The 72,089-nt window shown below is 43.0% G+C and overlaps 2 protein-coding genes and 1 long non-coding RNA gene across 10 annotated transcripts; 2 read left to right on the forward strand and 1 right to left on the reverse strand.

Annotated features, from left to right (window-relative positions):
• The first annotated feature begins 26,037 nt into the window (after window positions 1-26,037).
• On the forward strand, window positions 26,038-46,596 carry LOC130405521 (uncharacterized). Of its 5 annotated transcripts, none has more exons than XM_056610644.1 (9): window positions 26,038-27,237; window positions 28,202-28,473; window positions 28,561-28,754; window positions 28,938-29,031; window positions 29,454-29,626; window positions 38,970-39,050; window positions 39,289-39,552; window positions 39,650-39,829; window positions 40,286-46,596. In XM_056610644.1, the coding sequence occupies exons 1-9, from the start codon at window positions 27,109-27,111 to the stop codon at window positions 40,696-40,698; spliced, it is 1,800 nt and encodes a 599-aa protein (XP_056466619.1). In that variant the 5' UTR covers window positions 26,038-27,108; the 3' UTR covers window positions 40,699-46,596. The 5 variants fall into 5 exon arrangements, with proteins under 5 accessions (XP_056466619.1, XP_056466620.1, XP_056466621.1 ...); XM_056610645.1 differs by having other exon boundaries at window positions 26,038-26,822; XM_056610646.1 differs by having other exon boundaries at window positions 26,038-26,601.
• On the reverse strand, window positions 31,423-33,464 carry LOC130405524 (uncharacterized). 2 transcript variants are annotated; one of them, XM_056610652.1, is made up of 5 exons: window positions 33,171-33,464; window positions 32,788-32,825; window positions 32,283-32,430; window positions 31,911-32,115; window positions 31,423-31,782 (listed from the first exon to the last, which is right to left on the reverse strand). In XM_056610652.1, the coding sequence occupies exons 2-5, from the start codon at window positions 32,793-32,795 to the stop codon at window positions 31,478-31,480; spliced, it is 666 nt and encodes a 221-aa protein (XP_056466627.1). In that variant the 5' UTR covers window positions 32,796-32,825; window positions 33,171-33,464; the 3' UTR covers window positions 31,423-31,477. The 2 variants fall into 2 exon arrangements, with proteins under 2 accessions (XP_056466627.1, XP_056466626.1); XM_056610651.1 differs by having other exon boundaries at window positions 32,632-32,825.
• Window positions 46,597-46,786: 190 nt separating the features above from the next.
• On the forward strand, window positions 46,787-53,496 carry LOC130405525 (uncharacterized). 3 transcript variants are annotated; one of them, XR_008904348.1, is made up of 4 exons: window positions 46,787-48,080; window positions 48,183-48,248; window positions 48,465-48,743; window positions 49,568-53,496. It is a non-coding gene; the product is annotated as an uncharacterized LOC130405525 (long non-coding RNA). The 3 variants fall into 3 exon arrangements; XR_008904349.1 differs by having other exon boundaries at window positions 46,787-47,145; window positions 47,672-48,080; window positions 48,465-53,496; XR_008904347.1 differs by having other exon boundaries at window positions 48,465-53,496.
• Window positions 53,497-72,089: the final 18,593 nt, after the last annotated feature.

Here is a 72,089-nt window from a genome sequence, read left to right on the forward strand (position 1 = left end):
GGATGCCCTGTCCTTTAAGACGGCGCTCTTGTTTGCCTTGGTTTCTGCCAAGCGGGCCGGGTCTGTCAGCCCGAGTTGCTTGTTGCTAAACGAGGAAAGCTCCTTTGCGTTGCTCAGACCTAATCCTGCGTTCCTCCCGAAGAACATTAATAGTTATTTTCGGTCGAGGGATATTGTGCTTAAGGCTTTTCACCCCCCGCCTCATTCTAGTGAGGCGGAGGCATAGTTGCATCTCCTGTGCCCGGTTCGGGCATTGGCTATGTACGTTAATCGCTCGGCCACGTTCTGCTCCACACAACAGTTGTTTGTGTGTTATAGCGACGCTAGCAGGGGCTGCGCTCTCTCTAAGCAGCGATTTTCTCGCTGGATATGTGAGGGTGTTTGCTTAGCCTACTCTCGGCAGGACGACTTGGTGCCACCGTTGGGCGTTAAAGCTCACTCCACACGGGGTGGCCGCTTCAACGGCTCTACTCAAGGGCGTTTCGGTGGAAGACATCTGCACGGCTGCGTCTTGGTCTTCCCCGGCCCCTTTGTCCGTTTTTACATGTTGGACATGTCCAGGGATTCACTCGGCAACTCTGTGCTGGAGTCCGGGACCCCTTTTACGGCTTAAGAATATAGACATGTTCTTTAAAGCGGCGTGGTTGGATTTCCTCTCGCTGGCTGGCGAGTTGGACTTGACTACCAGTCTTACTCTCCCACCGTTTTTCAAATGAAAAACAGGCTAGGGGTTTTTTCTATTGGCCCGCCAATTGTCAGGTGGTTTTGTTTGCCAGTATGGCACTCCCGCCGTTTCTTTCAAATAAGAAACGGCCGAGAGAGACCCCTTATTGGAGAGCCGGATTCCGTAGCTCCGCCCCCGGTGGTAGCGGACATAATGGAAACCGTGTTGCTCTGGTTTTTCTTTTCCTTTTCATGGGTTCCATGAAGCACGGATCAGAGCCGAGGTCTTTATAGACTCACTTTTTTCTCTCTTGATCATTGCCTTGCTTGATCTAGGGGGAATTCGTTTTTTATTAAGCTGTTGTGTTTTACACTACCTTGGCTTTTTGAGTCTTAATGTGCTCTGGTGACTTAAGTCGTTTTGACTGGGGTCCAGCAGGAGTACATTTATCGGGCTCTGCTCGCAGCTTCACCTTAGCCCACAAGGCGAAGCCTAGACGGCGTAGCCTACATGAAATAGAACGATAGTTATGTTATTATAAGTCTAATTCTATGATTGTAGGCGTAGCCGTCTAGTTTCCCACCTGCTGTACCCACCAAATGCTGAGAGAAAAGCGTGGAGGATGAGCGACGGTATACAGCGCGTTATATAGGCACGATACCATGGGAAATGTGGGCGGTGCCCACGCTGATTGGTGCATAGTTTGAAATTTTCAGCGCGCCTGCCAAGCCCATAAGGCAAAGCCTAGATGGCTACGCCTACAATCATAGAACTAAAGTTATAATAACATAACTATCATAACTAACATAACTACTATTATCCCGGATGTTGACAGTCGCATTTCAGCAAAAGAGGCGTAGAAGAACATGGGGGCCGGATGTTGACAGTAATGGTTGTAGAACTGCAGCGCCATATGAAGAATGCATTAAAGGTCCCATGACATGCTATTTTATGTATTCTTTATTGTAAGTATTATTGGGCAACTAACACAGTATTCAAAGACGTTCCCGAAATTCAGCCGTGGTGCAGAGTTATAGCCAATCTGAGCCAGTCGCACATTGAGCTTCCCCCAAATGCGCTGTTTTGGTGTCTGTAGCTATAATGGAAAAGAGGAGGAGCGAGGCGGGTCAAGGAGGAGGGTGGGGGTGTGGCCCTGAGCAGCTTGCAGCCACGGTACCATGCGCTCTGTTTACAGTGGATGTATCACAATGGCGAGGCGCACACAGCCATTAGCCGTGTTCTGTAAATATTCTAGAACACACGGAGTCCTGGAGCTCTATATCTAAATATCATCATATAGCCTACATCAGTGGTTTTCAAACTGTGGGGCGCGCAAAGTTAGTGCATTTCCAATATATTTATAATTGGCTAGGCTAAACTTGATCCTGTTGCACACATCCTTAATGTGTGCTTTGAAGGTTGTATCAGCAGTTCTTGGCCAGGGGTTCCCAAACTTTTCAACCCGCGACCCCCAAAATAACGGTGCCAGAGACTGGCGACACCCACTTCCCCCGGATGTAACTGAAAAAATAAAATGTGCGCACAGGCCATACGCACTAGGCTTATCCAAACACGGGCTTAACGACAACACAAAAGAACAGAGCAGCCTGTTATGATTTTACATATAGAAATTTACTGTTTGATAAAAAGCAGAATACCTCAGTCAAAATAATATCCATGTAACATGAGTGCACAGTATTGCTGTCATGTGCAAACTTAACTCATTAAACATGTCAATCCTGCCCATTTCAACTCGTGCAGTCCAGCGATCCACTTTTCTCTTGAAGGCGCAGATTTTATCACTCATTGACATGATGCTTGTGTTTTCACCTTGCAATGACAGGTTAAGTCCATTCAGTCTGTCAAAAATGCAAGACAGATACGCTAGCCTTGTTAACCAGTCAGGGTCAGTCAGGTGGTCAGCGAGCTGGGACCCATGCTCCATCAGAAATAAGCGCACCTCATCCCGCAGCTCAAACAGGCGGCTGAGAACATTTCCCCGCGAAAGCCATCTGACTCCGCTGGTCTTTCTGTCTTTTCTTTGCTCGGTATTAACCAACGTTTCATTTTGAAAAATCATCAAAAAAGTTCAGAGAAAATCTACTGGTCCGCTTTGTGATGTTTACTGTGGAGCCGTAAAGTGACCTGACACCTCCAAATGATGCTATCGTTAATCTGTCGTAATCACTTCAGGAGGAAAATCTGTAGTTTTATTTTAATTTTAACTCATTGGCTGCCAATGACGTCTATAGACGTCAATTTAAATACAACCGTTGACTGCCAATGACGTCTATAGACGTCAATTATGTTTTTCAACTGGGCGGGCTGGGGAGCGATCTGGAGCACCTTGTCACAAAAAATCAGGCTTGTAAACAGAGAATGTACTACCGAACTGACCCGCTAGGTGGTGTCGCGATCGACTCGTCGTTTGCGATGAAGCCTCTGACGAAAAACCCGGGCCAAGTAGAGAGAGTAGGCCTACACGGCATATTTCAGCAGACACCTCAGAATCATCAGGTGATGAATTCAGCGAACCTGACCCGGATTCGTCAGATGAGTGGTTGCCGTCAACCGGGAACAGCAGAGCCTCATCCCCTGACGCGTCTCCAGGAAGATGTGAGGGAGGTAAGAGCTAACTTTTACCCTTCTCTCCTCCTTCAGAACGCCATTTAGTCCCACTAGTTCATTACTGTAGCTAATATTTGCTGCCAGTAGCCTACTGATGTGAAGGGATTTACAATTTACAGATCGTGCGTCCAGCAGATCTCGCACTCCCCCTCCCACTGTTAGCTTCAGTCCATGTCACATTGGACGCCATTTAGTCCCACTAGTTCATATTGTAACATCTGTTGCCAGCCTACTGAAGTGAAGGAATTTTCAATTTACAGATCATGCATCCAGCAGAGCTCCCACTCCTGTTGGCAAAGCAAAAAAGAAAGGTAAAAAAAAGTATTTTTCACATCACCCCGCAGCAATATATATATATTTTTTTTATAGTAGGCTAATTGTATATTTTTCTATAATTTACAGGTCGTGCATCCAGCAGAGCTCCCACTCCTGTTGGCAAAGTGAAGAAGAAAGGTCAAAAAAAGTATACTTCACATCACACCGCAGCAATAAAAAAATATGTTTTTATGGTAATTGTATATATTTCTATAATTTACAGGTCGTGCATCAAGCAGAGGTCGCGGGGATGACTGGCATCAAGCTGGCTGGCAACCAAACAATTTCCCCTTCACTGCAACCCCAGGACCCCGGAGGGCTGCTGAGGAGCTGGATAGCGACCTGCCAGCTGACTTCCTGATGCTCTTCCTGACTGACGAGCTGCTCCAAAATATTGTGGATCAGACCAACCTGTATGCAAGTCAATATTGTGAAGCACGCCCTGACAATCTGCCATATAGCAGAGGAAATGCATGGAAACCAGTGTCAGTCCCAGAATTGAAAACTTTCTTTGGACTCTGCTTTCTCACTGGTTACATCAAAAAGCCTAGCCTTGAACTGTACTGGAGTGTTGATGAGGTAGATGCCACGCCCCATTTCGGCAAGACTATGCCAAGGAACAGATTTCAGATTATATGGAGGTTCCTTCATTTCAACAATAATGCATCACAGGATGCAACTGACAAAATGTACAAAGTCCGCCCAGTGTTAGAGTACATTGTGGAAAAGTTCAAGGAGATGTATCAACCACATTGTTCATGGATAATTTGTACAATTCTGTAGTACTGTGTGAAAGTTTACTGGGAGTGCAAACCAACGTCTGTGGAACACTGAGGAAACATAGGGGGGAACCTCAGATCATCAGCGAGATAACAAAGACTGACTTGGGGGTGGGGGGAAAAGTTGTGCGGCACAATGAGAGGGTGATGGTAGTAGCATGGCAGGACAAACGGTTGGTGAGGATGGTGACTACCTGCCACCAAGATAGCATGCAGAGTGTTGATGTGTGGAGGAGGGGAAACAAAGACAAGGTTGCACAGCTCAAGCCAGAGTGAGTTGTTGCGTAGAATGCATCGATGAATGGGGTAGACAAGTTGGACCAAAAGATTGCATACTATCCCTTCATCCGAAGATCGCTGAACTGGTCCAAGAAGTTTGTAGCCTATCTCTTCCTACTATGCATGTTTAACGCCTATGTCCTCTACCGAGCCAGAAACCAAGGGGAGTGTAAATCCCTCTTGGAGTTCATTCGCAGGGTAGTATAGTCCTGGACAGTAAAGCGACATGTGGGGGTGTGTGAGGAGGAGGAGGTTGAGGAGGAGGAAGTGGCAGGTGTGGGGGTTGAGGGGTCTGGGGACTTGGAGGAAGGCCGACGTACTCCGAGAGCACCATATAACACTGACCCAGAGAGCAGGCTAGACGGAGGGCTAAGCAGACACAAACTCAAACACCTGATGCCCACCAGCAATAAGGGGAGACCAGCAAGGAGGTGTAGGGTCTGTGCTCGCAGGGGTCTGCACAGCGAGACAAAAATGTGGTTTCAGTCCTGTTGTGTCCCCTTGCACGCAGGAGAGTGTTTTACAGCTTACCACACTAAGTTGAACTATTTTGTGTAGGGGTGGAAACAAGCATGCACCCACACACACACACACACACACACACACACACACACACACACACACACACACACACACACACACACACACACACACACAGGATTTGATATATCTGCGACAACATACAGAAATACATACCTGGAAAGAATTGTACAACTGACATTTAAGAATTTTCTTTTTTTTATATTTATAATATATTTGGTTATATATTTGCAAATAAATTATTATTGTCCTATCAAATTTCCTGTCTCAATGTTGTTTTTGCTGTTTTATGGAGGGAAACCACTTTTCAGGTGTTGAAGGGGTCACTAAAGCAAAAAAAGTTTATTTTCACAAAAAGCTTGTTTTCTAAATTTTTGGTCAAAAACAGGTGTTTTTGGTGAAACCAACATATGTTCCACTGACGATTACTAAAGAACGGAAAAGAAACAAACGGTTCATTCCTGATGAAAGAAGAGAGTCTACTCTGTCTTTTTGTAGTTTCAGTGTTTACATAGTCATAGAACTCACTGTTCAGTGGGTCGTTGGAAATCAGTCAAAATGCTGTAAAACGCTTGGCAGTATGGGGCTCTCTGTACTGAAAATGGCTGGCAGCCGATGAGTTAACTGCCATGTTTCATAATTTTTGGCTGAATTTTTTTTTTTTTTTTTTTTTTTTTTAATTTATTTGATTTATTGAAATCATTCCGCGACCCACCCCTCGGCGTCCCGCGACCCCTAGAACAGGGGTTCCCCTGTTCTAAAAAAAAAAATACAAATAGAACAGGGCTGTTCTAGGCCGAAACATAAATTATCACATTCATCTGATCTTTCCTCACGATCCGCTAGCTGCCCGCCCCATAAGCAGGCCGCCAAAAAAACGTTTCTCTGTAGGCAGTCTATGCTCCGAGATCAAACACAACAACAAATGGTACTACCAACCACTCAAAACCAAAATAAATAAATACCAACAGATGTCACCCAACAACGCTGATGCAACCTTTAAAAGAAAGATTTGTATCAATAATAATGCCCAGATACTTAAATTGTGGCATAATACTAATGTTCTGACCTGAGGTTGATGTATTCGACACAATGTTACATTGTCTTTTGTTGAAAAACATTCCTACAGTTTTATTTACATTAGGTTAGAGGCAGGAACGGTTTAGGCAATTGTTGATCTGATCCATAGCTGTGGTGAGTTTGGCAGCAGCCAGATGTTTTGTCTTGGCATGCACATATACTACAGTGTCGTCTGCTTACATTTGTGTTTTGATATCAGGGCAAACCGACGGCAGATCATTAATATACAGACTAAACAAAAGTTGACCAAGTATCGATCCTTGTGGTACCCCAGTGCATAAGTTTAGAGCTAATGAACGTTGATTGTTCACAAAAACATGTTGACTTCCAGTTAAATATGACTCAATCCATTTGAGTGTTAAAGGTCCCATGGCATGCTACTTTATTGATGCTTTAATATAGGTATTAGTGGGCCCCTAACACAGTATTCGAAGATGATCCCGAAATTCAGCCGTGGTGCAGTTCAACCCAGTCGCCAAGAAAAAACGTTGACAGTGTACGTTTCCATGAACACTGGATACGTTGCATTTCAACGTAAAAAATAGCGTGTTATACCTACAGTATCCACGCGTGCCGCTGTGGAGGCAGGTTTCGGGGTTTGGGTTTCACGGGTTTCGCGCCAAATTGTGGAAACGATTGTTGAGGGGGGGGGGGGAGGTAGACTGATGTTGACCGGGGAGGGGGGGAGGAAGACACGTTTGTTGAGGAGGGGGGAGGGACACGTTTGTAGGGGGGGGGGGAACACGTTAGTTGAGGGGGGGGGGGGGGGGAGACACGTTTGTTGAGGGGGGGGGAAACGTTTGTTGAGGGGGGGGGGGGGACACGTATGTTGAGGGGGGGGACACGCTTGACAACGAGAGTTGGTTTTTATTGAATGCTCGACAACGAGAGTTGGTTTTTATTGAACGAGACTTCAACACATAACAGCAGCCCGAAACAATGGACACGTCACTCTCGTTGACGGTGTCGACAACAATGAACACATGAACAATGAACATGTTAATAGAACAACACACAACCACATAACATCCCGAACCCATTAACCCCACTTAAACCTAACAACAAAACAAGTTAACAAAAGCCCCTTTTGTCAACTGACAACCCCAATTCCCAGAATCCCCCGCGGCTCCGGAACACGGCGTCCACACCCGTGGTCGCCACAATATATATATTTTTTCATTTTACATTCACCTCTGCCTTGGAGCAAAGCGTGACCCTGAAAACGTTTTCTTCTACATTTGAAATGAATGGGGGAATAGCACCAACAGGGGGCCATACGTTCTCCTAGCATTTGGTTAAATTGATACGTAGCCTATATTAATCTTTATTATCTGAATGGGAAATGCAATATTTTAGACAGATACACCATTAAACACGTTTCTAATGAAATTTCTAGCGAGAAATTTACATTTTCCTTGCATAATCTTCAGTCAGTGAATGTGCATGATCTTTAGTTTTATAGTTATTAGGAAGATTTTATCGGCTCGCTCCCATGTTTCAATGACGTCAGGTTGTTAGGGACGCTGCTTTCGCTAAACTAGCAGCTCACGTGTTTCCTGCGTTTTTGTTATTAAACCGTTACTTTATGTAACTTTTAATGATATCATCTTGTTAGAAACACGTATATCTGATAGCCAACCCAGTCGCCAAAAGCATACGTTGACAGTGTACGTTTTCGTGAACCCTGGATTACGTCGCATTTCAACATAAAATAGCGTGTTATACACCAACCCGGTATCACGCCAAGGCGTAAAATAGATACGTCTGTCCACATCGCAAGGCGTGTTCAGGCTCACGCTTTGCCTGACCAAAGCGTTACCCTGAACACGCGTCCTTCTCCATTAGAAATGAATGGGGGAATAGCACCAGCAGGGGGCGATACGTTCTCCTAGCATTTGGTGAAATTGTTACGTAGCCATATTGATCGTTATTATCTGAATGGAAAATGCAATATTTTAGGACAAATACACCATTAAACGTGTTTCTAATGACATTTCTAGCGAGAAATTTACATTTTCCTTGCATAATCTTCAGTCAGTGAATGTGTATGATCTTTATTAATCTTTATGATCTGAATGGGAAATGCAATATTTTAGGATCGATTCACCGTTAAACGTGCTTCTAATAACATTTCTAGCGAGAAATATACTTTTTACTTGCATAATCTTCAGTCAGTGATTGTGTCTGATCTTTAGTTTTATAGTTATTAGGAAGATTTAATCGGCTCGCTCGCATGTTTCAACGACGTCAGGTTGCTAGGGACGCTGCTTTCGCTAAACTAGCAGCTCACGTGTTTCCTGCGTTTGTGGTATAAAACCGTTACTTTATGTAACTTTTAATGATATTGTAATAACCACAGGCGAGGTATTGAGCGAAGTAAGCTTGATAGCAGGTTTATTGGATTCCACAATCGGATAGGCAGGCACAGCTCCACCGGAAAACTACAACAACCAAAACTCCCGTCCGGAAGGAAACCCCCGGAACCCCCTCTCAGAAGGCCCGCCCCTTCCTCCCAAACCCTGTGACGCTACAATATCATCTTGTTAGAAACATAGATATATATAGAACACTGTTCTATATATATCTATGGTTAGAAACACGTTTATCTGAGAGCCAACCCAGTCGCCAAAAGCATACGTTGACAGTGTACGTTTTCGTGAACACTGGATTACGTCGCATTTCAACATAAAATAGCGTGCTAAGCACACATACACACACACACACGCACGCACGCACGCACCCCAACACACACACACACACACACACACACACACACACACACACACACACACACACACACACACACACACACACACACACACAATGCATTTCGCTGCTAAAACAACAACTTGGGCTGCTTCTAGGACATTTTGGGTGGATTTTGAACGGTATGTGGGCAGGACGTTTTTTGCAGGCAGGACCTGGCAACCCTGCGCTGTTGCCCGAGGTGCAGAAATGCTCCGGAACAGATCTGGATCCACCATGGCCAAAATAATTGTCATGAATAGCATGAATAGATTCATGCATTATCATTCAACTTGAACATGTGTTTTTACAGTATAGAGTGGTGGAGGGATGACGTATGTTGGCCAACCCGGAAGTGAGCGTCGACCTGGGTTTCCATGGTTTCCCTTGACAAAAAGCCAACGGGTTTTTCCATTGGCTCTAAAAACCACGCGGCAAAGGAGCTGCCGTAAATTGTGTTGTTTTTGTCGTAAACTGGGGACCGACGGTTAAAAAATAGACAGATATTCCGAGGTATCCTTAAAAGGCAGCTTGGATGTTTTTATTTTCTGCAGTTTAGACTTCTTCTATAACCTATTTTTGAAAGCAAAACACCAAGCTCAATGATTTAACGAGGCAGGGTTATTTGAAACAATTTATTAAATATATATTTGTGAGAGGTCATTCCTTCTCCTGAGTTTGCTTCCTATTTATGTCTAGTGTACAACACTGTCCACAAGCATCACCCCCCCCTCCCCATATGGATTTGGAGAATTGTTGCCACGTCCCAGTGGTGGAGGTATCATATATATGAAAGAGGGCATTCAATTATACTACAATGATCAATTAGGAGGCCGAAGCCCTAAAGGAAGTAATAATAACTAGAACTGCAAGCAGTTATGCAGGGGTCCAAGAAGTGTGCATTTCGCCGGCACAACGCGACAAGAAATGTGCATTTCGCCGGCACAACGCGGAGCATGTGTTCAAAACGCTACCCTGAACCTGTGGATACAAAGGATTTGACTGTGGTAGGAGTAGCGAGAAGTCAGTGTAGCGTTTTCGCGGCGAAATTTTGTAGAAGATATACAATTTCCTCGTTTATTGCGCCCCCTAATGGCGAAATTTTCCAACATTTTTATCGAACGTCATTATGGTTAGCACCAACATGTGTCTAAAATTTGGACTCGATCCGATGTCTAATTTTGGATTTTTTTAATTTTCCACGTCTAATTTAGCTAATAAAATAATATTCAAAACTCTACCGTTTCGTCGTCGAAGGTCGGATCAAAAAACTGTATATGATTTCTTTGCGTGTGCGTCTGAAGATGCCGTGTGCAAAGTTTGGTGTCAATTGGTCAAGAAATGTGGGAGGAGTAGGGAAAAAACAGTTTTGCGGTTTTCGCGATTTAGCGAAAAATTTTCATAGACGCAAATGGGCGTGGCCTAGACCAAAAGATGCAGCAGACTCCAGTGCATCTGTGTGTACACGTTTTTGGACTGTGGGAGGTTCGGCGTGGGAGTTATAGCCCCAAACGCGTATTCCTTGGTATAGCGCCACCTAGTGGCCGGCATGTCTGGATTTTGTCGTCTGCGTACACATCACAGACCTGGATCTAGTCATGCAATTGGCGTGTCGGCACCATTTACGGTTTGGGCTGTGGTACCACTTCTAGCTGGGAATAATAATAATAGGAACTAGAACTGCAAGCAGTTATGCAGGGGTCCAAGAAGTGTGCATTTCGCCGGCACAACGCGACAAGAAATGTGCGTTTCCGGCACAAAGCGAAGCATGTGTTCAAAACGCTACCCTGAACCTGTGGATACAAAGGATTTGACTGTGGTAGGAGTAGCGAGAAGTCAGTGAAGCGTTTTCGCGGCGAAATTTTGTAGAAGATATACAATTTCCTCGTTTATTGCGCCCCCTAATGGCGAAATTTTCCGAATTTTTTATCGAACGACATTAAGGTTAGCACCAACATGTGTGTCAAATTTGGACTCGATCCGATGTCTAATTTTGGATTTCTTTGGATTTTTGATATTCCACGTCTAATTTAGCTAATAAACCAATATTCAAAACGCTACCGTTTCGTCGTCGAAGGTCTGATCAAAAAAGTGTTCCATGCATTCTTTGCGTGTGCGTCGGAAGATGTCGTATGCAAAGTTTGGTGTCGATTGGTCAAGAAATGTGGGAGGAGTAGGGAAAAAACAGTTTTGCGGTTTTCGCGATTTAGCGAAAAATATTCATAGACGCAAATGGGCGTGGCCTAGGCCAAAAGATGCAGCAGACTCCAGTGCATCTGTGTGTATAAAGTTTTGAATGTGGGAGGTTCGGTGTGGGAGTTATAGCCCCAAACGCGTATTCCTTGGTATAGCGCCACCTAGTGGCCGGCAGGTCTGGATTTTGTCGTCTGCTTAGTCCGAACAGATCTGGATCTAGTCATGCAATTCGCGTGTCGGCACAATTTACGGTTTGGGCTGTGGTATCACTTTTAGGGGGGCAAGTATAGGAACTAGAACTGCAAGCAGTTATGCAGGGGTCCAAGAAGTGTGCATTTCGCCGGCACAACGCGACAAGAAATGTGCATTTCGCCGGCACAACGCGTAGCAAGTATTCAAAACGCTACCGTGAACAACATGTGGATAGAAAGGTTTTGACTGTGGGAGCTTCGGTGTGGGAGTTATAGCCTAAAACGCGTTTTCAGAACATTCCATTGGCCAAATAGGAGATAGACAATGTCGTCGTTTTTTGGAGCCGCCCTGTTGGCAAAATTTTCCAAAGACAATTTTCCTTTGCCAAATAACTCCCGCCCACATTAATAATTATTAGCCAAATTTTCTGTATAGACTCGGGTTTGCCCCTTGATGGTTTCACTTGAGTTTGAAGAACATTCCTTTGGCCAATTAGAAGATATACAATTTCCTGGTTTTTTGCGCCCCCTGGGGGCGTAATTTTCCGATTTTTTTATCGAACGCCGTTAAGGTTAGCACCAACATGTCTGTAAAATTTGGACTCGTTCCGATGTCTACTTTTGGATTTTTCTGGATTTTTGATTTTCCACGTCTAATTTAGCTAATATACCAATATTCAAAACGCTACCGTTTCGTCGTCGACGGTCGGATCAAAAAACTGTATATGATTTCTTTGCGTGTGCGTCTGAAGATGCCGTGTGCAAAGTTTGGTGTCGATTGGTCAAGAAATGTGGGAGGAGTAGCGAAAAAACAGTTTTGCGGTTTTCGCGATTTTGCGAAAAAAAATTATGGACGCAAATGGGCGTGGCCTATGCCAAAAGATGCAGCAGACTCCAGTGAATCTGTGTGTACGAGGTTTTGAATGTGGGAGGTTCGGTGTGGGAGTTATAGCCCCAAACGCATTTTCCCTTGGTATAGCGCCACCTAGTGGCCGGCGTGTCTGGATTTTGTTATCTGAGTAGCGGTGCCGGACCTGGATCTAGTCATGCTATTGGCGTGTGCGCACCATTTACGGTTTGGGCTGTGGTCCCACAAGTACGGGGGGAAGAATAATAATAGGAAAAATCCTTACAAAAACAATAGGGATCCAACCTGTTGGCTTGGACCCCTAATAATAATCCTTACAAAAACAATAGGGATCCAACCTGTTGGCTTGGACCCCTAATAATCCCTACAAAAACAATAAGGATCCAACCTGTTGGCTTGGACCCCTAACAAGAAATGTGCGTTTCGCCGGCACAACGCGAAGCAAGTGTTCAAAACGCTACCCTGAACCTGTGGATACAAAGGATTTGACTGTGGTAGGAGTAGCGAGAAGTCAGTTTGCGGCGAAATTTTTTAGAACATATACAATTTCCTCGTTTATGGCGCTCCCTAATGGCGAAATTTTCCGAATTTTTTATCGAACGGAATTAAGGTTAGCGCCAACATGTCTGTAAAATTTGGACTCGTTGCGATGTCTACTTTTGGATTTTTCTGGATTTTTGATTTTCCACGTCTAATTTAGCTAATATACCTATATTCAAAACGCTACCGTTTCGTCGTCGAAGGTCGGATCAAAAAAGTGTTCGAATTTTATTTTTTGAGTGCGTCTGACGATGTCGTGTGCAAAGTTTGGTGTCGATTTGTCAAGAAATGTGGGAGGAGTAGGGAAAAGGCAGTTTTGCGGTTTTCGCGATTTTGCGGAAAAAAAAATTTAGACGCAAATGGGCGTGGCCTATGCCAAAAGATGCAGCAGACTCCAGTGAATATGTGGGTACAAGTTTTTGACTTTGGAAGGTTCGGTGTGGGAGTTATAGCCCCAAACGCGTTTTCCCTTGGTATAGCGCCACCTAGTGGCCGGTGTGTCTGGATTTTGTCGTCTGCGTAGTGTTCCCGGACCTGGATCTAGTCATGCAATTGGCATGTCGGCACCATTTACGGTTTGGGCTGTGGGCCCACTTCTAGCTGGGAATAATAATAAAAAGAAAAATCCTTACAAAAACAATAGGGATCCAACCTGTTGGCTTGGACCCCTAATAATAATAATAATAATTCATTGAATTTATTTAGCGCTTTTCTAGACACTCAAAGACGCCTACAGTGAAGGGGGGGGGGGGGGGGGGGGGACCTCACTAACCACCACCAGTGTGTAGCACCCACTTGGGTGATGCACGGCAAGTGATGCAATAGGTGACTGAGGGTCAACATTTGAGAACCCCTTTTATCAAAGGGGGTCTCAAAGGACTCATACGCTTCAACCTGAGTGACCCATCACACCCCGGCCATGGCTTCTTCCAACTCCTCCCTTCGGGTAGGAGATACAGGTCCCTTGGGAGCCGGACAAACAGGCTGAGGAATACCTTCTACCCCTGGGCAATTCGTCTACTTAACGCCTGACCCCCCCCCCCAATGGACATGTGAAATCCTCTACCATATTTATTTATTTTACTTATATGTTATGTCTGCATATTTATATTTATTGTGCCTATTGCTGTTGTTTGTGTTTGTATTTTTGCTTTTTCCACTGCTTTATTTATTTTGCACTATGGGTAGTGAGCACCACCCCAATTTCATTGTACAAGTTTGCACAATGACAATAAAGTCTGAATCTGTGGCTCCAGCCCTACAGGAAATGACTCGGCAAGTGCTCCATCACGTTGCACCTGCACCCAGCGGCTCGCTTGCAAGATTTTGGCCTGAAGTTCTTCCCAGACCTACACCCTAGCCATCGAACACGCATATCTGAGAATCAGGCTTCTCTTTAATAATGACAAAAAGTTACGAGAGAAATACACATTAACTTTTTGTTATCTCATAAGCGGCGTTGTGCCGGCTCCTTTTGACCTTTTGACCCCAGACTTCAAAAACGTGGCCACAGGCCAGCTGTGTCTACACACCTTAAGCCACAAATGTACACCTCCATCCCACAAAAAATGGGGACTAGAAACTAACCTCTGTCTTATGTACATTTACTGTACTGTTGGAGGTCACACCCCTTTTACGGCCTTTTCGAGATAGCTAGGGAGGCTCAAATGTTTACACACATTTCCCGGGGCCCCGAGAACGACATATCCGAGATTTGGAGTTCTAGCCCTTAGAGAAAAAAAGTTTAAGTTTAAGACCTAATGGTTCAGAATGTGGTGGAAAAAACAGTTTTTGAGATAGGAACGTCCTACCGCCCTGAAATTTGAATACCTTATTCTAAGGCCTAACTGGGACCCCCGCACCGAAACTTGGCCCGGTCGGACCCCGAGGGCAGGAAGGGGTGGCCCTTCCTGCCCGAAACTTGGCCCGGACCCCGAGTGCAGGAAGGGGGGGCCTGGACTTTCATAGGTGCCATGCCGTAATTCCGACGCCTCATTGTTCCGACGTCTCAATGTTCCGAAATATTTCCCATTAGATCGACATGCCACTATTCCGACGGTTCAATGTTCCGAAAACGAAACCCATTGGTCCGAAGGTCCGTTAGTCCGACTTTTCAAAAAGGAGGCGCATTAGGCCGACGGTTCAATATGCCGAATAGAAAAAATAGTTTTATACCTCGCTCGCTCCCTCTCTCTCTCACTCTCACTCTCTCTCTGTCTCCAAAATACAACCTAGGCCTACATATCACGTTCACGATGAATTTTGGAGAGCAAAAAGACAACGCTTCACTTCATTTCGACACGGTGTTGCAGCCCCATGGACAGAGAGCGGAGGTCTAATTCTCAACACGGGCACGAACACACACACACACACACACACACACACACACACACACACACACACACACACACACACACACACACACACACACATACACACACACACACAGAGTGAGAGTGAGAGTGAGAGTGGGAGAGAGAGAGAGGGAGCGAGCGAGGTATACAACTCTTTTTCCTATTCAGCATATTGAACCGTCGGCCTAATGCTCCTCCTTTTTGAAAAGTCGGACAAACGGACCTTCGGACCAAGGGGTTTCGTTTTTCGGAACATTAAACCGTCGGAATAGTGGCATGTTGATCTAATGGGAAATATTTCGGAACATTGAGACGTCGGAACAATGAGGCGTCGGAATTACGGGCAGGCCCCCTTTCATAATCCTCGCTCGGTGACTGTAAAGGATGTTTGGTCGGATGTTATGACGAAGAATCATAATGTGAATGGGAATATTCTATAAATGTCTTGATATCATCTTTCGTCTCAGCACTTCTGCTGCAGCCGCTTAAAGTCTCACTCCGAGAACCTTAAAATATGAATCAATCCATTAGAAGTATGAAAATATCTTCCCGGTGGCGTAACGGGGCAAACAAGGTGTCCTTTGACATCTACGTTTCGAGGCGATTGCAACAGTGCCACACATGATCATATTTGAATATGTTTCGGGGTAGTAATTAGCTGTCGATTTTGGAGGCCTTTATCAATAATGACCAGCTATAGATTTGCTTCCCGATGGAGATTTTTGACAAATGACATGTTATTTAGCATCTACACGTTAACCTGAGTCCAATGAGATCAAGCTCGCCCTCTTGCTACACCGAGATCATGTCCTAGACCTAGGTGTACCATGTAAAATACATGTTACCATTTGCTAGAGTGTCATGCTGGGTGTCATTGGACTCAGCTCAACGTGTAGATGCTAAATAACATGTCATTTGTCACAAATTTCTATCGGGAAGCAAATCAATAGCTGCTCATTATTGATTAAGGCCTCCAATTTCGACAGCTAATTACTACCCCGAAACATATTCAAATATGATCATGTGTGGCACTGTTGCAATCGCCTCGAAACGTAGATGTCAAAGGACACCTTGTTTGCCCCGTTACGCCACCGGGAAGATATTTTCATGCTTCTGATTGACTAATGAATTGATTCAGCTATTCCCCCAGAAGTCTGGGGTCAAAAGGTCAAAAGGAGCCGGCACCACCAGTGAATGTGTATTTCTCTCATAACTTTTTGTCATTATTAAAGAGAGGCCTGATTCTCAGATATGCAGGTTAGATGGCTACGGTGTAGGTCTGGGCAGAACTTCAGGCCCAAATCTTGCAAGCGAGCCGCTGGGTGCAGGTGCAACGAGATGGAGCACTTGCCGAGTCATTTCCTGTAGGGCTGGAGCCACAGGTAGAAGCGTATGCGTCCTTTGAGACCCCCTTTGATATATAAGAGACCTCAAAGTACAGCTTACTTGAATGTTGTCGACCCAGTCACCTAACAGTGACATGAGACCTGGTGGCCTGGGCTGTGGCAGAGTGTCAGAGAGGGAACGTGTGCTTGCATCTGCATGTGCACGTATGTGTGTGTGTGTGTGTGTGTGTGTGTGTGTGTGTGTGTGTGTGTGTGTGTGTGTGTGTGTGTGTGTGTGTGTGTGTGTGTGTGTGTGTGTGCAACCCGGTATCACGCCAAGGCGTAAAATAGATATGTCTGTCCACATCGCAAGGCGTGTTCAGGGTCACCTATTGCATCCTTTAGGGCTTCGGCCTCCTAATTGATCATTGTAGTATTGAATGCCCTCTTTCATATATATGATACCTCCACCACTGGGATGTGGCAACAATTCTCCAAATCCATATGGGGAGGGGGGGGGGTGATGCTTGTGGACAGTGTTGTACACTAGACATAAATAGGAAGCAAACTCAGGAGAAGGAATGACCTCTCACAAATATATATTTAATAAAGTGTTTCAAATAACCCTGCCTCGTTAAATCATTGAGCTTGGTGTTTTGCTTTCAAAAATAGGTTATAGAAGAAGTCTAAACTGCAGAAAATAAAAACATCCAAGCTGCCTTTTAAGGATACCTCGGAATATCTGTCTATTTTTTAACCGTCGGACCCCAGTTTACGACAAAAACAACACAATTTACGGCTGCTCCTTTGCCGCGTGGTTTTTAGAGCCAATGGAAAAAACCCGTTGGCTTTTTGTCAAGGGAAACCATGGAAACCCAGGTCGACGCTCACTTCCGGGTTGGCCAACATACGTCATCCCTCCACCACTCTATACTGTAAAAACACATGTTCAAGTTGAATGATAATGCATGAATCTATTCATGCTATTCATGACAATTATTTTGGCCATGGTGGATCCAGATCTGTTCCGGAGCATTTCTGCACCTCGGGCAACAGCGCAGGGTTGCCAGGGCCTGCCTGCAAAAAACGTCCTGCCCACATACCGTTCAAAATCCACCCAAAATGTCCTAGAAGCAGCCCAAGTTGTTGTTTTAGCAGCGAAATGCATTGTGTGTGTGTGTGTGGGTGTGTGTGTGTGTGTGTGTGTGTGTGTGTGTGTGTGCTTAGCACGCTATTTTATGTTGAAATGCGACGTAATCCAGTGTTCACGAAAACGTACACTGTCAACGTATGCTTTTGGCGACTGGGTTGGCTCTCAGATAAACGTGTTTCTAACCATAGATATATATAGAACAGTGTTCTATATATATCTATATATATCTATATATATTTCTAACAAGATGATATTGTAGCGTCACAGGGTTTGGGAGGAAGGGGCGGGCCTTCTGAGAGGGGGTTCCGGGGGTTTCCTTCCGGACGGGAGTTTTGGTTGTTGTAGTTTTCCGGTGGAGCTGTGCCTGCCCATCCGATTGTGGAATCCAATAAACCTGCTATCAAGCTTACTTCGCTCAATACCTCGCCTGTGGTTATTACAATATCATTAAAAGTTACATAAAGTAACGGTTAAATAACACAAACGCAGGAAACACGTGAGCTGCTAGTTTAGCGAAAGCAGCGTCCCTAGCCACCTGACGTCGTTGAAACATGCGAGCGAGCCGATTAAATCTTCCTAATAACTATAAAACTAAAGATCAGACACAATCACTGACTGAAGATTATACAAGTAAAAAGTATATTTCTCGCTAGAAATGTTATTAGAAACACGTTTAACGGTGAATCGATCCTAAAATATTGTATTTCCCATTCAAATCATAAAGATTAATAAAGATCATACACATTCACTGATTGAAGATTATGCAAGGAAAATGTACATTTCTCGCTAGAAATGTCATTAGAAACACGTTTAATGGTGTATCTGTCCTAAAATATTGCATTTCCCATTCAGATAATAACGATTAATATGGCTACGTAACAATTTCACCAAATGCTAGGAGAACGTATCGCCCCCTGTTGGTGCTATTCCCCCATTCATTTCGAATGGAGAAGGACGCGTGTTCAGGGTGACGCTTTGGTCAGGCAAAGCGTGAGCCTGAACACGCCTTGCGATGTGGACAGACGTATCTATTTTACGCCTTGGCGTGATACCGGGTTGTATACACACACATAGACACGCACACACACGCACACACACACACACACACACACACACACACACACACACACGCACACGGTGCATTTCGCTGCTAAAACCACAACAAATAAATATTCCCTCAAATATTATTACTTTCAAAACATTGGCCAAAAAGGCCAATAATATCTTTTTTATTTGGGATGCTTCTAGGACATTTTGGGTGGATTTTGAACGGTATGTGGGCAGGACGTTTTTTGCAGGACCTGGCAACCCTGCGCTGTTGCCCGAGGTGCTGAAATGCTCCGCAACAGATCTGGATCCACCACCCTCCCCCCCCTAAATAAATACTATGGCAGAATAAAGAACAAATGCATGCATTATCATTAAACTTGAACATTTGTTTTTACAGTAGAGTGGTGGAGGGATGACGTATGTTGGCCAACCCGGAAGTGAGCGTCGCCCTGGGTTTCCCTTGACAAAAAGCCAACGGGTTTTTCCATTGGATTTTGGATTATTGCAGAAAAATTAGCATCTTTGAAGCACCTCCTCAAAAACTGAAAATAAATAAATAAATAAAAATGGCCGTGCTCCAAAGAACGAAATGTAAACCAATGCATTCTGAATGGGAGTGTTTCTCAGATTTTTCCATGCTACACAGAAAGAAATGTAAACTCATGCAAATAAAGACTTCATGGTCATAATAATTTAAATATCATTAATCTCCTGAGTGTGTATGGTGGTATTCTATTTTTTTCAACGGGGCTGCATCCCCGTCAACGGGGCTGCATGCGTCACTTTACCGTCATGGTTGCTATGGTGGTTGCTATCGACCGCCCCCTCTAATCCTTACATGGCTCTAAAAACCACGCGGCAAAGGAGCTGCCGTCAATTGTGTTGTTTTTGTCGTAAACTGGGGTCCGACGGTAAAAAATTAGACAGATATTCTGAGTTATCCTTAAAAGGCAGCTTGGATCTTTTTTATTTTCTGCAGTTTAGACTTCTTCTATAACCTATTTTTGATTTAACGAGGCAGGGTTACTTGAAACAATTTATTAAATAAATATTTGTGAGAGGTCATTCCTTCTCCTGAGTTTGCTTCCTATGTATGTCTAGTGTACACCCCTACTGTCCAAGCATCCCCCCCCCCCCCTCCCCATATGGATTTGGAGAATTGTTGCCACGTTCCGGTGGTGGAAGTATCATATATATGAAAGAGGGCATTCAATTATACTACAATGATCATTTAGGAGGCCGAAGTCCTAAAGGAAGTGATGCAATAGGTGACCGAGTCGAGGGCATGGTGCAGGTTTTAATTATTTTCTTTTCTGGCAATTTTGTAGTTGGTAATAAACATTTAAACAATTATCCATTGTATTTGATGTTGTAGAGTATCACAAAAAATAAATATAAGGAAAAGTAGGTGATATATTAGTGGTTATTAGCCACAGGTTAGCGTTGATTCTTATTTCTCCCACAATGCATTGCATGACGTCACATAAGGTACTCCGCTTTTGGACGACAGCCGAAGCCGCTAGTGAGAGAGTGACAGTGTCAGATTATATAAGTAAATACATAGATAGAGATAGCCTATATATAGATAGATAGATAGATAGATAGATAGATAGATAGATAGATCGATAGATAGATAGATAGATAGATAGATAGATAGATAGATAGATAGATAGATAGATAGATAGATAGATAGATAGATAGATAGATAGATAAAATAGCATAACATAGCATAACATAGCATCGATAGATAGTGAGGGATAGCATAACATAACATAGATAGCTGATAGATAGATAGAGAGAGAGTAGATATATAAGTAGATAAAATGGTTTACTACTGTATTTGTGGCGGGTGCAACAACTCCAGCAAAAGTGGACATAGGGTCCATTGCTTCCCCAAGGACAAAGGGATCCTCCGAAGCTGGGTGCAATTTGTCAAGGTTAGGCGGGCAGATTTTTCAGCTAGCTCTGTTACCGCGTCGTGGCAATTTCTCTATCAGTAATTGCGTCTAAACAGATGAGATATTTAGATGCAAAAAGCACACAATACTTGCAGGCAATGGCTGGTTATATATATTTGTAATAAAAGTACGAACAAAGATACATCACAACATGCATCAACAAACAACATAACAGGCAAACATTACAATAATCTGAGGCCTCAGATGTGCAGCATTCTTCAAGGAAAGGGTTCAAATCCGGGATAGCTCTTAACAGTTACTTTATTTTGTAAAGTATGCATGTTTCGGTATGTTGACTATGGAGCAAAAGGAGAGGAAGCGTGTTGAACACGTGTGAGAGATATAACTTTAGCTACTTCGAGCCACGGGCCAAGGCCCATGACTCTCCGCGGGTGTGGGTAGAAATCTCTGGGGTAGTGTTGGCTCGTTCGTTCGAGAACCGGTTCGAATGACCGAGTCTTTAGGACGAACGAACTGAACCCGTTCGTCTCTCTCGTTCTTTCGGTCGTCTCGTTCACCATTCGATTCACCGGAGACTCCACTGAACGAACAAACGAGTTTCCGGTAGCACTAACTCCACTGAGTCTGACTGACTCAACTGAGAACCGTGCAATGGCGTGCATTCCATGATGCGATTCACCGTTACCGGAAACTAGGCTGAATCGCGAACGACTCCTCCACGTTCAGTCGAGTTTTCGGTGAACCGATTCACCGGAAACTCGACTGAACTAGGAGGAGTCGTTCACGAATCGTATGTTCGTTCAGCCTGGTTTCCGGTAGCGGTAAATCGCATCATGGAATGGACCCCATTGCACGGTTCTCAGCTGAGTCAGTCAGACTCAGTAGAGTTAGTGCTACCGGAAACTCGACTGAACGAACAAACGAACTAAAGATTCGCAAACGACTCCTCGTGGCGAACTGAATCACGCGAACTGGGTCACGGAAACGAATCATTGAATCCACCACTACTCTGGGGCTGTTTCCTTCGAATCTCCCGCTAGAGCACGTCAAGTGGGCGTGTCCTATGTAGTGGGCGTGGCCGGGGTGACGTAATGGCTTCGGCTTCTTCACCTAACTAAAGGTGATGCCTTATGTGGTGGAGCAGCCTTCAATAAGGTCTTGCTCCCCTTGTGGCTATGTATAGTATTTACGGCTTATATGTTTGGTCCTGCTTCATAGGGTCTATGTGTGGGTAGCTTAGGTTCTTAAAATACGTAACAATCCCTCCTTGGTCATCTCAGATGACCATACAATAATATTTTAAATCATAAACAACATTTACCACACCGAAACATAGTCAAAGTAGGATCAATCATCAACACCACCAACCGAGTGGGAAAACTCGGTTTTTACCGAGTAAAAACCACCACGGATTACCATAACACTGTAACGGCATTCGCCCTGATGGGTCTCATAGGTAGTACAAGTCATATTAACAATACAACAATGAACATATATCCTGGTTATCATACAATCATATGGTCAAACAGCACACAAACAAAAGTATCCATAGAAATCCTAAGCTAATACTTTTTGTTTATGTGCAACAAGGTCATAACATTTTCAACATGTGCAAAAGTAAAGTACAAAATTAGTAGTCATAATAAAATTTAAAAAATTCAAGATTATTGATAGGCTAGCATGGATTTGGGTGGTTGAGGTGATCTTTGTGTATTGGTGCGCTGTTGCATGTGGGTGGTTTTGGACGTTGTTATTATCGCAGCCATTGTTTCTTCTGTCGCCGTCGGGGCCTGTATTTCATGAACCCAAGACTCGTCCCTCCTTGTCAAGGGCTCAGCTCACAGAGAGGTTACTTTCACATCATGGGAGCCTCCTTCAGGCGTTCAATCGTCGTCGTGTCAGCAACAGGAAGCCTGTAAACAACCGTCTCAAAGAAGATCAACAGTACCATTATCAATGCAGCGATACAGAAATAACGGGTTGCACTCGCAACCAAACAATACTATATAATAACAAACACAACCCGTCTTGGTGGTTCAATAATTAGTTATTCAAGTAAATCCAGGATATTGATTATTTTAGACACAGGTGCTTCTACTAGAATAGTATAGGTGTTGACTATTCTACATATTACAGCTGGATAGGGTCGGGCCCCTCAGGTGATGTATCGTTCACTTTCATCGGATCATATCTGATCTGAATGGCACTTGCCGCTTCTGTAGCGCTCACTGCTGTGGTGATCAGCAGATGCAGTAGCCCTCGTGCGCAGGGAATACAACGGCAGCCGGTGACAATTAACACGGTCTCTGCCATTATTCCCGCGATGGGCACTTACTGGATCATGCCTTTCCACCTCCCAAACATATTCTCCATCCATCCTGTGAAAGGGTCATTAATGCCGGAGTTCTCTGCCAATTCTAACCTGAGGGATTGTAATTATGCCAGCGCCCTGGTCACCAACCCATCCGGAGCTGTGTTGCCTATCATCGCATTTTACCCCTCCTTGCTCTGTCAATAACATATCCAAATCTATATACTGTATATTCCTTTTAACCTTATCTGGTAAACTGAACGAACTGTTGCTGATTATGATACATGTAATTTATCCAAACAATATATATATACTTTTTTTTTTTTTATATGGTGGACAACCAAAACAGAACCGATTCAAATCCTGCCGTTATTTGATTTCCTCATGTGGCTGTTACTCCTTGCTCGGCGGACGTAGTTTGTAGGCTCCGGGTGTGTCTGCATCTGGTTCTGGAACTTTTGTTTCTATTGTAGAAATACAAACTCATGTACAGCAGTTAGTTGTTCAAAAACATATTTCCTTTAATTCTATTTTTAATTGTTCGAATGGAAGTCCATTATGGGACCCTTGAAATGTAAGTGTAAGCATGAATCTAACCGTAAGCATTACGTGCAAAGTTAGCTGTGTCATAGTGATACACGGAACTCATCTTGCTTCTGGAAACATTGGACCTGAAAATTGTATGCGTTTCAAATATGTCTGTATTATAATTGATAATGCCTCATTTGTATTCCTTCATCTAACCAATTCTATTTAGTGCTTGTACAGATTTTAAATTTTTGTTTTGAGTGTCCAATTCCTTATTCTAAGCTGATTTCAACCTTCAACCTTGATTTAATATTCACACTACATCCCTCCTTGCGCATTGCTTCAGCCATGCGCATTCAATTAACCAATCCTAACAACGGTGTAGTACAACCAAGTTGAAGTTCCTTTCCTTAATCATCTGTACATAAACCAATCTATTGTGAAGAGAAATGAAGACCAGTACATACAAAACCAAAGGTCGATAGTGGTGGGTCTATGCAACCGTCTTGAGACCACGCTGTTCTTAAATGCAGTAAACCGTAAATGTTTCATGAGTCATTAACCTGTGTGCCGTAACTTATCAGAGTAAAAAAAATATCAGACTATGAAACGCAGACGTTGTATCAAAGCGTTACAGCAGTAGCAGTGGCATTTGAAAGGTGAACCCACTACTTCTGAATCTAAATTTAGCCTATATTGTCCCTTCCCAGCAGATGTATCGCTAACCTATTTCTTATCTATAAAAAAAAGGGAAATAACAATGTTAAAATTTGCATGTTCAATATCACTTCTGTGTTAACCGTATCTGGTTCTAACAGTTACCTTCATTATACTACCCGATTGTCCTACACTAACTATGTATATTGGATGACCTAATCTTCATTTATTCTACGTATTGTTCGCATTTGATGTTGTCCACACTTTGATTCACTCCTATGTACATTGCATACCACATCAAACGTGTATACGCCTTATTCTCTGCCTTTTGCATACCACATCAAACTTGCATATGCCTTAGCAAAGTGAAGTAAAGTAAAACGCAGTTTTATCTTTACTTATTTATAGCTATACATGTCCCGGACACGTCCATTACTATTTCCAAAACAGTTTTTTTAGCTATGCAGGTCCCAGACCTAACTATACCATCACATGAACAGTATTTATTATTATAATTATCTAGTTTTTTGTTGGTCAACATCAAATCGATACATTAATTCAACCTTTTAATCCTGACCCACTTGAATTCTCCCCGAAGGAGCCCTTGATTGTGAACTCTCCCGGAGCCTCCCCATGAGCTCCACCGTCACCTCACCAGAACCCGCAGGAACGATCAGTCAGTCGTCGTGGGCTTGGAGGCTCCCAAGGAGTGCCACAATCCAACGTCTGACCAAGTCTATGGGGGAATTTTGAGCCAGGGCAATTAAAACAGTCTAAACTAGGTAGAATAAGAGTCATTTGAACTCACAACAATTATGCACATCTGGGTATTAAATATAGGGTGATATTCCAAACAAAACAAAAACTGAACCTAAAAGAAAAATTCAGAAGTTATTGGTTGAACCAAATGTTATTGCAAGTTAATTAGGTAACACTTTCTATGAAGCCCAGCGTTATAAGGCCCTATAAGGACATTATAAGGGCCTTAATAATGACTTATAGCGATTGCTACAATGACTTATAGCTACTTTATAACTACGTATAATGTCTTCATGATTACTCATAATCACCTTTATGATACATTATATCAGTTCATTATGAATGGTTATAATTAAAGACGGAATAATGCATTATAAATATGTGGCGGTCGGGTAACACTTGCTTTGAAGCCTGCCTTTATAAGGTCCTATAGGGACATTTATGATGACGTTTAAAAGTAGCTATAAGTCATTGTAGCACTCTTTATAACTATGTTTAGCATCTCCACAATGACTCATATCCACTGCTCTGAAATGTTATGTCAGTTAATTATAAATGGTTATAATCTAAGGTAAAATGATGCATTATAAATGTGATCATAGGTTTGTGTGGGTAATCATGAATCCTATGAAGCACTATAAGAACATTCATAATACCTTTAAAAACTAGTTAAGTCATTGTGGCACTCATTATAACTATGTATATAGGTCTTCACGGCACATCATAACCACCTTTGTGATATATTATGATTATTCATTAATGGTTATTATTATATTTAATTTAAACTGAAGTAAATCTAAAGTTGGTGTTTCACTATAAATGTAACAATTTAAAGGGGCATAAAACAATGATGCCATGAAAGATAAAGTTTACAAACTAGTTATGACATTTTTCAAATTAGTGCTCTAACAGTAAATACAGAAATAATGTGAAAACTCTGTTTTATTGTCAATCAATGTGCATCAAATGAAAATAATCTTTGTTAGAACTTAATAAATCAACACAGTAAATAAACAATGTCCCATGACTTTGTGCAACTAATAAGGATATCAATAGTTTAAAAGTATTTTTGCCACCCACATAAAAAGTAGAATGTTACAACTTTAGCACTCATGTACATTGTATTTCCTTATATCATGAATGATTCGACCCAGGATATGTGTTCTGAAGGTTTGCATATGTTAATATTGTCGTCCCTTTAATTGCATATTTAGTTCATACTTGCAGGGATTAAATGTGCATTTTATCTGTTGTGTACTAATTTATTTTATGTTAATGGGGTATTGTATTACTCATTTCTTTGTTTGCCCTTCTTATTATGTCAGTTCGGGCATGTTGTGTATTGTTCGTAATGAGACCTATCTGCGCGGAGTGATTTAGTCCACGGGTGATACGGTCACTCGCGCAGTCAATTATCAGTCTCGCGTAGTCGGCCACGAGGGAAGGGTTCGTTGTATTGTAACCAGCAGTTGGAAACCGCACGGTGCGGACGTAAAGCCAAAATATTGCGAATTAGAATATTCGTGGTGTTTCGTGCTGTCGGCAGCACGGTGTATCGGCAGACAGAGGTGCGTTTGCCGTCCGTTCGCCCGCTAGCGTTTCTCGTGGAGAAGAGCTAGCGGAGAGCTAAGCGAAGAGCTAAGCTATCCAGGAGCACGTGCTCGCGGCCCAGTCGCCAGAGGGACCCAGGAAGAGGCTGGTCTCCCTCGATCCAGACGAGGTTCGTGAGGCGGGTTCAAGCCCGGTCCGTGGATCTTCTGGCCAATCGATTTTCGTTTTAAAACCAGGAAATGGAAAACGGATAACGAGCCGTCTCCCGTCTCCCGTCTCGGAGTCGGAAAATGGGAAACGAGGAACAAACCGATTTCCGATTTCAAAACGGGAAAGGGGGAACGGGTCGTTTTCTGTGGTTCGTGTGCGTGGTTATGAATGGAAATTCGGGTAAATAAAAACGGGCAATTTTCCATCACTGATTTTGCATTAATATGACCCGGAACTGGTTCTGTTGTATGTGCTGATGACCAGTGTTGTCAGGTACGCGGCACTTTTGAAGTGTTGCCGCGGGTTGAATTCTTTGTCCGCTGGTTCGTGTTAACCAATTTTGCATGGCAATTACATGAATATCTTTAAATATAAAAAAATATTTATACCCAAATCCTACCAAACTGACTCCAGATTAATTCATTCATCATCAATCCATCATCAATCATCTGTCCAATGATTGGTGATGACATACTGTCCAATCATCAATCATCATCAATCAATCATGGAGTCGTTTACACTATTTAGAGGGCCAAAGAGAGTGAGGATCCGGGAGGATGATCTAACTGTGGAGAAGGTTGGGAGGATTTTTCAGGTGAATACATTAAACCACGAAGATGATTAGCCATCGTGCAATATTGTGTATGTTGGTTATTGATTTTGTCGTAAAATTGCACTATGCAAGTTGGGCCATGCGTAGACTACTCAAGGTGAACTGCGCTAGCTAGCTTAGCCTAAGCAAATGTCAGTGAAAGTTCGCCTTACTGTCAAAAAGAATTAGTGCACAGTTTCACAGTGCGCAACATCATGTTCTGGTTTGGGAAATGAGTCTGCTTCAGTTCGAGCTGAAATTAACATTTTGCCTTTGCTTGGCTGCTTTGCGTTATGTTGTAGATAATGCATCAACACTGACTGTGACACAGGAGAAAGACCGCTATCGAACTCAGGCTATGATGACTTTTCAGCTAGACTAGCTTCTAGCAACAAGGGCAAGGACAACTCCTTGCCCTTGGTGGTGTCCCATATCAATTAAATTAAATAAAATCGTAAATTTACAACAAATGCAAAAGCGGATTAGGGGTGCGTTCGTAAATTCAATCTGACGCTCTGAAAAAATAGAATCGCGCTCTGAGTTTTGAAAAAGACGACGAACGGTTGTTTTGAGTAGAATTAGCACTGTATGAAGGCTACGCCACTACATTATTTATTTTCCAGAACACAATCCCAATGATACAGGAACAATTACAGTGACGATGAGGAGCACTGTGTGAGCAATAGTTTTAACCTAGTGCAAAACAGTATTTGTAAGCAACAGCTTGTGATTTTAACTCAAACGTGCTTTAGCACTAGCAACCTGCCAAGTGCACTCTCCATTCATACACAGCAGACAGATGAAATTCCGGTATGAATGTCACAACATGAGGGGACTTTTCACATCTTTCCCATGCAATGTCAACGTCTTAATGTGCATATGTTCAGCATCAATGTACAAATTACTTCCGGGTGATTCCTGCAACGTCACTTCTAAATACATGTTCTCTGATTCTGTCTCTCCCCAGGTCGCTCCAGATGCCATGTACCTGACAGATGATGGCAATGGGGCCATTTTCCCCCTGCCCTCTGGGGAATTCCCCATTGGGTCCATGATGACCATGGGCCACTTTGAGGTGCAGGGGCAGCCAACCCCAGCTGCACCTCCAACGCCAGGTCCAGCCCCCTTCTCTTTCTCCTCTCCCTCCGCCTCACCTACACCTGTCCCCTTTTCCTTCTCCGGTGGGCCAAGGACCTTCCCCCCGAGGGCTTCAGGGCACTTTGGGAAAACCTTTCAAAGGTAGGGTGACAGAAGGATTTTTAAGTGTATGTTTTGAAATGACATGATTTGACTGCATACATAACATTTCTTTTATGGTCTATGTAGGTCCATCAATGTGGGGGAGGTAGCGGGCAACCGCATTTTGACCAAAAAAACGTTGGTGGTCCGCTTCTCAGAGGCAGAGGCGAATGTGGAGGCCATCCTTCTAAAGGCGAGGGAGGCCCTGGGCCAGGTGGAGGAGACCTTTGTCCTGACCGACAGTCAGGGCAATGAAATACAGGACTTCGATGGCACAAGAAGTAAGTTATGAGACTGATAATTGCGCAGTACACATAACAATAGCACTATAAATATTATTTGTAAAGCACATCATACACAATGGTCAGTCTATGTCCATGAAAAGGACAAAAGAAAGAAGTTCTGTTTCTGCTAAGATTACAAAAGTAGTAGTCAGTCATCTAAAACATTGTCTTGTACTTCAGCATCGCAGTTCTGGAGGCAGAACAGCCGAAAGGTTTTCGTGCTGCTGGAGGGTGAATTTGAGGACCTCCAGCAGCAAAGACGGGCCAAAGTGAGGTATGTAACATCTTGTCACATGTCAGTTCATCCATACAATTGATAGAGTAGAGTACAGTGAAATGTATCAATCCCGAAGGAAATGCAGGTGTCTAGTAGCATACATGCATACAAATTCATTTACATATATTTCATAATATAATAAGCAGGCAAGTCAGATAAAAGGCGCAGATGGTGGGTGGCGGGATTTGGTAGATCAGCAGCCTCAGTAAAAGGAGAAAGGTAGAGATACGGGTGTGAGAGGTAGAGAGTGTAGAATGTTGGTGTATTTTAGAGATAGTTATACTGTCCAGTCACCGATGACAATTTCTTCCTGTGTGTCATTTTTTGTGTACTATGTACTGTGTACTATTAAAAAGCTGATAACAAAGGTATGTACGTACATGTTGTCACTCATTATTCGTCCATCCATGTCTTTGCAGTCGCAGGGAAGACAACACCCTGCTGGACCGGGCAGAGGAGGTGAAGGTGGCTGCCGAGTCCCTGGAGAATGTGGCTAACGCCATTAAGAAGCTGTCAGAGGTGGCTACTGCCCACCTGCAAAGACCAAGCTTGCAGCCCGCCAAGGATGCTATGTCCTGCCTGGTTTGCAAAGGTATGGAAAAACGTTGATGCCACACATGCACATAACTGAGACATGTAGTCTTTTTTCAGAGATGTATAAAGCACTGGAGTGGAGGAGTGGAGTGGAGTAGAGGTTCATTCATTCTTTATGCATTCATAGATTCAATGACAAAGTTTTTGATTAACATTACAATTGATGCGATTGATGTCTGATGAAAAAACTGAGATTTGTACATAGCCATTTGCATGGGTGGACAAAAGGAAACTGCTGAAAGCATTGAGAAACTGACTTTTGGAACTGCATAGGTGACACCAGAATGTTAAACATGAACAACAACTTTTGAGAATTTTAATTCTGTTGTGAGAAATGTGCCAAACCAACTTATAAAAGCTGTAAGTACTGAACGGGTGGAGACGGAGCAGGGTGGGTTGGTTTCACTGGGCAGACGTTTAAAGTTCTTTAGTGTAGCCTACGTCTTGGGTAGGTTATATCAGTGGTTCTCAAACTTTTTACCATGAGTACCACCTTAGAAATGATTTGGCTCTCCAAGTACCACCGGAATTAAAATAAAGTGCGTAGGCCTATAACTACATAGAGTTTACACAGAAGGCATTAATATTGATAATACGATTTATTATTCACATAACTTTACCTGACTGAAGCAACCAACTGTCTATAACTCATGTATTGTATTTAAACACTTGCAACGGGATAATACTAACAATTGAACAACTGCTTCAATAGGGCTACCCAGCAAATGGGGATATCATCTGGCATATAACATACCAGTCAATCTAGTGAGGTTATTAACAAGTATACTGCATTAAAGCATTCACAGCACTGAATATTAATTTTAACAACTGCAGTCAACCAATCATGTGAGGTAAATTTTACTGCATCAAAACATTCGAAGAATTGAACATGAATATTTAAATACTGGAGTCAAACAATCCTGTTATAAGCAATCATGCACAGCAAAGAGAGAAATCATGTGTACTGCGAAAACACTGTAATCAAACTATCATGAGTAAGAACAAGTGTATCATAGAAAAACAACGTATTCAGTATTAAAAAATACTGCAGTAAGTGCCATAAGGTCAGAATATAAACTATGTTTAGGTTTGAAGGAGAATGTACTCAGGCACACATTGAAAATTAGGCCTATCATGCTTAGTGAGAGGGGTACATGTCTGGGTCGATTGAGGTTAGCTTTAGCCTCAGACTTGGTTCAGTATCCAACCTGCTTCCAGCACACGAGATGAGGGTGGATGGCATCCCCCTTTGGAATTAAAATGATCAAAATCATCCCCCTTCTGAAACAGCCATCCCCCCTTCCCATCCCCTGTTATTTTATCAATTAATGTGGAAATATTACCGCTATTTCATTATAGCGGTTTCCTTTTTCAATTCGGCGCAAGCAACGTTACTTTTCCCAGGGACAGATTTGACAGCGATACTTCATTCTCGGGCAGCATGCTATTGCGCAAGCACGCAGGCGTACTTGCGCAATAGTGCCTCCACGAGCTCTCATTCCACACCGTACGAAACAGACACTGGTAGCGTGAAGCAGTCTCTGCATCTCAGACATCGCTTCCGCAGGCAACTCTGTCCCCTTTTCTCCCTTTCATTCCAACCCGTGAGCAACGCTAGTCTCCCTTCTCTTCCAAATGCATTTTTGAAAAAAAAGAATAAGAATCAGTTTCTAAAATCCTTAAATGTGAAGCATGCCTCCGAATCGTGTGATGCAAATGTTTCACCTGAGCTTAATTTGCAGTTTTCAATCAGCTTTATCGAGACGGAAAAAACAATGACCAATGCTTACGGAATGTTTCATTTGTTATATGAGCAATTTTTTATTATGTTGTGGTTACAGATTACAGCTTAGGCATGCCTTCTTGCTGAGTCAATTAGGTACAGCAGGGCATCCTGAAAAGGCTTAAAGTGGTTGTGCACTGCACCTTCGTACATCACAGCCATGTTGGTAAATACTGCCACGAACTCTGCCTCTGCCCTCATCTTGGCTTCATGTGTTGTGAAAGGGTCTTGTCCGAAGCATGAGTCCCTGGCCAGAGAGGAGTTCAGCTCCCGGTCATACCACGCAGCTGCCTCTGGGGGCGATGGCAAGAGCTCCTCTGACAGTTTGACCTTGCAGCCATTTTCGGCCAAGTGATTTGGCACCCCCCTTCCTGTACAAAAAAAAAAAATGAGGTGATGTGTTCAGAGATGGGACATTGTTTGTAGTTCCACGTAAAACTGTCACGTCTTAAATGTCTTAACACCAACTTGTTTATATATGCATAGCACTGAAGTTCACCTGGTATCGCATGAGCATTCCATGCTCCCACTACCCTTTCGATGCCGATGCTGCTCACTTGGCACAGAAGTTTAGATGTACAGAACTTCACAGCATTGTCCTCCATATTGACAAGCTCCTTGTCCTGTAGGTCCACAAGAGCCGCTTTCAAAGGGTAGTTCACCCTGTTGTTAACTTCCACCCATATCCTTTCAATTCTGTGGTTCTAAAGCAGAAAAAGAATTCCAAGTTGTGAAACTTCATTGATTACAACTCATAGCTGTGAAATCATTCTAGTCATCTCTGCTTGGACACACCAAGACATTTAGACAACAGCACTTTAGACATTCTAAGCTGTGCACATCAAGTGCGAAATGTAGTTGGGAAGCATACTTCAGTGGATTTCGTCTGCAGATATGGGCGCCTGTCCTGATTGTTTCGGTATGCCTGGAGGTTTTCCTGCATGAACAGTGTCAGGTAAAATTCTCTGCCATGATCCACACGGACCTGGTCCCAAAGGCCATAATTCAGGACTGCAGACCTTGAAGAAATTATGGTACAAAAAACATTAAAAGTAATTTATGTTTATCCCAATGTTTTATAGATACAGTAGGCCTACATAGATAGATAGATAGATAGATAGATAGATAGATAGATAGATAGATAGATAGATAGATAGATAGATAGATAGATAGATAGATAGATAGATAGATAGATAGATAGATAGATGAATAGAGAGTACCTGTACACGTCTCCATAAATTATAAGATTATTTTTTACTGGCATAGTTGCATAGCCAACTATTTTGCTGCTGTAGCCATCTATCGCCAGTGCATGGGTAGCACCAAACATGACTCATTTCTCATTTTGGTCCAGATGGATTTTATGACCCACGTACTCGGCCATGTATGGTGTTGGATTTAGATTTCTTGCCCCCTAGAAAAGATGAAGATGAGAAAATGTCATTACATCCACAACATTTCTGTTATTGTCTTGTATTGGCAACCTTCCAGTTCAACTTCACTGAAATGCTATTTAATTCATCTGTGTAATGGCTGTGACAGAAGGAAATAACAATACATTGCACTTGCTATGCGATATAACAGACTTTGACCCCTTCTGTAAATGGCAGGACAAATGTGTATGGATGGTATGTACATACAGTATGCCTCTGAGCATATGACGTTTCAATAATTTTTGTCACACACACACAGTATATAGCCTGGCTGCTCCCTTAGGCTGAAAAACAAGCTGTGTCTCAACTCTTACTGAAATACTCACATTGCAACGTTCTTCGTGGTATGGCTGGTGCAAGTCTCGGAGGACACCAGCAACACGCTTCTCCCCTGCCCTCACTCCTTTATTGGCCAGATACCCAGTTAGTATCTTTCTTCCAAAGGTTGGTCCAACCTATAGCAGATATTTGAATTAAAAGCAAAGTATTAATGAATTGTTTGCAAGATTTGTGTGTGTGTGTGTGTGTGTATTTAGTGTCTCATGTTTCATGTTTAGTTACATCAATTATGTACTGTTATGTGAACCATGCAATCCTATGCGACTTCAGTGAAACTGTGTGTGTGTGTGTGTGTGTGTGTGTGTGTGTGTGTGTGTGTGTGTGTGTGTGTGTGTGTGTGTGTGTGTGTGTGTGTGTGTGTGTGTGTGTGTGTGTGTGTGTGTGTGATTAGTTCTACCGTAGCCGTCATGTGCAAACCAAAGGTCAGAGAGACACACTGTCGCTCTCGTTTGTTTGTTTTTGTCTTGGGTGGGGAGTTGCTTGGTAGGCCTATGACTCGCTAAATATGTGATAGAATATCCCTTTATATTTATTGGGTATTGGACAGTTTGACATGAGAGACGTTTTTTGGTGATAGGCCTATACATAGGCCTATTTCTGTAGGCCTAGGCCTATATTTGTGCACTTGTCATCTTTGTTTCTATTGAATGGTGTTCCTTTTTCGTTAGCATAGGCTATGTAATTTATTTCATATTCATTTGGGTTTTTGTGTAGGCACAATTCTTTTTATATTGTGTTTTAAATATGAAGTGTGGAGCTGTCATTCATCGGCGCACTGCGCCCGCCCCTGATTGAGAGTCTTTAAAACTTAAAAATTAAAAGAACTGTCAGAAACACAAACTCACACCTACACCTGACGAAGACCAGACTGGTCGAAACGTTGTGTATAATAAACTGGGAGCAGAACCGTGTGCGGACCTTTTTCTTCTTTTGTTCGATCGCGTTTAGTCCGGCACCTGTTTTAACTGGGTGCGCGCACTCCAAAACGCTAGCAGACATAAGACCCACAGGTCATAGGCCTAAGTGTTCACATACACATGACATGAGATATAACTTATTTCAAAGGATAAATAGGCCTAACCCACTGCCGAATACGCAGTACATTTCTCATGGACGGGAAAAGGCTAGATTGACTGCATTACGTCCATCTTCATTAATAGAGCAGTAGTAGGCTAGGTACACACACATCATCATAATTTATGAAAAACAAGGAGAAGAGGATGTTCAGGAACACTTTATTCTGATCACCAAAAAATACAAGTTGCGTAAAATGTCAAATGTATGCAAGTATAGTGTGCAAAAGTTTGAGCTCAGTCCAATATTTTCGGGGGTAGGATGTCACGTCTTGTCGAATTGGGCGCATTTAATTGCAAACATGAGAGGGCCCTGACACTTCAGCGCCGCACTACGAGCACGAGGACATTCGTTAGGCCCACCGAGGGACCTCAGGTCGGACTGTCTGTGTGTGTGCGTGCTGTGTGATTGTGTTAAAGGGAGGGTACAGCATTGGGGAGGTAGTGTGTGAGTGTGTATTGAAGTGTTTATATGTCAATGTGTTTAATGTGTATATCTAGGGTGGTTTATTGTCTGTATTAAATTGTTAAACGTAGCTTTGGTCTCCTCTCACTCTTAGCTAAATATGTACACAGGTTTAGATATTATTTGGTTATAGATTACATGAGTCAGATTACATCCCTTTGGAAATTATACAGTCCTTTATAGGCTCCGGTACTTTCTTCAGTACAATATGAGAACTGTGATTTCTGGCAAGCCAGTATTCCCATTCTATTACTTTCAGGTATTGTTTCAGAAGTTTTGATGTGCGGTTACCACGATGCCGCCACACATCCACCTTGAAGGTCTGCCATGCACGCTCTAAATGCTGAGAATGGGCTCTGGTTGTCGGATGAACATGAATGAAGTTTATTTTGTGGCATACAGTGAAATGCTTATGGCCCAACTCTGTTAAAGCCCTGCGGTAGGCTCTCCACTCATCTGTGATGACCTTCCACGAACAATCTTGAGGATAGGTCTTCGACTGTTCTTTCCCACTAAGATCCCAAAAACCCATTTTTTGGAGCGGCGCCAAGTTGGACCAACCCTGCCACAGTTATGCTGCGAAAGACATTTCACATATCATGTGTTTATATATTACATTCCATATGTGTGTGTGTGTGCGTGTGTTTTTCTGTACCTTTCTTTTATGTGAGAATTTGCTTTCATCCAGTACAACAAAACGGTGATGGCCACGGCCACCAACCCTCATTTGTCCACGATGGCGAAGTTTGTCAACTGCCCGAATGCAGACCTTAGCCAAATGAGGGCACATCATTATTGTCATGTTTGGATATAACTGAAGCAGTTTCTTCAATCCTGACTTCATTCAGTGGTTTACTTTAAATTAAGTAAGGGAATGAATGCTCTACAACGATGAACTCGTCAGTAGTTGCACATAATATCTGACATGAGGCTATATCTTGTTTGAATGGGGGCATATATTTCACTCCATACCTTTCTCAAGGTGGCAGCCATTCGGCTTAGAGTTCTGCTGCTTGCTGCAACACCATCATCAGAGCTGCAAACTTGTCGCTTTTCGGCGACAATCGCCGTTTTCTTGGTCAATTTGGTCATTCACGTGAATCGTGTAGAACCGGAGAGTTTTGTTTTTGGGGGGGTCCAGAATTGCAAAAAAAAATTGGATTGTTCTTATAATTGACATTTCTCTGGGCCAATCGGAATCTCAGCACTTGCTTCAGAATCTTTCTTATAATTGACATTTCTCTGGGCCAATCGGAATCTTGAAGCACACAGCGCCAACTGAGCTCGCCATTGGATGAGACGGTTGCCTGGCTACCGCGCATGCGCGCCAAACAACGCAAGAGAGCTTGCGAAACCCTGCGAAACCCTTGTCCAGAGGGGTGTTCCACGAACGGAGGTTTAACAAACACTGAGTTAACGCTGAACTCTAGGTTGATTTACCCTGTGCCGACTAACCCAGAGTTTTCGGTTCCACAGCAGCGGTTATGCATTAGTTCAATCAACTCGGGGTTGGTTAACACAGGGTTGTGCGCGTCCACGCCAAACCTAAAAAGACGTGATGTATGGATCATGGAAACCCCGTTCGAAATGGCGAAACGGGCCGCTTATTTCAATGAAATGGAACTTCAGGTTCTCCTGGAGAGCTATGACGAGGAGAAGGACATTATCACAAGAAAAGGGAACGCTAAAGCCTCTGCAACCCGGAGAACCAAAGCCTGGCAGCGGATCGCTGACCGCGTAAATGCGTTAGTTACACGTCAAAAGCATGATCCTTAATATTTGAGCCATGAATATATAAATATCCCAGTTAAGCATTCTTAAAGATCCTACCACATAACCCCTTTCTTCTAAAAAAATATGTACTCCGATGGCTTCCAAGCGGTCAGCGGATCAAGTATAGAAATGAAGTATAAAAAACATAAAAACTGGTAAGCTTTTGCCACCATCGTATTGGTATAAATTTAAATTAGCCATTTTTTTAAGCCAATCGTGAATAGGCCGACAGTCGGCAGACTGGATCTGGCCCTCAAATTGTCTTGACCCCGGTGGAGGAGCTGTTAATAAACATAAATTCAGGGCGCCCTGGCATGGAGGTGGTACCTGGAGGTACCTACCTCCTCAGAGAGTCAGGGGCCATACCCCACTGGTTGAATGTAGGTTTTCGTGTTTTCTTGTATTTTAGATTTTTTTTGCCTTCGAAGTAACACATGCAAACCATGTGCTTGCCACAGCGCATACTATTCCAAATGTTTCTTTTTTTGGTAACTGGGTAGAAAACCTAAAAGTGACAATTCATCAACTTCACAGAATAATAATTATTTTTTGTCTCTCCAATAATAAGAGACAAAAAAAAAATTGTGATAGTTGTAAATAAAATATTTTTTATAAGCCTTAAGGATGTTTTGACATTGATTTTTGATAAAGAGTTTTGTTAAGTCACGCTTAGAGTAGTGTCATTTGTATATTACAATTAAAAAAAAAATCCCCCCGTGACACTGTCACCTTTTTTCCTCTGAGGAGTTTGCAGGTCTGCATCATCCATTAGGTCTACTTGTCTCATCCTCAGTCCTTGTGAGAACCTAGGCAACCAGCAGGCATAGATCAAAGTGTTTAGTTTTATTATACATAACAACTCACACACGTTTTTAAAAGCAGTTGCCTATTGCTCTGTATAGTTTATTGAAATCATTAGCGATTCAGTCTTCCTAGGATAAATCCACAGCAAGGTAGCACACATAGCCTACTATTAGCCTACTACAAACCTGAAGATAAATGGAAGTCAATAAGAAATGTACAAAAGACTACACAGTTGGACATGGTTGTGTTTCCTTAACCTAGTCAATGGTTTAATGGCTGAAGAAATTGGTTTTGGGCTATGGGTAAGCTATCCTTGGTTATACCACAACAAATGAAAGTAGGGCTCTAACAAATGGAAATTCCAAACAATTTCCATTTTTCTTTTTTTTTTTTAAAAATCATCAGATGTTGGATATCAGGTTTGATGTGCATGTCTATACAAACCTGTAGATGAATTCCAGATGATTCGGCAATGATCTGCGTGAATGGTAGAATATGGTCCCCTTACGAACAGACAAAGTCCCTCGACAAGAGCGATTCTTGCAATTCCTGCAAGTCGTGGTTTTAAATCAAATAAATGTAAATCAAGAAATAAATGAAAAAAAACAGCAAAATATAAAAATAATAGGCAATGAGAATAGGCTACTCACCATTGGAATCCATCTTGGCGAGATATTTTCAAAAGTTTCATAGACACTTTGCATTTGTTGCAAATCATAGAGCGCAGCAAAAGCCCCTTCTTTTGCATCCACAATACCAGTTCTCTTTTGTTGAGCAACGTGTTTTGTGCCCGTAAAATGCGACAAACTTCATTTTTAATTGACATTTTTCATTGATACCTACACATCAGTTGCAGAAACGTCGAAATATTAAAGTTGTCTACATGAAAGCATAACTTTGACAACGCGCGCTTTTGGACCAATGAAATCTGTTCGTCAACCAGTCAAGCAAACGTCGATGGTAATACAGCTTTCAGACCTGAGAGCACGCTCAAGGTAGAAGACGTAGGACTGAGTAGGTAAGAGTTTACAGATAGTTGCTTCTGCAGTATTATTATTCGTATTGGCAGTATAGGATTTCGAAATGTTTAACAAGACAATATTAATCAGTTTTTTTTAATTAGTGTAAGCTTGCCCCTTATAAACTATCTTTGTCAAACTAGCTGGCTCTCATCTCATTTTCGTCCGCTTATCCGGGGTCGGGTCGCGGGGGGAGCAGCTCAAGCAGGGGGCCCCAGACTTCCCTTTCCCGGGCCACATTGACCAACTCTGACGGGGGGATCCCGAGGCGTTCCCAGGCCAGTGTTGAGATATAATCTCTCCACCTAGTCCTGGGTCTTCCCCGAGGTCTCCTCCCCACTGGACGTGCCTGAAACACCTCCCAAGGAAGGCGCCCAGTGGGCATCCTTACCAGATGCCCGAACCACCTCAGTTAGCTTAGCTGGCTAGCTAACGTATCTATCTAGCTTTCAATTGATTATCCTCAATACAGTAGTCTATCGAATAGGATGGCATCGTGTGATTGACTTATCAATATCGAAAATGTGGTAAATACGGAAGGTACATAATAAGGTTCTAGTTGATTCTGTTTGTAGAAAACTAACTTTTTAAATAAAAAGTGTTGTGCTTCACCGGGTTCGCCAGCTAATATTAACGATGCCGTCCCTGCAGAAATTAGCAAGAAAAGAACACGTGCAGCCACTGGAGTAGCGGGAGCCAGCAACGGCACCGCGTTGACCTCCTCACCAACTCGTAAGTTTTACTAAAATAAGTAACATGCTGTGGTTTGACATGAAATAACAGGTTAGCCTGAATCGGCTCTGGCAAATAAAACAAAATTAACGGTAGATAAGCTGTTCTTAGGTGTTAGGAAGGTAACCGTCCCCAGCTGTGGACCCTCCCTTTGTGCAGACCATGCACGATTGGAATTTGACAAGACAAGGTGTTTTCAGTTCCTCTAAGAGTATTTCACAGCAATTCTGTTTTGCAGATGCACCTGCTCCAACAGCGCTGCATGAGATTGAGATGTTAAAAGTAAAGCTGGAGGCTGAGAGGGAGAAAGTTAATTTGAAAGAGGAGATGATCGATGTGCTAAAAAAAGACAAGATCTACCTCCAGGGGGAGCTCACCAAGAAAGATGCTTACTACCAGGAGCAGCTGGCCAAGAAAGACGCCAACTTCAATGACGAGCTGGCAAGGAAAGATGCCATCCTACTAGATAAAATGAAAAATAAGAAAATTAGGAAGCAAGCCGGTAAACTCCTACTTACAACATCATTGTGCAGTGGTCAGTTTAATATGATGTAACCTTGGTAATTCCTGCTACTAAATATTTCTTGATTGTTTTTCAGAAGTTAAAAATTCCTCAAGCTCATTTGAAAGTACCCAAGACCTCGTGTCTTCCTTGTCCGATTCGTCTGTGGAGGCACCCAAAAAAAAAAAAGGAAAGCAAAAGCTTAAAACATTTTGTAAATCAACTCCACTGGAGCAGCAGCTACACTCCGAAGGCCCTTCACACAGCCGTGTTCGGAGTAAGTAGTGATAAGACCAAGCAAGGTTACTAAAAAGAGAAATTCTGTGTTGTGTAGACAATGATATTACTACACCAGGTAAGGCAGAGGACACTGGGGTAAGTATCAATATAAAAAAGACAAGAAGGCAACCTGTAACAAATTGTAAGGAAGAGAGAATTCATCATTTTTCAGAGGGAATAAGTGAGGGCAGCTTTGCTCTTCTTATTTTACCATTCAAAACCATATGAGGCATATGTTTTCACATTAGTTTCAGTAAGAACAGAATGGGTTTGATAGAAATTAATGTTTTTGCATAAAATGCAATGCGAGGGTGTGCTGTGGCTTTAAATAAGAACAATTTTGGGAAGTGATGGCTTTGCCGTAATTTACAATCAAGTTCTGAATGGTGTTGTGAGTTACTATTTCAGGTAGATGAACATGTACCTTTTTCTTCTTATGCCTCTTTTTGTTTAGTTCGGAACTCCAAAGGGGTTATTTTAAGATATGTGGCCGCCCTGGAAGCATTCAGAAGAGGGAAGTCCATGAAGGCAGCATTCGATGCTGTCGGGGTGGACCGAAACACGGTGGCGAGGACTGCTACTGTGGCAGAACTGCATCTGGCAGCACCAGAAGTGTTCGAGTCCATCAGCTGGAATGAGCGAGTGGAGTCACTCTCCACCTTTATCGCTAGGTGCCGTTCACTTGTGACACCAGAAATTAAAGATAAAATAAGCAAGATGAAAACGGATGGGGACTTGCTCCCGATGGCCGTCCATAAAAATTTCACATCAAAGTCACATCAAAGTTGTCTACAGCAGGCTTGCTGTTTTTTTTATTTTAAACACCCTTACAATACTATGTTCTGGGCTATGTTCAGCCAGTGCTGATTTAAATAAAAGGGTTTTCATCTGTATCCTGTTGTATTTACTAGGGGTGTGCCAAAATATCGATACTGCGACATATCGCGATATTTCGTCTTGCGGGACGTTATCGATATGCTGACGCCAAATATCGATATTTAATGGTCCCATGACATGAAAATCTCACTTTATGAGGTTTTCTAACATAAATATGAGTTCCCCTAGCCTGCCTATGGTCCCCCAATTGCTAAAACTTGCGTTTGGTGTAAAACGAGCACTAGCTGTTCTGCTCGCCTTTGAAAAAACGGAGGCTCAAGTGCGCTGATTTGGAATGTCTGTATTCTTGACGTCATCAGGAATCTCAGCTCCTCCCCTTACTCTGCCTGGCCCGCCCAGAGACGTTGGCCCGCCAATGAGACTCGACCGTGCGAGCGCCACATGTGTGTGTGTTTGTGTGAATACTAGGGGTGAAACGGATCAGTGTGTCCACGGTTCGGTTCAGATAACCGTTTTGGGCCTCGGTTTCGGATACGGTTCGGATTAGGATCATGTCCGTGGTAGTAAATAGGCGGACTTTTTTTTGACGGAGGGTTTGGGGGAGAAACACAAAAATGAATGAGACCCACAGGCTATTTGCAATGTGTTAATTGACTGCAATCAGACAACTTGCAAGGCTTTTTTGTGCAATAAATGTTCCCCTAAATGCATTTGAAAACATGGTGCACTGAGTGTAACATGTAAGGGATAACGGCCGACGAGGCTTAGAACTCTGGCGACGAGCGCAGCATGAAGCCAGAGTTGCCTCTACCTGTCCATTATTTCCATCGAACCGGTCGACCTCGAAGGCCGTTATCCCACTTATCACCCGTTTGTATTTATCTCCCGTATATTTAGAATATAATTGTATCAATTACTTTCTTTAAATTTAGGAATCGTGCGCTTGAAAAGCCCAGTTTGTTTTGAACGCTGACAGGCTGAAGGGAGGGGCGGGAAAAGTCTCATTGGCTCGGGCAGCACTGGAGAGAATGCATTCCGCTGGGTCCTAAACACCCTTTTGTATCGGACGTAGGCTACAGTAGGCAAAATACGCTACATAAGGCAATGCCTTCATGAAACCGAAATCCGCGGATCTCCAGAATGCTCCGAACTGTGGTAAACGAACCGAACGGATTCGGATACAATTCGAATCCGCTGCAGGCCTAGTGAATACACACACTAACGCAAGTGTTTCTTGTCGGTTCTTTGACGTGTCTTGTATTTCCACAACGAGACTGTTGTGGGGGTTATGTTATCTCAGCCATGGTTGAGAAGGAATTGGGAGAAAGGAACTTTGTTTTTGACTGGCTGAAGTACATGAACTGCGTCATGCCGCCGGTTGCCGCGAGGCACCATCGCCCGGCAGCGGGCAGCCGGCAGCAGGCAGCGCGCGGTTCAGTCGACTTCAGGTTGATGTGAAAGTGGAAGAACCAGAGACGTCGCAGAACCCGACAAAGTCGTTTGTGATTCATTATATCGTCTGGAGGTGCACACCGCTTTTGGCCGTGATAATATGTATTAAATGATATAGATTTCTATGTATTATATGATATTATTTAGATATAGAGCTCCAGGACTGTATCGCAAGTGTTGTACACTTCCTTGTTATTTGGATAACCGTTCTGTCGGACTCTCGTCTCTGGTATTTCTACAACGAGACTCGTATTGGGGGTTATCTCAGCCAAGGTTGAGAATGAATTGGGGGGAAGGAACTTTGGCTTTGACTCCCTCAAGAACATGAACCACGACATGGAGGAGAAAGGGATTGTTGGCGGTGAATGTCTCCAGCTTGAGACCCGCTGAGGGACCACCGCCGGAGGCGGAGGCGCTGCCCGGGAACAATCCCTTTCTCCTCCTTGTCGTGGTTCAGTCTACTTCACATTGATGAGGACGTTGAAGAACCAGGAACGTCGGAGAACCCAACGCGGTCGTTTGAGATTCATAATATCGGCTCACACATCTTTTGGCGGTTATAATATATATTATATGATATAGATATCTATGTAGGCTATATGATAATATTTTGATATAGTGCTCCAGGACTCCCGTGTGTTATAGAATATATACAGAACACGGCTAAAGGCTGTGTGCGCCTCGCCATTGCGATACATCCACTGTAAACAGAGCGAATGAAACTAAGCAATGAAATGTTTTCTGCATTTATTTTGTTTTCTAATTTTCTTACTTTGCATAAAATGTTTTTGTAATAAATTCTGAATTTCTTCAGTGACACAGATATCGTGATGTATCGTGGGTGAAATTTCTTGCAATATATCGATAATCGTAGAATCGCTGTATCGTGATATTATCGTTATCGTGGGTAAAATATCGTGATAGTATCGTATCGTGGGGTACCTAGTGATACCCAGCCCTAGTATTTACTGTCAGAACTATTAACAAGTTCATAATGCCTTATCTTCTATTTTATCTTATAATAATCTTATATCTGTTTAAAACAACATTACCCTTTTGTCACTTTACTTAAAGCTGACAAAGTACACTTATAGAATCGTATATCTGTTCATAACAACACCACCCTTTTGTCACTTTACTTAAAGCTGACAAAGTCCACTTATAGGATCTTCTAAAAGTCTATAATATTATATGTCTGTATAGCAGCCTAGTCACCATTAGGGCTGTCAAAATTGCTCAAAAATGACATTCGAATGTTCGTTTGGAAAAAAATCACGTATTCAAACTATTCGAATATCGCGTTTTTGGATACATTTCGAACGAATATTCGAACTTCGAATATGTTTGCCGTCTCGTTGAGAGTGCTGGTGGGCGGCGGCTTCCTACTGGGCATTTCCTTACTTTAAAACGAGGGACATCGCGAACAGACAGAGGCTCATTCACAAAGCAGTTAGGCGCTTGTACCGCAGGAGTGTTTTTTCACATTTGAATATTATGAGGGACATCGCGAACAGACAGAGGCTCACTCACAAAGCAGATAGGCGCTTGTGTAACCGAGCGTTGCCACTTAGATATTTATATGACAAGAATGACACAAGCGTGGAAGGGAAAATAGTCTTGTTTACTTAGTACATATCAGAAGTCACCCAGTCACAGCGTGAGAGCTGGAATACCTATATCCAAGTACGGAAACCCCGAGGGGATAAAATACATTCGCTCTTCACAATACTAGTCTGTTACACTTGTACCGCGGGAGTGTTTTTTCACATTCGAATATTATGAGGGACATCGCAAACAGACAGAGGCTCATTCACAAAGCAGATAGAGGCGCTTGTACAGCGGGAGTGTTTTTTCACATTCGAATATTAATTTTCACGTTCAAATTCGCGTTTTTGGATACATTTCGAACGAATATTCGAACTTCGAATATTCATTGACAGCCCTAGTCACCATACTAATAACCATTAATGAATAATCATAATATATCACAAAGGTGGTTATGATGTGCCGTGAAGACCTATATACATAGTTATAATGAGTGCCACAATGACTTAACTAGTTTTTAAAGGTATTATGAATGTTCTTATAGTGCTTCATATATGCAGGCTTCATAGGATTCATGATTACCCACACAAACCTATGATCACATTTATAATGCATAATTTTACCTTAGATTATAACCATTTATAATTAACTGACATAACGTTTCAGAGCAGTGGATATGAGTCATTGTGGAGATGCTAAACATAGTTATAAAGAGTGCTACAATGACTTATAGCTACTTTTAAACGTCATCATAAATGTCCCTATAGGACCTTATAAAGGCAGTTTGTTTTGTGTTACCCGACAGTCACATATTTATAATGCATTATTCCGTCTTTAATTATAACCATTCATAATGAACTGATATAATGTATCATAAAGGTGATTATGAGTCATCATGAAGACATTATACATAGTTATAAAGTAGCTATAAGTCATTGTAGCAATCGCTATAAGTCATTATTAAGGCCCTTATAATGTCCTTATAGGGCCTTATAACGCTGGGCTTCATAGAAAGTGTTACCGTTAATTATAATGAACCATTTTCTAATTATCTTATAGTTTTATATGTGGTATGCTTTCAATATCCCCTTGTGTATGTAACAGTCGAGTAATCTCCATTATCTTGGTGGCTCTGACACACACGAGAGGACATTCACACATGGTATATGAATCCACCATTTGTTTTCATTTTATATTTACTTATTTTTATTTTATTTTTATTTTTATCTCTATATACACATTCGTAAGAAAAGCTCGAACGAAGATGCATCATAACATGCATCAACAGACCTAAAAATAAGCATATTATTCAACAATCCGAGTCCTCAGATGGGATTTCTCCCTGCGGAGCCCTTCATTCTCTAAAGGGTCCGCAGATAGGTCCGCTGAGTGGCCTGGAGTTCTTACACATTCAGAGGTGTTGCTGAGGGCAGCTGCCTTACAACAAACCAAAAGCCTTTGTTAACCATATGGTCATCTAAGTCATCATTCCTTAAGATGTCATAAATATGGGGTTGGCCGTTCCTTATCACTTGCGTCTTTGCGCTTCCCTGGGGATCAAGGATAACAGGCCCAAACCCACACAGGATAACAAAGGAACAGAGTGAGAACTGATTTCCACTAACCTTAAAGGATTACATTTTAAACGACCCTGCAGAATAACAGGGTGACAAGACCACATGGGAAACCACAAACATACAAAACTTAAATTTGAACATTAACAAAATATCTTAATATTAAAAATCTGCATTTCAATATTAGGCATCATACTTCTGTTGTTACCGGAACGTTGTCAGTCGGGGTTCAGTCGGGGACAGTCGGGGTGATGTTATGGCTGTGCAATTCGGTTGAGCATTAAACTGGTTGGATATATTGTAATAATCGAGTATCCACTGTCTACATAGCCCGTTTTGTAATGAAAAACGTAACACGTATATTGTCAATCACAATTAGGATGAATTATGGATTACATTTTATTCTACTTATGTTATTAATGTAAATATTGCCAATTATTAACCTTAGATTACGTGAAGACTTTTATTTAAATGTTATTTTCATAATTTGTAAGGAAATATATATTTTATTCTTTCTTATTTTGGTACTCTGGACCTGGTCAGGTCTGTTGAACTATGCATTTCTACCGCTTGTCCTCAGAATCCTCTATTTGGGGGGGACTCTCCTGCTCTCCTACGAGGCAGGTTATCCCAGAACTCTTCTAAGAATCCCCAGGCCTGGATAATCCCTGGACTTCTGTGGACGAGCGGTATGCATGCTATGGACAACTTTAAAGGCTAACCGTTCATGATGTGGAGTCTAGATAATTATTCCTATCTTAAGATCACCGTGTAACTCTCGTTCAGGGATCTGGTTTGATGTAAGACCCCTGTATTGGTGTCCTTTTGTAGGACCTCTTTCGGTTTTGGAATCCGGCTTTCCTAATTATTGAATACAAGATAATGCATGCATATTGATGGTACGATATCATATCTATTGCAATCGCTCCAATGGAAGCAATAGTTGACCTTTGAACATCTCACGCAGTGTTATTCAGTTTATTCGTATGTAGTAGCTGATTATAGCAGAATTTAACCCATGTAGATTTAATATTCGCAAAAAATGTATTGTAATTTTGGCTACAGCAGTTGAGCTAACTCCCTCCTTGGGCACCGTTTAAAACCATGTGCACCATTTATTAATCAGACATATTATTCTAGCAGTTGAACCCCGTGTCTATTTGAACCAGCCTGGTTCTCTACCTTTCTTGCTACACAAAACGCATGTGGAATAGACAGAAGGGCTCAGCAACCTGAAAAAAAAAAAAATTACTGTCAGTATTTGGCATTCGTCCTACGGAACCCCTTAGGTGACATGGAGGAGAGAAAAAAAAATGAAGGAGAAAAAAAAAAAACGTGTTCTGGGGACAAACACTAACTACAGTTTTGCGAGATCTTGAATTTGTTTTGCGAGATCTCGACTTTGATTTGCGAGATCTCGAGTTTATTTTTGCGAGATCTTGACTTTGATTTGCGAGATCTCGAGTTTGTTTTGCGAGACCTCGAGTTTCATTTGCAATATCTCGCAAATCCTAGCGTAATCCTAGCCTACTTGTCGGTGTGTGAGTGTAGTCCACTGAAATTTGGTTGTAGTTCTTCATATTACCAGCAGGGGGGGAAATTTACTCTAAAGTCGGCTCTGGTTAGGTGAGACGAAAGTGATGTCGAACATATTATCCTTTGCGTAATTCTTCTAAAAACGTGAAGATATAAGATGTGAACATTATTGTTAGTATCAGTTTTTTTAGTTCAAAAATCAAAGTTTTTTGTCTTTCGTGGTTTTTAAAATCAACTTCCGGGTCAGTAGATGGCGGTAAATAACGTAGATATACAGTGAAGAAGGTCATAAATGGAGGTGGACCTGGAGAATTTCCCTATCGCCTGAGCCGTGGCACAGGACCAGATAAACCACATGAAGACAGATAAGGTGGGTAGGAACTGCTCTTAAGTTGCTTGCTGTGTCACCCAACCTGGGCAAACAGTAGCCTATGTGTAGTTAAGTGTCATATAATTCCAGTGAGTGAACCGCTAACTGATAGCAGGCTAACTAGCTCAAGTGGTTAGCGCTCGTGTCTTTCGATCCTGATGTTAGAGCATGGAAGTAAAGTTAGAATTGTATTTGTAATGCTTTCTGTAATCTTGCAATTGAATCGTCGTATGACGATTTTAATTGAAGCGTCGTATGAATACGGGGACGGACAAAAATGTCAGTTTCGAAATCATGTCGTGTCGGTAGCAGTTAACATTTAACTGGTCGGTGGGTGAAGATTTGGAGTTCGTGCTACTGCTACTAAAGATCTGTTGTAATATGGTGGTCCTGGAATTACCTGACTGTTAAGTGAAATACAGTTCACTCAAATTAACTAGGCTATTGGTTTATGGTTCATGTTTGTTGGTTTCTGCACTGCATGTGCGTTTCTTTAACTGCTTTTCTCCAACATTTTTGCTTGCAGATTGACAAGGCTGTGCTTACACTGATGACTGATGAGCAGCTTGCACGATATATACCAACCTATGGCGATCGACTAGCTGTTGTCTCTTTTTGTCATCAGCAGCGCCATACACCTAACAGAGTGACCCTTTTGGAGAGGATAAGGGAGAAGATAGGGGACAGGAAGATGTTGAAAACGGAATGTCACACGCCATCAGAATCGCATGGATTGTCTAGAAAGTGCAACAAAAGTGGAGAAAAGGTGGTACGGAAGATTGAAATTGGGTGGCTTCACTATTCAAAACCTCACTACACCCAGGTGAGAACGAGGCATGGTGGTGGGACTAGACACACAACGGTTCCTAAAGAAACTACCGTGGAGCAGGTTCTAGAAACCGGAAAACAGCTGTTTTTCCCAAATGGATTTTGAGGTGCGTGACTTCAAAAGGAATTGCATTCAGTTGGAAGAGACCGTGGGCAAGTTGTATGAGTCAACAAAGTTGAAGCTTCTCCGTTTTTACATCTGCTCAAAGGACAAATCTTCTGTGGAGGACGAAAGTGACTCATCGACTGAAGATTTAGAAGATCTAAGCACAGGGGTTTGTTACTTTTATTCTTTCTTGTTCCCATGGACAGTATATGGTGACCACAAACAATGGGGTTACGGGTCAAATAACACTGAATTCCCCTTTAGCAGATGTATTTTGGTGTTTGTTAGAATTGACTTAGTGAACAATATGTAGTCGTCCTGGTACATTTTTATTGTGAAGTAATGTGTTGCAAGACTTAAAGCATTTTTTTTGTGTTTGTTGCAGAATCTGAATGCCATTGTTTCAGACCCTGCAACATCTGACTCATCCACCAACATTCCCAGTGATCGGCAAGAGGAGGCCGACTTCATTATTAATGTTGATGACACCGCTTCAGAGCAGTCTTCTGATTTGGACATTACAGACATAGAAGACACGAGCCCGAGGAGAGTCAAAGATTCCAATGCAGTCTCAGAGTCAGACACAGTAGAGTGGTGTTCGGATTATGAGGCTGCTTCAGAGGATGAGGTGACAGTCCAAATAAGATGTTCAAATGTTTTACAGGTAATTAATGTTAATAGTACCTAATGAGAAAGGGGTCAAATTTCAGGGAAGCATGTAACCAACAATCTTATAAAATGTTGGGAGTGCTTATTCTGAATAGCTGTGATTCTAAACTCCAGTTTAAACTGCTAATTAGCACGTTAGTATAGATGGTTCCTTTGAATACCCTTTTTGACCACGATGGCATTAGAATCACAGAAAGTCTAGGCCTGTATGCATTAGGCTTCACATTTAGTAAGCAATTGCAGGATCACATTCCCTCATTTTTGAAGGAGGTTTTTTGTGATCATATACATCTCTGCACTCTTAACACCCACCTGAATGATAAAAAAAACATTAACATTTGAAGAAAATTTAGCTTTAAGTGCTTTACATTTACAGATAATTTACCAGTTTTTATTTACCAGTCTCCCCAAGAGCAACTTAAGGTTAAGTGCCTTGCTCAAGGGCACAATGGTGGCAGCTTCGAAACCACAAATTCCAGGCTACTAGCATGTTAGCCAGGTTCCTTAACGACTATGCTACCAGAGCCCCAGTGCTTGCGAAGATAAAAAAGACCATGATATTTAAGACCATTTCCACTTTGTTCTGGACCATTTCAATTGTTCTGGGCTTTACATGGTCAACTCATTTTGCATGGTTTCACATGACATCACCAAGTGAGATTGTGTTGGTTCTGCTGGGTTCTATGTTTAGAAAGTTGTCATTTCTATTTTGGTGTGCCAGTGAATTTTTGATAAATGTGATGTCTCCCGTTTTTGTACCTCAAACATGCTGCAGTTCCTCATGCAATGACTCTTTTGTGTTCTGTCTTCGTCTTCCAGTCGAGAGAACAGCCGAATGCTCCTGCCCATGCATCACCTGATTCCTCTGTCCAATCAATAGCTGCCATCTCAGGGCCCACAGAGGGTTTTCGTCGAGCTTCAATTAAGGTTATGTGATATTATTTTGAAGTTTAGTATTTCTATTTTGAAGTTATGCTATTGAATGTTGGGGAAAATGTCATGTCTCAAACAGTTTGGACCTTAACCATGCTGTAGTTCTTCATACAGTGACCCTTTTATTGTGTTCTGTGTTCGCCTTCCAGTCGAGAGAACTACTGCCGACTGCTCCTGCCCACGTATCACCTGATTCCGTCCAGGCATCAACTGCCAGCTATGGGGCCACAGAGGGTTTTCGTCGAGCTTCAATTCGCAGAATTAATGTGGTCGAAGATGTTCTGTCTGTGTTTATGGACAGTAGTATCATTTCTTTGTTTTTGAAGATGGATTTTGTTAATGAAAATGCTGTTGATGATTCAGGGGTTTCGCGGGAGGTGTACACTGCATTTTGGGAGATGTTTCTTCAGCAGTGTGATGGGGAAACTGAGAGGGTCCCAAGGCTGAGGCCTGATTTCTGTCATGGTGAATGGCAAGCGGTTGGACGTGTGTGGGTGAAGGGGTTACTAGATCTTGGTGTACTTCCAGTGATGCTTTCAAAGGCCTTCATGGTAGCGTGCATCCATGGTATGGATTCGGTAGATGTAGACCTGCTCATTATGTCGCTTTCTCAACTACTTGCCTCCAGTCGAGAGGGCAGCTGTGGAAAGGGCTCTTGAGGGGAGGATGGAGGAAGACGATGAAGATGATTTGCTTGAGCTTTTTTCACGAATGGGCTCACATTCTCTTCCACCAAAAGATAATATGAGAACAGCCATTGAATCCATGGCTCACAAAGCCATTCTGCAGGAGCCTAAATTTGTCAGAGATAGCTTCAGTACAGTTATCTTGGTTGTACAGCAAAACCTTCCTGACAAAGAAAGTGTGTTGGCTCTTTACGGGTCCAAAAAGGCCACAGGCAAACGAGTAGTGCAGTTGTTGGACAGAACAAATGTTGTCCTTAGTCGGAGAGAACAGAATGTGTTCAGTTATCTCCAACGTTACATTAAAAATGCCGACCAAACAAAGGCGGAGAAATTCCTACGCTTCTGCACAGGGTCCAGTGTCATATGTGTAGATAAAGTGATGGTATCCTTTAATGCTGAAACTGGACTTGGGAGAAGGCCAATTGGGCACACGTGTGGTGCTACTCTTGAGGGGAAAAACGATCTGTCTAGTTACTGGACCAGATAAAATGAGACGGAGAGGTAATAAAGTCTGTCGGCACGAGGACCTTGGATTTATAAAGTAAAGTGGCAACGGTTATACAGAGTCATAAAGCGTGAGAAATCGAATATGTCTAAGTCCCTGATCAGCGCTGATGGTTCGTCCAGAGCTTCGCCTCCGTGGAAGGTCTGCTCCAGAAGAAGATGAAAAGTCCCTGTGTGATACAGTCTTATGCTGTATCCTCCTCTCGATGAGGTGTGTGCATTTGAGATGTGTGTGGTTCTGTGTGTTTTTGCTTGACCTTGGCTCTCAGGCCCTGGGGTGTGCATGTGTATCTTCTTGTGTTCCTCCTAACGGGGAGAGCTCTTAAAATGTCTCCTGTGTGATAAATTAAAACGGGGGAGTGCCCCCCCCGAAGTGTCTCCTGTGTGATAATTTAATGTGGCTCTCCCGTTCTTGAGGATGACTGGTGCATTGTCTGAGTGTCTACCATTTGCCTGGATGGGGAAATGGGGCCTTCGGCTCCGGCCTTGACCTGACTATATTATCATGTTTGTGTTATGTGTTTGTTGGGTTAGAGCAAGAGTTGACTATATTGTAATGTGTCTGCCATGTGATGTGCTCATCAGGCTAGGGTAGGAGTTAGCTATATTTGTAATGTACATGTGATGTACTCAGCAGGTTATTTTTCCCAACACTCTTGAGGTTCCTTGCACATATAGCTCTTTCCCTGAATTCAGGACAGAGCTTGATAACGTCCTCTCAAGCAATTACTTCGAGATGGATATAATCTAAAAGTCTTTTATGTTTATTTTGTCATTTGTGAGTTATTTTCTGTTCTCTAAAATACCTGTTCTTGCTGGTAAAATGCTTACATAATGACATTCTTTCTGTTGAAATGTTAGTTTGTATGTCCATAGTCCATATCTATTTTTGTACTACCAGCATGACTATACGGCAGCCAAATTTGTATTTCCTCACCTTTAATTGGAAATCATAGTAATGATTGATTTAATAAGAAAAAGTGCAGTAGTTTAAGGCCTACACAACCTCCAAGGCTGAGATTAGATGAAATTGATTGGCTATGTGGGACATATCACTGAGATTTCAACAGAAACCATGGCAAATTATGTGTGGGTGTGTGATGTGGTTACCATACCAAACTTTGGGTGATGCATGTGTTCCATTTACTCAAAATACAAAAATGTGCATTTTTTTGTGCATATTTGCATAGACCTTTTTGTGCAACTCAGTCAAATTAGTTCAAAAATGTAAAACCTTTTTTAAGTTGCTGTTTTCAAAAGGGGCTTGTTTGATGCAAGGACTGCACTTTCACAAGGTGATGTGAACAAATGTGATCAAGCACTTTTTGTAACTTTAATTATGCTCGACAATCTTTTGTGTCTAGCCCATTATATACATTTATTCAGAGGTACTCGTTTCCTTAGAAGTTGAGATCACCCCACACTATTGTTTTCTTTTTCATTTTTGGAAGAACTGTACATTAAAGTGAGCAAGCATTTTTCAGATTCTGCTTTGTGTATGAAAGTGTCTGCTGAATTTCTTCAACTCCATGTTCTATTCAATTGTATACCTTCAATTGCTATCTCTAACAAAAACCAAACCAACAAAGCCAAAAAGTAGTTTAACCCTGACGGGCTATGTGCTGTGGGACACTAAATTTCAACACCTGTCTGTAAGCTGCACTGTGTCCATTACAGTAGGAGGGTTTGTTTGCTGCAGGTGAATGTCCACTGTTAGTGGAGCGGGAGAAATCCAGACTTAAAACTCCAGGTGCAACTATTCAACCAGAAAATGAGTCCAGTAAAGGTAAAAGTTGTCCATGAACATATCAGTTTTATTCAGGTATCTACAGACAGGGATGCACTATAGGTGAGTCCAATGGTAGGGCAGTGGGTGTGTGAATACTGTAGGTCACATTTGCAGAGCAGTAGTAATGACACCTCTCAAGTGCATGTACAAGTTAACAGCCTGATAAGGATCCTCAGGTAGATGCAGATGTGATTCGACCATGATATCATTGCAGAGTGAATAAACATCTCGATCACAGGGAATGGGCTCTCGAAAGATGCACTCAGTCTTGCATACACCCAGATGTTCACTCTGAACAGGACAAAGGTGGTCTCTAACATTATACAGTTGTGGGATGGCATACATGATATTAGGCCGGCCGCTAGGGACATTAGTATTTCTTGATGGCCTGATGGTATGGGCGTTCCAGGTCTGTGCTGTGTCATCTAATTCATCCTGGTGAGACAAATTGTGACAATTAGGAAAGATTGCAGCATAGTTAACCCGTCAGCCCATAGCACCCCTAAAGCCCCGAAATCCATACATCAAGCAACAGACGTCATTTCACTATTTAGACACAGGTAAATAGCATTTGTAGTAAAATTCATGAAATGAGAACAACTAAATGCTCAGATTAAACAATGTAGGGCCAGTTTGTAAGACATCAACGGTCTAAAAAATAATACAAATTTAGGCTTAGTCGATAGTAATAAACATGTGTGTTCTCTCTGGCAAGTAGGCCAGGCCTAGTGGCAGTGTTGGGTGAAACTCATTACAAAAGAAAGCTATTGCAGGTTAGATGTTGATGTTATGCAGTAATGTACGGTGGCGCTGAGCATTCACCAACAAAAAAAAAGTTTCACAGCTAATGTAGCCGTTAGCACACTCAGGATCTCGTAATTACGAGATAATATCTCGTAATTACGAGATAAGGATCTCGTAATTACGAGAAAAGATCTCGGAATTACGAGATACGGATCTCGTAATTACGAGATAAGGATCTCGTAATTACGAGATAAGATATCATATTTACGACATAAGGAACTCGTTTACGAGAAAAGGATCACGCCTCTCATTCATAAATAACGTTGCTGGCTTGCTGCAGGCCGGCAAAGATGACGCTATCCGACGCTATCGTATTTAATCTCCTGCTCGGGTTGAGGCAATGGGAAATATTGATGTTCCTTAAAAGTGAGGAGGGCATAAATATAAGTATGTCAACATTGCGCAGACATCTGAAGTCATTGGCCGGCAAAGATGACGCCACCGACGCTATCGTACTTTATTTCTTGCTCGGGTTGAGGCATTGGGAAATATGGATGTTCCTTAAAAGTGAGGAGGGCATTAATATAAGTATGTCAACATTGCGCAGACATCTGAAGTCATTGGGACTGTTCAGGAGAAAAGCCCAGTCGGACCTGATAAATTGACGGCGAACCGCTCTAGCCGAGCCTTCTCTCGGAGGGACGCTAAAGTGTGTTGCATAGCGACCGTCGTGCATTTTGAAGGCAGCCAGGAGGGATTACTTTTTTGTATTCTTTAATAAAACAGCTACTTTGACTTTCTTGTTGTTTTTTAATGTAGCGTGTCTATGACTTTCGTTTTGCCATAATAGTAACCGTTGTATAAAAGCAATAGATCACTTCAGTCAGTGGTATGTGCTCATTGAAGTTTTAAAAAAAAAAAATTAACAACTGACAGGGTTTGCCTTAACTATGTATTTTACATAGTATTTTAAATTTGAAGTTAGTAGTTGGAGATGTTGAGATGTAATTGGGAATAATCTTGTGTTAACGAGTAGGGGGCACTACCAAGAACTACAAATATAGCGGCGGGGAAAACTACATACGTATCAGCCGATAAAAGAAACTTCTCTGAGTTCTATCTGTCCGGCTGATATCTGGGGTACCTTATGGCATAAGGCTACCACTTAACCACAATTTGCGCTCTCAGTACACTCTTTCTCCGCGCTGTGTGTACATTTATATATACACAGATAATCAGGGCCGTGCAGAGACCCTTTGAGGGGCAGGGGCTCAAATTAAAAAAAGGGCACATGTGTGTTCATGAACTCATCAGAAGTGGTTTGGTGTTGATATCTATAAAAACAATTAAGCTATTACAAAATAAAAGCCTTGAATACGAATTAGCCTAACTGTACACAATGTATACGTGTGACTTTTAATTTTTTTATGTTTTTCTATTAAACACAGGGTGGTGGGAACTCCACAATGAGTTTATGAACGAATCAGAAGTGGTTTGTTGTTGATATCTATAAAAACAAGTGAGCTATTAAAAATAAAGCCTTAAATATGGATGCAATACATGCACTGAAAGCTTTTGCATTTTTTAAAAACAATTAAAAGTCTTTCTTTAGAATGAGGGGTAGTGGGGACTACAAAACGAGTACATAAACACATCAGAAGTGGTTTGATGTTGATAGGATGAATTTCGATTGAGTTATTAAGAATTGAAAAAAATTACGTTGCACTTTTTTGACGGTCCCTAAGCACTTGACGCTATTAAAGATACAACCCCGGAAAATCGACGAATGTCGAATATAAAACCAATTTCACCCCGTTCTGCCAGAGACACTAAGACGGAGTAGACATGAAACGGATTTGGCCATGTCATGTGGCCAAGTAGTTACTACAGAGTATACAGATTAAATATAACGATGTATGCTTTCCCTTTGCAATTTCAAAAGGTTTCCCAGATAGGTTAGCTGTATAGCTAGCTGGTAGGCTATAGAAAATAAACCGAGTGGTAGCCACTTTCACAGTTAAAATGATGCTTGTTGAAAAGCTTTTGCTGGCAAACATAGGCCTATACTTCAAAATGAGACTACAAAACTAGATAACTGTTACAGTTTATTTAGCATTATCAACTTTATGGTTTTGGAAACAAGTGTCTGTGTCTGACTCTGTAGTGATCTTACCCTGCGTTGTACCGTCTCTTAAAACAACAAGCGCATCTTGCAGGCAGGCAAATTGTGAAAGGTCACGTTGATAGCCTATGACGTCACTCAGCGGCAGCAGCGCACTGAGCGCCGGTAAACAAGGCTACAAAGTAAAAACTTTACTTCTATATCATTACCGTTGAAGTTTTTATACTCGAATAATTGATTCACATGTTAACGTTTAATTGTTCATGTGTAATTTTACAAAGCATTGACAATTTAAACGACCACTCAAAAGGGCACTTTGGTCCTTCAGAGGGAAAAGGGCAGGGGCTCGGGCACCCATAGCCCCCCCCTCTGCACGTGCCTGCAGATAATCCTATGTGATCCTCGGATGAAAAGGGGAACTACAAACAGAAGTTATCCTTGGTTTTAAACAGCCAAAGAGAGAGAGAGGTGTCGTGGGAGGGGTGGGGGTGGTCTTTACGAGGAGGTTTTGCTGGAGGAAGAGTGTTTGTCGGGGGTTCACTAAGATAGATGAGAGGAGGAGGAAAATAACTTCAATTCAACTATCCAATAGAAAGGCGTGTGGCCTTCTTCTTTAAGGAAGTGAGGGGAAGAGAGTGATTGAAGGCATTCATGAAGGGGGTGCGGAAGGAGGGGAGGGGGGTGTTGGACGGGATCTGAAGAGGGAGATGAAAGGGTTTCAAGGGGAGGGAGGCGTTAGAGGGGTAGATTACCAGGGGCGTGCGGAGGGAGGGGGGAGAGGGGGGCATTGGATTCATCTAAGAACTTCAAATATGGCGGCGGGGCAAACTACATACGTATCAGCCGACTACAGAAACTTCTCTGAGTTCTATCTGTCCGGCTGAAAACTGTGGTACCTTATGGCAAAAGGCTACCACTTAACCGCAATTTGTGTTCTCAGTACACTCTGTCTCTGCGCTGTGTGTACATTTATATGTACACAGATAGCCCTATGAGATCCTTGGATGATAAGGGGAACTACAAACAGAAGTTATCGTTGTTAAAAAAAGCGTCGGAGAGAGAGAGATGTGTCGTGGGAGAGGCTGGGGGTTGGTCTTTACGAGGAGGGTTTGGCGGGAGGAAGATTGGTGGTGAGGGGTTCATTAAGACAGTGGAGGAGGAGAAGCGGAGAGAGACGGGGTTGGAGAGAGAGAGAGAGAGATGGAAGGCCAGTGAGGGGACGGGGTGTTAGACTGGGCCTGGAGGGGGGTGGTGGGGGCTTTACGAGTGTAAAGGGTTAGGAGGGACTCGTAGATTTGCAGTATTCTTCGAAAAAAATAGTCCAATCCCGGGTTGCTTTTAACTCACTTTATTTGTTGGCATGTTTCGGTATGGTAACTATGAAGCTTAAGGGAGGGAATTGTATCTAACGCGTGGAGAGGAAAATACCGTGATCTACTTCAAGCCCCCGGGCTTACGGCCTGATTCCACCGGACGCGTTACGGCAACGTTACGGCAGCGGCACGTCTTGGCCGCGGTCACCGCAGCAGATAGGTTCCACTCTAATCAATGAGACCATTTCCACCGGGCGCAGCTGCGGAACGTCTCAGCAGCGTCCCAGGAGCGGCGTGCCGCGCCGCAGCGCTATCATTCCGTAGCATTCCTATTTTTGCCGCGAGCCGCTGCTGAACCGCGTCAATTTCAACAGAGCAGATCGATCAGGGCAGGAAGTTAAAAAGTAAAAGCCATAGAGCATTCCGCTCAATTTTCTAAATAAAACACAATAAATAAAACACCAACATTATTACGTCATGACCGGTGGCACCAGGTCAGCAGTCAATCAATCAAAGGGTCTCAAATCATCCTTTTTATAAGAACAATGTCAGAAAGGACAAAGCCTGGCATTTAATTGCAGTAGTTTTGGGAGTGGAAGGTGAGTACATTAGGTTTAGGATTATCGCGTGATCTCGTGATCTCGCGGGAATACGGCTGGCTCGCAAGGCAGCGTTGCGCTGCCGTAACGCGCCCGGTGGAAATGCAAGCAGGGCAAAGTCGCGGCCAAGACGTGCCGCAGCCGTAACGTTGCCGTAACGCGTCCGGTGGAATCCCCGGGTTAGGCCCGGTGGCTCTCTGCCGTCTACCTATTGATCTCTGGCCTCTTCACTTGACGTCCTCCGATAGAGGTACTCAAAACATAGTATAGTATAGTTTATTGTTGTCATTACACATGTTACAAAGCAACAGAGCAACGAAATTCCCAGTTAAATTCCGTCCAAGAAACATGGAAGACAGTGTGGGGAGACAGGACGGAGAGACTGTCAGGCGCTAGTTCAACAAGAACCATGCGGCCCGCATTATATAAGAAAGTTTCAAAAGCTAAACAAGAGGGTAACGAGGGGAAAAAAAAAATTGTCAATACCCCAAACTATGCTCCTTTAAGGGGGGCACAGTGTAGGGATTAGCAAAAAAAAACACCTCAACACATAAGCATCACATCAAAAACATCACAAACGCATATGGGAGGGGGGAAGGGAGTTGGGGAGGGGAAGTGTCACAACTCAGACACCGGGAGGCGGACGCAGCCAACAGGCGCATCACATCACTCACGGCATACTGTGCTGCAACGAGGGAAGGGGAGGGGGAGGGAGTCCAGTAGGCGGTGAGTCCAGGGGGTGTGTGTGTAATCAGTCTTGTGTGCGTGTGTGTGTGAGCTCAAGGACTCCATCTCCAATGGACCCAACAGTGTCTCTCCCGTCTGATGCTGGTGACGAGGACACGGCCGACGCCGTGGAGACGACCTCGAAGAGTTCCGACCAGAGACAAAGTTCACAGGAGGTGGAGGGTGGGGGGAAGGGTGGCAGGGCATCCGTCTGCATAACAACCAGGGAGAGGAGAGATATCAGCCTTCCAAGGCCGAAGTGGGGGAGCCGAATGAAGATAACGATTGCTTTGGGTCAGGCCGACTCTGCAATTTTTGCCAACCTTAGAGTCTCTCTGATACTCTCTGTAGTCTTCCATTTCCAGAATCCAAAAACCAAAAAGCCAAATATTCCGAAAATTCGTGGTCCGTTTAAGCCCGGTCCAACTTCACCAGAATGGTATCCAATTTGCGATTTAGTTCGCACAACGGCCGAATATGCTGCCATCACCTTACTACTCCTTACTAACTTTGCGATAGAACAGGAACCCGCAACCTCCGAACAGCAGGAATCCTGTTATCATCATCCCAATTATGTAGACGTCTTCAATATCCTCGACGGAAAGTATGGCGAGACACAAGGGCCTCCACTCCTTCCAGGAGTCCATCATGTATCCCGCTACGAACGTTCCGTCAGGGCAGGCGGGCTCTCCTTGGCCCTGTTTTCTCGTCGAGAAAATTTGATCAATAGCGTTGAGAGACCAGCCGATCAGATCCATAACGACGCCAGAGTGGGGCATTAAAGACAAAGCTATTCTGTGGGGGGGGGGGGGGGGGGGCTTTGTAACGCAGATGGGAAGGTGTCTTCATGAGGGGGTGAGGGAGCGCCTACCTTTAGACAGGCAGGCAGACAGAGAGAGAAAGAGAGGAACTGGGAGAGAACGTTAATTACTTTTCAATATTCCATATTGAAACTGTGGAACAACCTTCTTGTATGTTGCACAAAAGTAATATGTCTGTACAAACAAAGTCGATTTACAGATATTACCACATGTTTACATAAATATTATTCTCCCAAAGATGTTGAATTCTATTAGTTACAAAATTATAGCCAAATTATTATGTGCTCAGAAACTAGTGTCATTACCGATGGTTTCCAACTTATTGCTATGGATTTAATGAGACGTAGAGGATGAGGGCACTCAATAAGCGTGCGGTAACTGTAGTCAGATCTAAATATTGATATTTAAATCAAAGTCAAACTAAATACCTCAAATATTGGAACGAAATATACAATATAATACCTCCAGCTATTGACTAGTGAAATGTGACAATTATACTTGCACTATTGGCTGAATAAGTAGCTGCCAAAACATTATTATCATTTGAAACCGATGGATCTTTAAGGGAATATATATATATATATATATATATATATATATATATATATATATATATATATATATATATATATATAGAGAAAGAGAGAGAGAGAGAGAGAGAGGTCTGCTATTGTCCCAGGTCAGAGACCACGCAGTCTTAACAACAGACAAGATGGCCCCTACCGACTTGCAGAATAGAGAGAGAGAGAGAGAGAGGGGGGGAGGGATGGAGAGAGAGAGGGGGAGAGAGTGGTCTGCTATTGTCCCAGGTCAGAGACCACGCAGTCTTAACAACAGACAAGATGGCCCCTACCGACTTGCAGAATAGAGAGAGAGAGAGAGAGGGGGGGGGAGGGATGGAGAGAGAGAGAGAGGGGGAGAGAGTGGTCTGCTATTGTCCCAGGTCAGAGACCACGCAGTCTTAACAGACAAGATGGCCCCTACCGACTTGCAGAATAGAGAGAGAGAGAGGGAGGTGGGGAGAGAGAGAGAGAGGGGGGGGAGGGATGGAGAGAGAGAGGGGGAGAGAGTGGTCTGCTATTGTCCCAGGTCAGAGACCACGCAGTCTTAACAACAAACAAAATGGCCCCTACCGACTTGCAGAATAGAGAGAGAGAGAGAGGGGGGGAGGGATGGAGAGAGAGGGGGGGGGGGAGGGATGGAGAGAGAGAGGGGGGGGGAGAGAGAGAGAGGGAGAGAATGTAACACTGTAGCTGGGCCCCCCGCTGCTCTTGGTCTATGCAAGACCTCCTACACAGAGCAAGATTGCGTTTTGTTTTTAAAAAAAGGCTGTGACTACAAAGATGGCGCTGGCGTTCTTAACAAAAGAAACCCACGTCCTGAAGACGCGCCGTCTCTTTAAACCGTACACCACGTGGTTACACTCAATACTCGCGGAAGAAGCAAACAAATCGCAATTTGACCCAGATTATTGGTCAAACGCCTGTATTGGATCTCTATAAGAATAATGAGATTCCTGCAGGTTTGTTACCACTGCGGGTTAGCGAAGCGTTCAAAGCAGTTGGGTTAAAACTGCGCAAGTGTGCCTCTACGGCTGCGTTGTATACTATACAAAATTGCACATTGGATTTTCACATGAACCGGGCCGGAAGGAATCAATCCCATTCTAACTCCAGGTCAAACAAAGGCCTAGCCTCCGGTTTTAATATGCAACTAAGCTAGATTAACGTTAATACCTGACCTGTTTTCACCCCACCGTAATGGTTCAAACGTTTGTGGTCGGTTATAAATAATATCTTGGCCTGTACCGGCTTAACATCCGTACATTCACCATATAACAATTAAACCGCAGGTAATTCGTCTCCCACGCGGTACAAACATTAGTTCTAGACGGGAGTGGATACAGTCTATCTACAAACCCATAAAAACATGGACATACACCATTCAACAATTAAACCGCAGGTAATACGTCTCCCACGCGGTACAAACATTAGATCTAGACGGGAGTGGATACAGTCTATCTACAAACCCATTAAAACACACTCCTAGCCCTTTGTTCCTTGAATATAATTATTTAATTTAATCTGTCAGCATATCCGAGCTGTTATGAATTTCAATTTAAGGGTCGAGACCACGGATCTCCGCAATCAGCATAGGCAGTACAAGCTATTTACCTAAATGTTACTATTCTAACTATTACAGAGTTTAGTCATTGACAACAGGTTCTGTTTACCTTTCAGTGGCGCCTGCAAACAGCCTGTATTGCGTCCCGATGGCCGCGTGCTTCGAGTCTCGGTCCTGGAACTTTTCCAAGAACGTCAGGATCACCAAATTGCAGAAAGTTCTTCAAGGAAAGGGTTCAAATCCGGGATAGCTCTTAACAGTTACTTTATTTGGTAAAGTATGCATGTATGGTGACTATGGAGCAAAAGGAGAGGAAGCGTGTTGAACACGTGTGAGAGATATAACTTTAGCTACTTCGAGCCACGGGCAAAGGCCCATGACTCTCCGCGGGTGTGGGTAGAAATCTCTGGGGCTGTTTCTTTCGAATCTCCCGCTAGAGCACGTCAAGTAGGCGTGTCCTATGTAGTGGGCGTGGCCGGGGTGACGTAATGGCTTCGGCTTCTTCACCTAACTAAAGGTGATGCCTTCTGTGGTGGAGCAGCCTTCAATAAGGTCTTGCTCCCCTTGTGGCTATGTATGTATGTTTGATCCTGCTTCATAGGGTCTATGTTGGGGCTTTCACACCAAAAAGAACCAAGAGCCAGTTCCGGGCTGGTGCTAGGGCCAGTTCCAAACAGGTTCCAGACTTATCCCAGTTAAGAACCAGTTGGTTTCAAACCGGCCAGAGCCAGCCATGGAGCCGGCGTGAGCAACGTCATGACGTCACTGCAAACGTCTCCGCTTTCCCAGCAACCCTCCCGCCCTGCCGGAACTGTACGATAATAAGAAGAACCCTCGTGCCAGTTTCAAACACAACAACAACAATTTCGTCTACGATTCAATCCGTGTAAGGTTCGTTCTTTGAATATTCCGATTTAAAACAAAATCAGAAAAAAACAAAAAACAACTAAAATCGGAATATTCAAAGAACGAACCATACACGGGTTCACGTCCATTGTTTACTTCGGTGTTTTAAAAATGCCGGTCTTCGTTGGTCTTCCTGTTTATGAAGGTACGGATAACCCCGCCCCCTGCCCCCGGCGTAAAAGCGGTTCTAGTTCTTGCCCAGCTCAAAAGTGGGGCTGTTGTTGAACCGTTTTTAGGGGCTGGAGCCGGTTCTTTGGCGGTGTGAAACCAAAACCCTGGCCCTAGCTCCGAACTGGCCCGGAACCGGCTCCGATTTTGCGGCGGTGTGAAAGGGGCATGAGTGGGTAGCTTAGGTTCTTAAAATACGTAACAGATGGGAGCTTCTCGTTGCGTGTTACTTCATACTCTAAAGGTACGCTCGGGAGAAGTCCACTGAGTGTTCGAATCAATGAGTTTTTATTCACTTGGCATGGGTTCCGGAGGGGGTGTGTCCCCCAATAAACCAAAAGCCTTTGTTTACAAGATGGTTATCTTTACAATTGAAGCTCCCCTGGATGCCATTTGGAGGGGTCGGCGGGCGTGCCATGTAACCCTTTTTCTTCGTTGACGCTAGCCAGGAACTCGAGGAACAGGCCCATACATCAAAGGATTGCATGGCAGATGATTTACAACACACGAAAACATAGGAACAGGCAGGCAATAAAATGCATCACACGACCCTCGAAGGATCACACGTTAGATGACCCAAAAAGGAGAGTAGAAGGCAGGCAATATATGCATTACACAAAATAGTAACAAAACTTCAGTTCGTAGATAGACCAAAAACGTAACAACATGTAGATTTTCCATCACAGTACTCAAGAATTTGCAGCGTGCATTTCCAGGAGGAGGATTACCACTCAGGGGATCCCAAGATGGTATCACTTGGTTTAAAGAGTAAGAGGACGGCGAGGTTAATTCCTACCGCCGTGCCGTCTGTGCATGCAAACCACTCTGCCTGCCCTGTCCCGAGGTCGAGAGACACCGTCTGCCGCAAGCGAGAGATTGCCACGGTAAGCATCATGCTATAGCTGCTAATTACAAGCTGCGCGTTAGCTAGCTCTGTGTGTATTTTGCATACCGTGTTCCCTTTGACACAGCCTCCACTACAAGCATGATCAGTCTGACATTAGAAGAGCATATTTCGTGATTCACGAATATGAGCCAAAACAAAATTGCCCTGAAGTAAATGTCCATATCGTCATGAAAGCTTCATGGCTAGTGTTTGGATCAGTGATCGTCATCATCAAGCAGCTTTTTACAACAGTGTGTTTGCGTTTTGTGTTAGTGCTAGACTGCTACGGTTCACTTTCACATATATTTGACCGTGACCCAGGCTGTAGTGGAGGCTAAACGCAAGTAAACGCAGTTTACCCACCTCTGAAATTTCAGAAACAGAGTTTATCCACTTCTCACTTCAGAGTTTAGCCACTTCCCAATACAGTAAATGCACTACCCTTGGTTGCGAATCACTGATCTAAGTATTAATAGTTTACCCACCTCTTATTTCACCACTACACCCTTGCATTTCTTTTTTATATACTTATATATACTATACTTTATACTAATATACTTTTTTATATTTGTTTTCGCAAGATGTTGACAGACGCCTCACAGCAGGAGACCGTGGACAGTGTGGACACTGTGGAGAGTGTCGATACTGGGGATCAGCCCTTGCCCTCCTCCACTTCTGACGTTGGGACACAATGTTATTTGAAGCCCCCCCCGATGGTCTCACGGTAAATCTTTGGTATTTTAAGGGGTAGATATTATGTCTAAAACATTGCAAGCAGGACATTTCCATACACATTGATGAAATGAATACATAGCCTACACCAAAACATAGCCGCTTAGATTTGCCATGATTGTCATATGTTTGTGTATGTTTACTGCCTCTGCCACAGCTGTGCAGGTTAACCTGAAGCCCAAGATGGTTAGCGTGAGCACACAGACTTCATTGAGCCCACAAACCTCCACTCCCCTCGCTAGTCCTGAACAGACAGTTGACGATGATGATGATAATGCCACTGTCATCAGTAACTTGTCGTGGGTGCCCGAAGAGCCGATGGATGAGGAGGAATTGTTTGATGAGGAGCCACCTTACACGTGTGACCCCCACCACAAGTGAGATAATCTAAAACCAACATAGACCATATTGAATGCTCAATGCTTTGTTAGTTTGAATGACACCGCCCCCCTCCCCCTCATTTGTTGTTGTTGTAGTTGCACAATGGTTCAGAATGTGGTAGAAAAACAGTTTTTGAGATAGGAAGGTCCTACCGCCCTGAAATTTGAATACCTTATTCTAGGGCCTAACTGGGACCCCGGACCCCGAGGGCAGGAAGGGGGTGCCTGCCCTCGGGGTCCGACCGGGCCAAGTTTCGGGCAGGAAGGGCCCCCCCTTCCTGCCCTCCGGGTCCGACCGGGCCAAGTTTCAAGTTTCAGGTGAGGCTACCGTCATGACACTGCTCTCCTCTGATTGGTCGGGAGGGTGTCAGGAGGGGGCCAAGGGAAGCCACTCGGCCCTTGGCTTCACACCAATCAAATCAAAGCATCATTATCAACGTCACCGAAAAAACTATAACAAAACAAATAGCGCGAAATTAGCATGTTTGAATTGTTTTCATTTTTGAGTAGCCTACTTAGCAAGTGCAGTTATGGAGGGTGGAGATTTAGATTATTTACTTAAAAATAATTTTACCAAACTACCACAACAGCAGCGAATCAAAATAAAATCCGATGGCAGGTCAACACCGAAGCTGAAACTGCGCGTTGAGAGAAAGCAAGGCTTCTTTCGGACGTTCAATGAAGAAAACTACGCAAACGGAGTGGCTAGCTGGCAGCAGCAAACCTCAGCGACTATTTTGCTGGCCGTGTCTTCTTTTTGACAAGGATTCGTGCTCCCTCAACAATCCCTGGGTCACTACAGGATTCGTGGACCTTGCCAACTTGTCCCGGGCAATCGAGAGGCACGGTAAATCAAAAAGCCACATATTATTTATCATATCAAATACTGTGATTGTGTGAGTCGTGTTACACGTGAACATGAAACTTGAAATAGCCGACAGCCGCCCTGTCGATGCTTTGACCATTAGCGGCTTGTGCATTTCGGTCGGGAAGGGGTTGCATTTATAAAAAATGTATAATTTAATGAGGTGTGTGTGTGTGTGTGTGTGTGTGTGTGTGTGTGTGTGTGTGTGTGTGTGTGTGTGTGTGTGTGTGTGTGTGTGTGTTTGTGTGTGTGTGTCAGATTACAGGCATGTGTAAGTCCTGGTAAATGACCAGGCGCTCAAATAGCTCTTGTAGTTGCATTAAATACATCCACTTGGCTTCCTCAAAAGAAATCCCCATGCCACGCCACTGTTTCTAGGCCCCATTTTTTGTGGGATGGAGGTGTACATTGGTGGCTTAATGTGTTTAGACACAGCTGGCCTGTGGCCACGTCTTTAAAGTCTGGGGTCAAATGGTCAAAAGGAGCCGGCACCACGCCGCTTATGAGATAACAAAAAGTTAATGTGTATTTCTCTCATAACTTTTTGTCATTTTTGAAGAGAGGCCTGATTCTCAGATATGCATGTTGGACTGTTAGGGTGTAGGTCTGGGAATAACTTCAGGCCGAAATATTGCAAGCGAGCTGCTGGGTGAGGTGCAACGAGATGGAGCACTTGCTGAGTAATTTCCTGTAGGGCTGGAGCCACAGGTTGAAGCGTATGCGTCCTTTGAAACCCCCTTTGATATATAAGAGACCCCAAGGTACAGTTTACTTAAATGTTCTCAACTCAGTCACCTATTGCGTCACTTCCTTTAGGGCTTCGGCCTCCTAATTGATCATTGTAGTATAATTGAATGTCCTCATTCATATATATGATACGTCCACCACTGGGACGTGGCAACAACTCTCCAAATCCATATGGGGAGGGAGGGGGGGGGGATGCTTTTGGACAGTTACTGTAGGGGTGTACACTAGACATAAATAGGAAGCAAACTCAGGAGAAGGAATGACCTCTCACAAATATTTATTTAACTAAAACTGCAAGCAGTTATGCAGGGGTCCAAGAAATGTGCATTTCGCCGGCACAACGCGAAGCATGTGTTAAACACTACCGTGAACCTGTGGACATAAAGTTTTTGACTGTGGGAGGTTCGGTGTGGGAGTTATAGCCCCAAACGCGTTTTCAGAACATTCCATTTGCCAATTAGGAGATATACAATGTTGTTGTTTTTGGCGCAGCCTTGTGGCGTAATTTTCGGAAGAGAATTTTCCTTTTCCAAATAACTCCCTCCCACATTAATTATTCTTGGCCATATTTTTTATATAGACTCGGGTTTGCCCCTTGATTGTTTCCCTTGAGTTTGAAGAACATTCCTTTGGCCAATTAGAAGATATACAATCTCCTCGTTATTATTGCGCCCCCTTATGGCGAAATATTCCCAATTTTTTATTGAAAGCCGTTAAGGGTATCGCCGACATGTGTGCAAAATTTGGATCGTAATAATTTGTCTAATTTTGTTTTTTTGGGGATTTTTGATTTTCGACATAAAACGTAGCTAATAAACCAATATTCAAAACAATACCGTTTCGTCGTTGAAGGTCGGATCAAAAAAGTGTTCAAATTAATTTTTTTGTGTGCGTCTGAAGATGTCGTGTGCAAAGTTTGGTGTCGATTGGTCAAGAAATGTGGGAGGAGTAGGGAAAAGGCAGTTTAGCTGTTTTCGCAATCTTGCGGACAAAAAATTATAGACGCAAATGGGCGTGGCCTATGCCAAAAGATGCAGCAGACTCCAGTGAATCTGTGGGTATGAGGTTTTGAATGTGGGAGGTTCGGTGTGGGAGTTATAGCCCCAAACGCGTGGTATTGGTATAGCGCCACCTAGTGACCGGCGTGTCTGGATTTTGTCGTCTGCGTAGTCTTCACTGACCTGGATCTAGTCATGCAATTGGCGTGTCTGCACCATTTACGGTTTGGGCTGTGGTACCACTTTCTTGGTAGGAAGTATACCAAGTATATATATTTTTTTTTATCGAACGACATTAAGGTTAGCACCAACATGTGTGTACAATTTGGACTCGATCCGATGTCTAATTTTGGATTTTTTTGGATTTTTGATCTTCCACGTCTAATTTAGCTAATAAACCAATATTCAAAACACTACCGTTTCGTCGTCGAAGGTCGGATCAAAAAAGTGTTCAAATTTATTTTTTTGTGTGCGTCTGAAGACGTTGTGTGCAAAGTTTGGTGTTGATTGGTCAAGATATGTGGGAGGAGTAGCGAAAATACAGTTTAGCGGTTTTCCGAAAAAAAATTATGGACGCAATGAATCTGTGAATGAATCCAGTGAATCTGTGTGTCTAACGTTTTGGACTGTGGGAGGTTCGGTGTGGGAGTTATAGCCCCAAACGCGTATTCTTTGCTATAGCGCCACCAAGGGACCGGCATGTCTGGATTTTGTCGTCTGCTTAGTCCGAACAGATCTGGATCTAGTCATGCAATTGGCGCGTGTGCACCATTTACGGTTTGGGCTGTGGTACCACTTTTGGGGGGGTAAGAATAAAAAACACTACAAAAACAATAGGGATCCAACCTGTTGGCTTGGACCCCTAATAAATTATTTCAAATAACCCTGCCTCGTTAAATCAATGAGCTTGGTGTTTTGCTTTAAAAAATAGGTTATAGAAGAAGTCTAAACTGCAGAAAATAAAAACATCCGAGCTGCCTTTTAAGGATACCTCAGAATATCTGTCTATTTTTTAACCGTCGGACCCCAGTTTACGACAAAAACAACACAATTGACGGCAGCTCCTTTGCCGCGTGGTTTTTAGAGCCATGTAAGGATTAGAGGGGGCGGTCGATAGCAACCACCATAGCAACCATGATGGTGACCCATTCAGAATGCATTAGTTTACATTTTGTTCTTTGGAGCACGGTTATTTTTATTTATTTATTTATTTTCAGTTTTTGAGGAGGTGCTTCAAAGATGCAAATTTTTCTGCAATAATCCAAAATCCAATGGAAAAACCCGTTGGCTTTTTGTCAAGGGAACACAGGGCGACGCTCACTTCCGGGTTGGCCAACATATGTCATCCCTCCACCACTCTACTGTAAAAACGAATGTTCAAGTTTAATGATAATGCATGAATTTATTCTTTATTCTGCCATATTATTTATTTAGGGGGGGGGGGGGGGGATGGTGGATCCATATCTATTCCGGAGCATTTCAGCACCTTGGGCGACAGCGCAGGGTTGCCAGGTCCTGCAAAAAACGTGCTGCCCACATACCGTTCAAAATCCACCCAAAATGTCCTAGAAGCATCCCAAATAAAAAATGATATTATTGGCCATTTTGGCCAACGTTTTGAAAGTAATAATATTTGAGGGAATATTTTTTTGTTGTTGTTTTAGCAGCGAAATGCACCGTGTGCGTGTGTGTGTGTCTGTGTCTGTGTCTGTGTGTCTGTGCGTGCGTGTGTGCTTGTGTGTGCGTGTGCGTGCGTGTGTGTGTGTGTATAACACGCTATTTTATGTTGAAATGCGACGTAATCCAGTGTTCACGAAAAGTACACTGTCAACGTATGCTTTTGGCGACTGGGTTGGCTCTCAGATATACGTGTTTCTAACAAGATGATATCATTAAAAGTTACATAAAGTAACAGTTTAATAACACAAACGCAGGAAGCACGTGAGCTGCTAGTTTAGCGAAAGCAACCTGACGTCGTTGAAACATGCGAGCGAGCCGATCAAATCCTAATAACTATAAAACTAAAGATCAGACACAATCACTGACTGAAGATTATGCAAGTAAAAAGTATATTTCTCGCTAGAAATTTTATTATAAACACGTTTAACGGTGAATCGGTCCTAAAATATTGCATTTCCCATTCAGATATTAAAGATTAATAAAGATCATACACATTCACTGACTGAAGATTATGTAAGGAAAATGTACATTTCTCGCTAGAAAAGTCATTAGAAACGCGTTTAATGGTGTATCTGTCCTAAAATATTGCATTTCCCATTCAGATAATAAAGATTAATATAAGCTACGCCGTTTTCCGGAGCCGCGGGGGATTCTGGGAATTGGGGTTCTCAGTTGACAAATGGGGCTTTTGTTAACTTGTTTTGTTGTTAGGATTAAGTGGGGTTAATGGGTTCGGGATGTTATGTGGTTGTGTGTTGTTCTATTAACATTGTTCGTGTGTTCATTATTGTCGACACCGTCACCGAGAGTGACGTGACCATCGTTTCGTGCAGCTGTTCCGTGTTGAAGTCTCGTTCAATAAAAACCAACTCTCGTTGTCAAGCGTGCCCCCCCCCTACAAACGTGTCTCCCCCCCCCTCAGCAAACGTGTCCCCCCCCGCCCCCCCTTCAACTAACGTGTCCCCCCCCCCCCCCCTTCATGGGTCTGATTCGCCGATTTCCCATGCTGATATCCCCGAAGATTCTCGGGCATCTTCGACAATTTGGCTATAGATTGTCTCATTACACGCTAAATAATATAATTATAGCCTTGTAGTGACCGTAACATAATTCACCTACAGTATTTCGTTATGTGTTGTTCTTTCAATTGTGTTGTTGTTTACTGCATGTCATTTACGTTCTTGGTGGTTCAGGGATCGCGGTCCCTAAGGATTACGTGCGTCTCATGACGTCACAGACCATGCTGGATTTGTTTACCTTCAGCACGCTTTGTTTTCCGGTTTTCTTTTTTACAAAATAAACGAGTCACACGGCTGTGTGCTCAACGTGCGAAGTTGTGTTCTTAACTTATTGCAATTTCCACAGCCTAATTATATATATAGGTTTTGGCATAAACATAACTAGGGTGCACTGTACTATCTGCGCACACCCTTTCTGAAGCCTCTCTCTCGCTCTCTCTCTCTCTCTCTGTCCCTCCCGCTCTCTCTTTCTCTCTCTCTCGTACCGTTTTGTGGAGCACGTTAATTGTCTTAGAACACTCCCATTCAGAATGCATTGGTTTACATTTCGTTTTGTGTAACACGCAAAAAGTCGGACTATCGTGCTCGGGAACACGCTTCAATAGATTAACGTTCGTGTGCAGGAGCACGCAATTGCGTGATACCGGGTTGGAAATACAGTGGTTGGCAACGAATGTTGACTATTGGTCCTGTCTCGGGTATTTGGCTAATTTAGCCCCTACCTGCTTCAGAATGACGAGTATGCACAAACCTTTCCTTAAAACAACCCTAAACGTTCGTTATCAGAAATGTGCTCACCGAGTGGTTAGTTGTGTTCGTTGTTTTTTTTTTTTTTGATGTTTTAAATCAAGTATCGTAGTGAAATACAATTTCTGTTGTGTTTTATTCCACATTTATTGCATATTGTAAATCCCATTGATTTCTGTTGGAAGACTCATTGCTTGTTGGCCGGAAATGGAAAGGGGGGCTGTTTACTTTTGGTTGTAGCCTTTTCACTCGGCTCTCCGTCTCAACAGTAGGGCTAGAACCGAGCGAAACCATTTCCGGCCAACGAGCAACGAGTCTTCCAACAGAAATCAATTGGATTTACAAAATGCGATAAATGTGCAATAAAACACGATAGAAACTGTATTTCGCTACGATACTTGATTCAACCACTATTTTTCTTCCCAGACAAACCAGAAAGGGGGCTCGATTTTTTAAATACTGGAATTGTCCTTAAATATGTAAAAATATGAAAAACATCCTATCTGCCTGGTAACACCAGCCACCAGTGTCGCACTGCCGCATGTGTCTTCAAAAAAATAAACAGCATGGCTACGACAGCAGCATGTAGGTGACAAAGCAGCAAGGAGGCGTCATACTCGTACGATCATTTAAACGAGTTGTATGACAAGGTCGGTGAGGATGGGAACAATCTTACATTTCTGTGCAAACTTTGCCTGCCGGCTTTCAAAAAGAAAATCCGCCCTTCAGTCACATCCACAGCAAACCTGAAACGGCAGAATGAACCAAAGCACCCGGCTAGCCTTTCAAGGTATGTGAGATATGTATAAAAAATCAAAAGACAGTTAAGACAGATCCTCGACCTCGACCCAAATCCCATTAACTGCGTACAGTAGTGCCTGCGTTTTCATCTCCCAACCTGGAGATGTAGTATATTGTCAGAGAACTGCAGCCTTTGAGTAAAGTGGAAAGCCCAGCTTTCATAAACTTAATTAAGGGGTTGCAGCCATCCAAAAAGGTAGCCTGGGTATACCCATGCTGCCTTGCGCGCAATTTCATTTTGCGCTGCTGGGCAGCATGGATTCCATGGATCCGATTTTCGCCTGAGATAGGGGACCAATCACAGAACGGGGAGGGACAGCAAGACCATGACGACGTCTATGCAACACAGCGAAGCTTGTCGTTTACAGATCCAAAATAGCAGCAGACGCGTTACCTTTCGATGCAGCCTTAGATAGTGTTCTAAGTAGTTTAGAACCCATGTTTATTTTTAAATAAAGAGCAACTTTCGGTGTTAAACTCTTTCATTACCAAGAAGGATGTATTTGCCCTGCTACAAACAGGCTTTGATTCGCTATGAGCTACGTACAGACACATATGATAGACATTCGTAGTGCCCAATAAACGGCTCCGGGCAATCGTAAACCACGCCTCAAATACGAGAAAATTAATGTCTGGCGTTAACCAGGCTACCAAAAAGGTGCCATAGACAAAAAAAAACTACAGACACTGTTAATCAAGAAATTTAAAAGAAACATGTGAACTTAAGACTGAACTGTCTGAGATCGATGCTGTGTGCACAACAGCAGATGGCTAGTCAGCTGTGAACAAGGCATTTATGGGCATCACTGTCCAATTACTAAACAAAACTGATATATCTAAGAGATATTCTGCAGTACTAGCATTCTGGCGGATTAAAGGAGCACATACACATGATGTGTTGGCAAAATTATTGTCAGAAGTAAAACTTTGAAGCAAAGTATTCACAACAAGGTTGTGTGTACAGTAACAGACAATGCTGCAAATTTTGTCAAGGAATTCAACTGTTTTTGAATGGATATTGCTATTGATACTGGAGTGCCAGAGACAGTGG

The sequence above is a fragment of the Gadus chalcogrammus genome, chromosome 16, assembly GCF_026213295.1.
Source record: "Gadus chalcogrammus isolate NIFS_2021 chromosome 16, NIFS_Gcha_1.0, whole genome shotgun sequence".
In the NCBI taxonomy this organism is placed as follows: domain Eukaryota; kingdom Metazoa; phylum Chordata; class Actinopteri; order Gadiformes; family Gadidae; genus Gadus; species Gadus chalcogrammus.

Excerpts from the sequence above, each read along its gene's own strand:
- LOC130405524 (XM_056610651.1), bottom strand. The coding sequence starts at position 32,741 with ATGTTTGGTGCTACCCATGCACTGGCGATAGATGGCTACAGCAGCAAA. Across the intron at positions 32,116-32,282 it reads TGCAGACGAAATCCACTGAA|AACCACAGAATTGAAAGGAT; the intron begins GTATGCTTCCCA and ends TTTCTGCTTTAG. Across the intron at positions 31,783-31,910 it reads GAATGCTCATGCGATACCAG|GAAGGGGGGTGCCAAATCAC; the intron begins GTGAACTTCAGT and ends TTTTTTGTACAG.
- LOC130405521 (XM_056610643.1), top strand. The coding sequence starts at position 28,034 with ATGAAATTCCGGTATGAATGTCACAACATGAGGGGACTTTTCACATCT. Across the intron at positions 28,474-28,560 it reads TTTGGGAAAACCTTTCAAAG|GTCCATCAATGTGGGGGAGG; the intron begins GTAGGGTGACAG and ends TGGTCTATGTAG. Across the intron at positions 29,627-38,969 it reads GTCCTGCCTGGTTTGCAAAG|AAATTAGCAAGAAAAGAACA; the intron begins GTATGGAAAAAC and ends CCGTCCCTGCAG.